The 72,089-nt window shown below is 47.0% G+C and overlaps 1 protein-coding gene across 1 annotated transcript; it reads right to left on the bottom strand.

The window, feature by feature from the left end:
• Positions 1-19,792: 19,792 nt before the first annotated feature.
• LOC134980865 (C2 calcium-dependent domain-containing protein 4C-like) lies at positions 19,793-70,517 on the bottom strand. Its single transcript, XM_063947858.1, has 2 exons — positions 70,246-70,517; positions 19,793-20,977 (listed from the first exon to the last, which is right to left on the bottom strand). The coding sequence occupies exon 2, from the start codon at positions 20,927-20,929 to the stop codon at positions 19,793-19,795; it is 1,137 nt and encodes a 378-aa protein (XP_063803928.1). The 5' UTR covers positions 20,930-20,977; positions 70,246-70,517.
• Positions 70,518-72,089: the final 1,572 nt, after the last annotated feature.

The following is a 72,089-nucleotide window of genomic DNA, read 5'->3' as shown; positions in this document are numbered from 1 at the left end:
GCTTGGTAAATTCGGCAGGAAACCTATGGGGGCTGCTTTAACAACAAAACCTGGGGATCACAGCAGATATCTCCGATATCACCCCAGTATATGTATTCAGGGCATACTTATTATTTGCAGGTTTCCCCCCATAAATGTGTGTTTTCGGGGAATATCCCACAAATAATAATTGACATTTAGGCCCCTGAGGATCACCTGGATGTACCAGAGATCCAGGGGCGTTGTAAGAGAGGAGAGGGCCCACATGCAGCCTCTGTTGCGGACCCCCTTCTCTCTGGCAGCGAGTGGACTCCCGCATTATGCCAGAGTCTACTGTGCTTGCGCAGGTCCCCCCTCCCCCCCCAAAGCAATTTGTTATATATATTCTAAGCTTTACCGACAGATATTATTATTCTATAATTATAACACCCTCTTACTAGCAAGCTGCGGTAACATATTTTAGCTGCATGCTTATTTTTTCTTATCCATATAATATTGAGGATGACTGTCATGTCTCTAACATGCGCAGTGGAAGCCAGTGCACCTCCCTCCCCCCGCAGATCCGTACCGTTATAAGACAGGTCCAAGGGCCTAATTCAGACCTGATCGTAGATGTGCTAAATTTAGCACATCTACGATCACTCACACTGACATGCGGGAGCACGCCCAGCACAGGGCTAGTCCGCCCCGCATGTCAGGCCCTGCCCCCCAGCACAAGTACAAAAGCATCGCACAGCAGAGGGCTAGTCCGCCCCGCATGTCAGGCCCTGCCCCCCAGCACAAGTACAAAAGCATCGCACAGCAGAGGGCTAGTCCGCCCCGCATGTCAGGCCCTGCCCCCCAGCACAAGTACAAAAGCATCGCACAGCAGAGGGCTAGTCCGCCCCGCATGTCAGGCCCTGCCCCCCAGCACAAGTACAAAAGCATCGCACAGCAGAGGGCTAGTCCGCCCCGCATGTCAGGCCCTGCCCCCCAGCACAAGTACAAAAGCATCGCACAGCAGAGGGCTAGTCCGCCCCGCATGTCAGGCCCTGCCCCCCAGCACAAGTACAAAAGCATCGCCCAGCACAGGGCTAGTCCGCCCCGCATGTCAGGCCCTGCCCCCCAGCACAAGTACAAAAGCATCGCACAGCAGAGGGCTAGTCCGCCCCGCATGTCAGGCCCTGCCCCCCAGCACAAGTACAAAAGCATCGCACAGCAGAGGGCTAGTCCGCCCCGCATGTCAGGCCCTGCCCCCCAGCACAAGTACAAAAGCATCGCACAGCAGAGGGCTAGTCCGCCCCGCATGTCAGGCCCTGCCCCCCAGCACAAGTACAAAAGCATCGCACAGCAGAGGGCTAGTCCGCCCCGCATGTCAGGCCCTGCCCCCCAGCACAAGTACAAAAGCATCGCACAGCAGAGGGCTAGTCCGCCCCGCATGTCAGGCCCTGCCCCCCAGCACAAGTACAAAAGCATCGCACAGCAGAGGGCTAGTCCGCCCCGCATGTCAGGCCCTGCCCCCCAGCACAAGTACAAAAGCATCGCACAGCAGAGGGCTAGTCCGCCCCGCATGTCAGGCCCTGCCCCCCAGCACAAGTACAAAAGCATCGCACAGCAGAGGGCTAGTCCGCCCCGCATGTCAGGCCCTGCCCCCCAGCACAAGTACAAAAGCATCGCACAGCAGAGGGCTAGTCCGCCCCGCATGTCAGGCCCTGCCCCCCAGCACAAGTACAAAAGCATCGCACAGCAGAGGGCTAGTCCGCCCCGCATGTCAGGCCCTGCCCCCCAGCACAAGTACAAAAGCATCGCACAGCAGAGGGCTAGTCCGCCCCGCATGTCAGGCCCTGCCCCCCAGCACAAGTACAAAAGCATCGCACAGCAGAGGGCTAGTCCGCCCCGCATGTCAGGCCCTGCCCCCCAGCACAAGTACAAAAGCATCGCACAGCAGAGGGCTAGTCCGCCCCGCATGTCAGGCCCTGCCCCCCAGCACAAGTACAAAAGCATCGCACAGCAGAGGGCTAGTCCGCCCCGCATGTCAGGCCCTGCCCCCCAGCACAAGTACAAAAGCATCGCACAGCAGAGGGCTAGTCCGCCCCGCATGTCAGGCCCTGCCCCCCAGCACAAGTACAAAAGCATCGCACAGCAGAGGGCTAGTCCGCCCCGCATGTCAGGCCCTGCCCCCCAGCACAAGTACAAAAGCATCGCACAGCAGAGGGCTAGTCCGCCCCGCATGTCAGGCCCTGCCCCCCAGCACAAGTACAAAAGCATCGCACAGCAGAGGGCTAGTCCGCCCCGCATGTCAGGCCCTGCCCCCCAGCACAAGTACAAAAGCATCGCACAGCAGAGGGCTAGTCCGCCCCGCATGTCAGGCCCTGCCCCCCAGCACAAGTACAAAAGCATCGCACAGCAGAGGGCTAGTCCGCCCCGCATGTCAGGCCCTGCCCCCCAGCACAAGTACAAAAGCATCGCACAGCAGAGGGCTAGTCCGCCCCGCATGTCAGGCCCTGCCCCCCAGCACAAGTACAAAAGCATCGCACAGCGGCGATGCTTTTGTACTTGAAGAGTAGCTCCCTACCAGTGCAGCTCCTACACGCTGGCAGGGAGCTACTTGTCGCTAGCCGGGGCGCAGCAGCTGCGTGTGACATCACGCAGCCGCCGTGGCCCGCCCCCTCACGGTCCGGGCACGCCTGCGTTGCCCGGACCGCACCCCTAAAACGGCGGCCAAATGCAGCCGGCCCGCCCCTTCCCGCCCAGCGACCGCCTTTGCCTGTCTATTAGCACAGCAGCGATCAGGTCTGAATTAGGCCCCAAGGCTACAGGTCTATATAATAAGGCAAATTGGCATGACCTGATACTGACTTGCTTAGTGGATGTGGGAACTCTCAGGTAATGACATCACTGACGGCAGCTGTCTCAGGTAATGACATCACTGCCGCTGATGGGCAGCTGTCTCAGGTAATGACATCACTGCCGCTGATGGGCAGCTGTCTCAGGTAATGACATCACTGCCGCTGATGGGCAGCTGTCTCAGGTAATGACATCACTGACACTAGTGGACAGTTGTTTGTGCCGGTAATGTTACTGTTAGTTACTAGGTTACTAAGCCTGCTGACAAGACCGTGGCATGACGGTCTCCCAGCTCACCTTGGGTCTCCTATGATGGGCGCACGGTTGGAAAGGTTTCAGGACGCTTGGGCTGAAACTCACCAGAAATCTGGATCAACAATATTATTACCCAGGGATACAAAAAAGAATTTCTCAACCAACCTCACAGTCAGTTTTTTACGACCGGCCTTCCTTGGTGCCCCCAAAAGGCGAAAGCATTGAACACGGCTATTCACAAGTTACTTCAGAAGGAAGTAATTATGCCTGTCCCGACTTCTCAAAGAGGAACGGGACTTAATTCAAATCTTTTGTAGTGTCAAAACCGAATGGGTCTGTCAGGCCAATCCTCAATTTAAAAGTGTTATTTCAATTCCTGACGATTTGCAGATTCAAGATGGAATCAATACAGTCAGTTATTGCGGGACTGGAGCAACGGGAGTTAATGGTGTCGATGGACATAAAGGATGCATACCTCCATGTCGCAATTTGGACCCCACACCAAGCCTATTTACGGTTTGCAGTGGGAAAGACTCATTACCAGTTCAGAGCTCTACCATTAGGCTTCTCATCAGTCCTGAGGATCTTCACAAAGATCATGGCAGTCATGGTAGCAAAATTGAGATCGTTAGGGATCACGATAATACCGTATCTGGACGACCTTCTTATCAAGGCTCCTTCTTAGGACCAGCTGACCCGGGATGCATGATCACTCATCAGTTTCTGATTTGACAAGGCTGGATCGTAAATTTCAAGAAATCCAATCTGCAACTGACGCAGAGGATTCAATTCCTGGGCCTCAGTTTAGATACAAAACAGCTGAAGGTGTTTCTCCCAGAAGACAAGATTCAAGACATCAAGGAAATGGTACGTCAGGTTCTACAGAATAAGATGGTCTCTCTGCATCTTTGTGTACGTCTTCTAGGAAAGATGGTGGCATCCTTCGAAGCTATCCAATACGGCAGACTACATTCCAGACCCTTTCAGCTGAATCTGATTGCTCAGGGGGCAGGAATGCATTTACTTCTTCACCGAAGGATTCGCTTGTCGCCCCAGGCCAGGACCTCGTTAATTTGGTGGTCTGTCCACAGGAATCTAGCAGCGGGAAAGTGGTTTGGAATCTGGGATTAGAAAATTTTGTCAATAGATGACAGTCTCAGAGGATAGGGAGCAGTAATGGACAACCATCAGTTTCAGGAAAGATGGTCACCATAGGAGAGCAGTCTCCCAATAAATGTGCTGGAGCTAAGAGTATTTTACAATGCACTTCTTCTGGCGGAAGACCTAGTATGGGCTCAGCACGTAAGAGTGCAGTCGGGTAATGTGATGGCGACGGCATACATAAACCATCAGGGAGGAACAAGAAGCCACATGGCATTAAAAGAGGCCACAAAGATTGTCTTGGACAGAAAAGCGCAACATAATCCCATCGGCAGTCTTCATTCCAGGAGTGGAAAATTGGGAAGCAGACTACCTCGGTCGTCAGTATATGCATCCAGGGGACTGGTGTCTAAACACTCAGGTATTCGAGGCAGTGGTACGATGGTGGTGTCTACTGCAGATAGACCTAATGGCCTCTCGGAACAACCGTCAGCTGCCAAGATATGGGATATGGGTCAGGACACGGGATCCAGCAGCAGAGGCGGTGGACACTCTGGCGATTCCCTGGACATACAAACTGGTGTACATCATCCCGCCGTTTTCCCTTTTACCAAGAGTGTTGAAAAAGGTGAAACGGGAAAGAGCGTGGGTGATTTTAATAGCGCCAGACTGGCCCCGCAGAAGTTGGTACTCGGACCTGAGGGGACTCCTAGTGGAAGATCCTTGGAAACTGCCGCAGAGGGAGGATATGCTGTCACAGGGCCCATTCCTTCACCCAGATCTGAACCGTCTACGTTTGACGGCGTGGTTCTTGAGACCAGGATACTAAGAGACAGAGGGATCCCAAACTCGGCTATTCCTACCATGTTAGCGGCAAGGAAGCTAGTTACTGCAGCACACTACTATAGAATCTGGAAACAGTACATGGACTGGTGCCAGTCTAAAGTTTGGAATCCCAGAGAGTTCCGTCTTCCTAGACTGATGGCTTGGATGGAGGTTTGAGATTGGGATCTTTGAAGGTACAGGGTGTGTTGAGAATACAATCACCTTTTCATCCTCCCACGGCTCCGTGGGATCTAAATTTAGTGGTAGAATTTTTAAGATCGACAGATTTCAAGCCTTTGGAAAAGACAGATCTGAAATACATGAGCTGGAAGGTAGCCCTGCTCCTAGCTTTAGCATCAGCAAGGAGGGTCACGGAGTTAGGGGCTCTATCATGTAAAAGTCTTTTCCTAGTTTTTCATGAAGACAGAGCAGAGCTCCGTACAAAGGCGGAGTTTTTACCTAAGGTGGTTTCGGGCTTCCACATAAACCAACCGATTGTGGTCCCCTCCATCCAAGGATTGGCAGAGGTGGACTTGTCCTTGGATGTGGTTTGAGCCTTATGGCTCTACGTCCAGGCTACGGTGCCTATTAGGATATCTGTCACCTTGTTTGTACTGTATGATGGACCCAGGAGAGGTTGGCCGGCTTCAAAACAAACCTTGGCTAGATGGATACGACTGACCATAAAACAGGCATATATCGCTAGTGGTAAGAGAGCTCCTCATACCACCAGATCAGTGGATGCTTCTTGGGCGGCTAGAGGAGCCTTCACTACCCAACTTTGCAGAGCTGCAACGTGGTCATCAGCACACATGTTCACTCGCTTGATACGTTTGCATCTAGAGATGCAAGTTTTGGACGTTTATTTCTTCAGGCTTCAGACAGCACTCCCGCCCATGGGAGTATCTTTGGGATGTTCCCAGCTGTTTAAGATCTCCATTGTCCCCTAGTGGATGAAAGAGAAAAGAGGAGTTTGGTACTTACCGATAAATTAATTTCTCTGAATCCACTCGGGGATACTGGACTCCCGCCTCGGTGATATCAGCCTGCGTGTTCTTGTTAAAATTTTGTTCAAACAGTTTGATTATTATGTTCATAGCTCTTGGTTGCTGTTTGATGTGTTGGTACGGTTGGTTCCTTCCCGTATGGTTTTGATTTTTCATGTTCCCTCTTCTCTCCGTAAATTTTTCAAACTGCAGGGATTGGGTTGCGTGAAGGGGGAGGAGCCAGCTGTGCATAATTTTTTTTAAAATATTTTTATTGTGCTACCTCCGGTCTGCATCCTTCACACCCCAGCTGTTTAAGATCTCCAGTGTCTCCCAGTGGATTCAGAGAAATGGATTTATCGTAAAGTACCAAAATCCTCTTATTTAAAGCATTTCTGTCAAGTGGGGCTTCCTTAATAAATAAATCTTTATTATATGTCACCTTGTGTCGTTGCTGGGGCATGCAGTGCTTCTTAGCATACCGGTGCATTGCTATGGTCCCCCATGTAACGTGTACAAATAGCGCGCGTGTATGCGAGCTCACGCTATACCGTGACCTGCATGCAGTGTCATGGCAACAACACATTAAGATGGTGTATTTGTTATTTATATTTTTAGTGCCTATGGGTGTTTTGGGGGGATATCCCACAATTTTTATTTAAATATGACCCTAAATATTGCCTTCAGCTTCCTTCTTACAGCCAATGCAGGCCTGGCCAACCTGTGGCTCTCCAGCTGTTGTGAAACTACACATCCCAGCATGCCCTGACACAGTTTTGCTTTTAGGGCAGGCTAGTTTCACAACAGCTGGAGAGCCGCAGGTTGGACAGGCCTGGACTAATGTAAGGGGAGACACAAGATGATGACAGAGTGCCCACATTGACGCTTTCTCTAGGGAGAAGACAGCTTTCTGATTCCTCAAGGCTCGCTGGAAAACGTGTATCTAATTGCTGCAGACGTCACGTCTTCAAACATAAAATAAATTCTAACATTACCGTAACTGAAGTAACTCCCTGGCCAGATGAGCTTGCAATCACAGCACTGTACGGAAATATTATCTACATTATCGAGCAATTAATTAAGAGTTCACTTGCATGCAGCTCTGTTTTATCTGCTTCTGTTAATTGAGGTTCGTGTAACTGATCTGCAACATCAACATGTGCGCAACACTTGATAGCCTCCGTTATAGTATCTGTTCCGTGAGAGTGATCATTTGATAGACGCGAAAGTACTTCTTTTTGGAAAGGGCTTTTTCATCGGTCTGGCGATCGTAATGTGATTGACAGGAAATGGGTGTTACTGGGCGGAAACAGGCCGTTTTATGGGCGTGTGGGAAAAAACGCTACCGTTTCCGGAAAAAACGCAGGAGTGGCCGGAGAAACGGAGGAGTGTCTGGGCGAACGCTGGGTGTGTTTGTGACGTCAAACCAGGAACGACAAGCACTGAACTGATCGCAGATGCCGAGTAAGTCTGAAGCTACTCAGAAACTGCTACGAGGTGTGTAATCGCAATATTGCGATTACTTCGTTCGCAATTTTAAGATGCTAAGATTCACTCCCAGTAGGCGGCGGCTTAGCGTGAGCAACTCTGCTAAAATCGCCTTGCGAGCGAACAACTCGGAATGACCTCCTCTGTTGGGACACGCTCACTGTCCTGGCAAGAGAGGGGGGAATTCAATTGTTTGAAAAGGCGGTTGGGTGTCTGGTTTTTCCTATCACCCAACTGACTTTTCAAACAATTGAATACCCCCCAGAGTGTTCATAAATAGGCCAGAAAAGACGTATTGCTGCCATTTGCTGTAATAAGTAACTTTTCAGGGCTAAAATATGAAGGATCTTAAATAGAACCCATAATAAATCACCAATATTATCCTACTGTCAGATTTCTGTATCTTATTTTGTTTTCAGTACGTAACTCACCTCATCTTTTACCATCACATCACTCATCTCCTGTTATACTCACACCCGGGTACCTCGCGGTCACCGAGAAGCCTCCGAGGAGCCAGGTGCAGCTCTGTCCACTGTAATGTAAGAAGTGATGTGGGTGTGCATTAGTGGGGCTGCTCTCTGGTTCACCCAGAGACAAGATCTCATGCATTACCTGTCCCATGTCATGAAATCTGCTGCAAACATCAAACACGCTTTATTTTCATCGGTAGCACAATATATGCCTCATTATATATATACGTATCATACAGGAGAGAACGATTTTATTACTTTCTAAGGTGGCTCATTTGCAGGCAGGGCCATAGAGAGCAATGCTGGGCTCAGGTGATGTGGAGGCGTGGCCAAATCCTGGGGGTGTGACCATACCTGCCTGGGTGATAGGGAGGCGTGACCAAATCCTGGGTGTGTGTGGCCACGCCTGCCAGGGTGATGGGGAGGCGTGACCAAATCCTGGGGGTGTGGCCACTTTGAAATTACAGCAATAAAATAGTTGTTGTAGGAAGACAGCTGTGTTACTGGTATTCTCCTTGGTAAATAGCAAGTTATCACAGGAGACCATTAATAGTGATAGGTACTGCCGGGAATCCCCAATAAAAGCCTCTAAGCCACAAAGGCTAAATGGTAGCCTTTGATAGGCATAAAAAGAAAACATTTACAGCTGCCAGAAAAAGGCAGCTGTAAATATGTAAAAGCTTCATAAATATGCCCCTAAATATGAAAATCCCTGTTTCCACATGTTTAATGCAGAAGGAAGTTTCAGTCTGATTTATTAAAGCTGTACTGTAGGAGGGATTAGTGCTTTCATTTGTGTCTTTCTGCAAATCCCGTCCGCCAAGCCGCCAGCCTCTCTGTGACTGCTCTGTTATGTCAGATCTTCCCGTCTGACATTGCAGCCTGCTGCACGGGATGGAAACATGTAACATACACACTCCAGTTATCTCATGTAAATAATACTGGAAATGATGCACGTGCCCAGTGCTGGTGAGGATATTGCAGAGTTATATAGGCATACCGCAGCGGGTGGCCCAGCTAACTAACCAGTGGCATTGATTTATTGATGCATACTAGGTACAGCCGTACTCACTGTTACATGCTCACTGGTGATGGAGTGGAGTGGGGTTTCATACAGCTCTCCAGCTGGTGAGTGTATGCTGCAAATGGGTGGTGGTGCAGGATAATGGAACAGCTTTATAGCAGGCATTAACCAGGTCTCCCATAGTAGCTAAGCAGGACACTGTCTCCTACCAGGTCACTTCACACAGTCTCAATGTGGCTCTCACACATAGGTGGTCATTCCGAGTTGTTCGCTCGCTAGCTGCTTTTAGCAGCATTGCAAACGCTAGGCCGCCGTCCTCTGGGAGTGTGTCTTAGCTTAGCAGAATTGCGAAAGAAAGATTAGCAGAATTGCTACTGAATAATTCCTTGCAGTTTATGGGTAGCTCCAGACTTACTCCTAGATTGCGATCACCTCAGTCCGTTTAGTTCCTGGTTTGACGTCACAAACACGCCCTGCGTTTGGCCAGCCACTCCCCCGTTTCTCCAGCCACTCCTGCGTTTTTACCTGGCACGCCTGCGTTTTTTAGCACACTCCCTGAAAACGCCAAGTTGCCGCCCAGAAACACCCACTTCCTGTCAATCACACTATGATCACTCGAGCGATGAACAAACGTTGCTGGAGCTTGTGCAAATCTCCAAAGTTTTGTGTTAAATTACTAAGCGCATGCGCGCTGCGTACTATGCGCATTCGCATTTTCCACCTAATCGCTGCGTTGCGAAAAACGGCAACGAGCAAACAACTCGGAATGACCACCATACTCAGTAGAGTATCGGTGGCCATCTTGGGATAGGACATGAAGCCTCCCTGGAAGACTGGAGTCTGCACAGTAGCGCACTCCTCTTTCACCAAGTATCACACAGATACAAAGCTGGCATGCCACTCTTGTAGCTCCTAGGTGCCGGCAGAACTCGGGGGTGACAAAGTGGGCTCAGTAGGGCACTGCTCCTGAAATAGAATACCATTCCAATACTAAATATTAAATAAATAAAGCAGTAAGTAATGTATAGAATTCATTTATAATGACAATAAACCTAACCTTACACAGAATGAGAGTACAGTATGTACTACTAAGGATAAGATCCAGCGTACAGTGAAGTGGCAGTGTGTATACACGTATGTATCTGACATCTCGCTTTAGATTGCAGAAACGGGAACGCTGAGTGGTTCTCATGTGTTTTGTGGGATAACATAATAACTGATTTATATTCAGACAGAGGACCCTCAGTCTCCCTCATCACTGACCGTTGTGTTATATACACACTTTGCACACTTATTGCACAAGCCCTTATCTTATCACCCATCTCTCTCCATCCGTGTGAAGCAAGACGGAAAATGTGCGCTGCAGTGGGCTGTCAGCACCACAGACTCGCACGGCTCAGGGGAAACCACACTCACATTTTCCCCCCTCAGACTTCTCAGTCTCTATATAGACTTTCCCCCTTCCTAAGCACAATAATGCCCCCAGGAAACCAGGCTGGGAGGATGCTTCCCGCACTATCAGAGTCAGACCATTGAGGCTAGAAAGCTCCACATTATGCTATGTTATGGTAAATAATTATTGTCTTATGATCTATATACCGTCTGCTTTAGGTGACATGCAGGGAACATTAGAAAGGTTAATAGTGAGTGTCCCTGTGACTAGTGAAGAAGGCTAAGCCCAAAAAAGATGATTTATCATATGTGAAGTATGAAGATAGAGTGCATTGCTGAGTCTGCCTGTGACTGTACATTGCTGAGTCTGCCTGTGACTGTACATTGCTGAGTCTGCCTGTGACTGTACATTGCTGAGTCTGCCTGTGACTGTACATTGCTGAGTCTGCTGTGACTGTACATTGCTGAGTCTGCTGTGACTGTGTATTGCTGAGTCTGCCTGTGACTGTACATTGCTGAGTCTGCCTGTGACTGTACATTGCTGAGTCTGCCTGTGACTGTACATTGCTGAGTCTGCCTGTGACTGTACATTGCTGAGTCTGCCTGTGACTGTACATTGCTGAGTCTACCTGTGACTGTACATTGCTGAGTCTACCTGTGACTGTACATTGCTGAGTCTACCTGTGACTGTATATTGCTGAGTCTGTCTGTGACTACATTGCTGAGTCTGCCTGTGACTGTACATTGCTGAGTCTGCTGTGACTGTACATTGTTGAGTCTGCCTGTGACTGTACATTGCTGAGTCTGCCTGTGACTGTACATTGCTGAGTCTGCCTGTGACTGTACATTGCTGAGTCTGCCTGTGACTGTACATTGCTGAGTCTGCCTGTGACTGTACATTGCTGAGTCTGCCTGTGACTGTACATTGCTGAGTCTGCCTGTGACTGTACATTGCTGAGTCTGCCTGTGACTGTACATTGCTGAGACTGCCTGTGACTGTACATTGCTGAGTCTGCCTGTGACTGTACATTGCTGAGTCTACATGTGACTGTACATTGCTGAGTCTGCCTGTGACTGTACATTGCTGAGTCTGCTGTGACTGTACATTGTTGAGTCTGCCTGTGACTGTACATTGCTGAGTCTGCCTGTGACTGTACATTGCTGAGTCTGCTGTGACTGTACATTGCTGAGTCTGCCTGTGACTGTACATTGCTGAGTCTGCTGTGACTGTACATTGCTGAGTCTGCCTGTGACTGTACATTGCTGAGTCTGCCTGTGACTGTACATTGCTGAGTCTGCCTGTGACTGTACATTGCTGAGTCTGCCTGTGACTGTACATTGCTGAGTCTGCTGTGACTGTACATTGCTGAGTCTGCCTGTGACTGTACATTGCTGAGTCTGCCTGTGACTGTACATTGCTGAGTCTGCCTGTGACTGTACATTGCTGAGTCTGCCTGTGACTGTACATTGCTGAGTCTGCCTGTGACTGTACATTGCTGCTCCTGTTTCCCGGAACACCTCCTCCACTATACTTTCAAATCTGGAGCTTGAGAAGAAGCCTATTAATGATGTGGGAAAAAGATTGCAATAACGACATATCACCTTTCATCAAAGGATTTATATGGATCAGTGGTTCCCAAACTGTGTGCTGTGGCACCCTGGGGTTCCTCGGGACACTTGCAGGGGTGCCTTGGCTTGGTGGTTAAAATTATTTATGGGCAATGGGATAGGCAAAACCCACGCTTGTGGATGCCAATCATCAAATATATGTACACACTGCAACGACTACTATCCCTCACCACATAACTGACCTATGGATGACATATACGGTGGAGTCATATTATTATGAGCACCAGCTAATAGCCAGAGTGACCGCCGTGTGCAGCACAGACAGCAGCTAGACGGCTGAACTGTTGTTTTATACACGTCTGGTAGCCCCCAGGCTCATTATGTCGGTGAGCTGCTCCGCTGTAGAGTGTCGGTCGGCCCTCACGCACCTACTTAGCCAATACCGCCGCCCTTGACGTGAAAGCTTATAATCATCCCTTTTTGCAACTCCGCCTTTTATCCATGACAGCAACACGTGATATGTGTGCAGACGGCTTATCGCACACCTTATATACCTACCAAGCCAGCGCACGTCACGTGACGTACTTCATGGGCAACGCGCTGCCGACGTCATATGTAGGAGGTGGTCATAATAATGTGACTCCACCGTATATAAACAAAATTTACTTAATTTCATTTTTTTCTGAATAAGAAACTTTTTGGCCTAGACGGGAGTGGCGTGAAAAAAATCTTGATAATCTTGGATGCTGTGATTCAAAAAGTTTGGGAACCACTGATATACTGTTGAAACTAATTGTGGAACATCCATAAGTCGTTTTTATATTGAACTCTCAGTTTTATATCGGACTCTCAGTTTTATATCGGGCTCTCAGTTTTATATCGGCTCTCAGTTTTATATCGGGCTAGTGTTATATCGGGCTCTCAGTTTTAGATCGGGCTAGTTTTATATCGGGCTCTCAGTTTTATATCGGGCTAGTTTTATATCGGGCTCTCAGTTTTATATCGGGCTAGTTTTATATCGGGCTCTCAGTTTTATATCGGGCTAGTTTTATATCGGGCTCTCAGTTTTATATCGGGCTCTCAGTTTTATATCGGGCTCCCAGTTTTTATATCGGGCTCTCAGTTTTATATCGGGCTCTCAGTTTTATATCGGACTTTATATCGGGCTCTCAGTTTTATATCGGACTCTGTTTTATATCGGGCTCTCAGTTTTATATCGGACTCTGTTTTATATCGGGCTCTCAGTTTTATATCGGACTCTGTTTTATATCGGGCTCCCAGTTTTTATATCGGGCTCTCAGTTTTATATCGGGCTCTCAGTTTTATATCGGGCTCCCAGTTTTTATATCGGGCTCTCAGTTTTATATCGGGCTCTCAGTTTTATATCGGACTTTATATCGGGCTCCCAGTTTTATATCGGACTCTGTTTTATATCGGGCTTTCAGTTTTATATCGGACTCTGTTTTATATCGGACTCTGTTTTATATCGGGCTCTCTGTTTTATATCGGGCTCTCAGTTTTATATCGGGCTCCCAGTTTTTATATCGGGCTCTCTGTTTTATATCGGGCTCCCAGTTTTTATATCGGGCTAGTTTTATATCGGGCTCTCAGTTTTATATCGGGCTCTCAGTTTTATATCGGGCTAGTTTTATATCGGGCTAGTTTTATATCGGGCTCTCAGTTTTATATCGGGCTCTCAGTTTTATATCGGGCTCCCAGTTTTTATATCGGGCTCTCAGTTTTATATCGGGCTCTCAGTTTTATATCGGACTTTATATCGGGCTCTCAGTTTTATATCGGACTCTGTTTTATATCGGGCTCTCAGTTTTATATCGGACTCTGTTTTATATCGGGCTCTCAGTTTTATATCGGACTCTGTTTTATATCGGGCTCCCAGTTTTTATATCGGGCTCTCAGTTTTATATCGGGCTCCCAGTTTTTATATCGGGCTCTCAGTTTTATATCGGACTTTATATCGGGCTCTCAGTTTTATATCGGACTCTGTTTTATATCGGGCTTTCAGTTTTATATCGGACTCTGTTTTATATCGGGCTCTCAGTTTTATATCGGACTCTGTTTTATATCGGGCTCTCTGTTTTATATCGGGCTCTCAGTTTTATATCGGGCTCCCAGTTTTTATATCGGGCTCTCTGTTTTATATCGGGCTCTCAGTTTTATATCGGGCTCCCAGTTTTTATATCGGGCTCTCGGTTTTATTTACACTGAGCAGTGTTTGTCTAAACACGTTTCTGCAAAAATACGCCATAAAAGTGCGAAACATCCCCTTAAAAGTATACGAGAGACCCGATCACTTCCAGCTTAGGGGGGGTTCAGACCTGATAGCTGCTGTGCGTTTTAGCATTTTCACGCCTGCTTTGTCCAGACCGCGCCCCCTAAATGGCGGCCAAACGCCGCTGGTCCTCCCCATCACGCCCAGCGACCATCTCTGCCTGTCAATCAGGCAGAGGCGATTGCAAGGCTAAGCAGCCGTCGGCGCTGGTGCATGCGCAGTCTAGACCGGATCACTGCTGTGTGAAGATGCACAGCACTGATCAGGTGTGAATTAGCCCCCATGTTAGCGGTAATATGCAGCTGCTAATGTCAGCCCTACCCCAGTGCATCAGCGCTGAGATGCCCACTTATATTCCGTGGACAGCACCACTGCGTCTATGATTCCTGTGCACACCACCAACGTGCAACAGTGTTTGCGTCTGAGATTCCTCTAAGCGTGGCCTCTGTGGCTGTGCGTCTGCGATTGGTGCCCTTTGACACGCCCATGGGACGGCTTTTTTGTGAAAACTTCAGGTCACCGGCCAGGAACGCCTACGGTTGTCCGCCTCCAGCTCTACTGCGAGTGACTCCACACACAACAGCGCTCTCTGGTGGTCATTCCGAGTTGATCGCAGCCAGCAACTTTTAGCTGCTGCTGCGATCAACTAGTCCACGCTTATGGGGGAGTGTATTTTAGCTTTGCAGGACTGCGATCGCTTGTGCCGCCCCGCTAAGCTAAAAAAATTTCAAGCAAAACAAGACTAGCCCTGGACATACTTACCCTGTGCGACGATCTCACCGATAATGGGGCTGGCTTTGACGTCAGACATCCGCCCTCCGTTCTCCTGGACACGCCTGCGTTTTCTTAACCACTCCCCGAAAACGGCAGGCAACGGTCCGGATCCGCCCAGGAATGCCTTCTTTCTGTCAATCTTCTTGTGGTCGTCTCTGCGACCGCTTTCTTCTTTGGCCGCGACGTAAGTCGCCGGGCAACGAAGCGCATGCGCAGTGCGGCCGCCGCGCATGCGCATTCTGGACCCGTTCGCACCGCAGCGACAAACCGCTGCGTGCGAACGGACCGGAATGACCCCCTCTATGCACAGTCAGGGGAACGCAGTTGGGGGTTTTCACGTAGGTATGCGAAGTAGCAAATACTCCGTCATCCTCATCGACACTGCGTCTACCTCTAGCTCAGGCTCTATCTGCTAGGTAAAGCCATTGGAAACTGATGGTTGGCGGCCCTTGGTTTTCCGGATCCAGTGGAAATCCTTTTCCATTCAGTGCCAGGATTGCTTGTTCCTGATGGCCGCAGATGTCACTGAAGGAGATACCAGCGTTTCTGCACCAGTGCACCATGACAGTATGGAAGTAACACCAGTGACAGACTGACAAACAATGGCTATATGTCATCACAGAGAATGTGGTGATTGCGGCAATGCCGCGCCTATTAATGGCCCCTTCCTATGGCCATCCTTACTAAGTGCCTGATTCAGAGTTGCAAGCTATGCCGAAGTTTTCGCAATCGAGTGATTATCGGCATATTATCGGTCGCATTGCGCATGTGTAAAGATGCCTTTGCGTTATTGCTCACAGTGAGGACTTAATCGCAGAGTCATAGACAGGAAGGGGCCGTTCAGGAAAGTTAATGGGGAATGGTGGCTAAAAAGCAGGCGTGTCATGTCCGTTTTCAGGGCGTGTGTACGCTGTCAGCTGCGGTCATGTACGCAGAGAAACATGGCGCCGTTGTCGCTACTGCTGCGTCCAGTCTGTGTAGCCATAGCCTACTCGAGCAGTCGATGTTCCTGGTTTTTGCGCTTTGGCTGTGTACGTAATTGTGATGGCGCCAGTTTCTGGGCGGCATCACTTGCTATCATTAGCAGCTCCGCAGCCTTAGCGTACAGCTGTGAATCAGGCCTCTAATGCGGGCTAGGTGTTTTTCTGTGCCTCATTCAACACCCTCACGTAACACAAACAAGACGTGGATGACATCGAGGTGATGGCGCAGGAGCGTTGGGAGTTTCCAAGTTGACGCAAAAGGCCGTGATTACCACATACATGCTCGCTGTGCGCTCATTATATACGTTTATATGGCACAGCGCACTTCTAGGCGTATTGCAGCACAGTAATAACAGTGCCAGGCATGACAGTGACGTGTAACAAGGACCGTCCTAAACTCTCTCCCATTCTTCATGTAGGACACCTGTGTCTTGTGTATTATACTTTCTCATGTGTTGTCTGGAGCCGCCACCTGCTGGTCATACCTTGTACAGCATTCTTTCCATTCTGATTTGTAATCCTGGCATACTATTTGTATCCATTCATTCTAAATCCACAGCTGTTATACATTGCAACCTGGTTTTGTCTTGTAAGTGATTGCGGCTTTGAAAAAACGGGCAGACTCGCACAAAAGGGGTCATTCAGACCTGATCACAGATGTGCTAAATCCTGCCTTGCCTAAACCACGCCCCCCTAAACGGCAGCTAAATCCCGCCGGCCCACCCGCCCAGCGACCGCCTCTGCCGGCGCATGCGTAGTTCAGGCCTGATCGCTGCTGTGCGAAAAACACACAGCACCGATCAGGTCTAAATTAGCCCCAAAGTACCGCACCTCCGGCAACTCGGAGGCTGTAACATTTTGCCCAACGTGTTTACATGAGTATGAATATTGCGTTCATTTAAATGTAGTATGGATGAAAAATAATGATCATATTCTGTTGACGATGCTCCTGTCTTGTTCAGGGTGATAAATAGGGTAACCAGGGTATTCTGAGTCTGCAACCCCAAGTGGGCGAGATGATAATGTGGTAATGGAAACAACACTGATCCCATCCGTACGCCCAGTGACCACTGCATGATACACTGGAGCGGTTTTGGTCTGCCATTGTGGGCAAGGCTGGATTACCCATTAGGAAGTCAGGGCGGTCGTCTGGGGCACAGTGGTTTATAAAAAAACCTTCACTGTGCACAGGCCGAGCCCGGGGTTCAGTGGGAGAGGGGGCCCGCAAATTCCTGGTCAGCATGTAAAGAGTTAATGGCGGAATGAGGATGCTGTCCCAGCAGCTGTAATGACAGTGCGGCAAGGGATGTTATCTGCGTGCACAGCCTCAATCACACGCTGAGTGTCAGGGGTCAGAGGAGTGTGCGCTGAGCCCTGGTTGGAGGGGATTATTACCTCTGTAGCTGTAAGGTGTTATTACAAATGCACAGATTCTGGGCTTACAGGTGTTCAGTTTCTTTTTGGAACTGCAGAAATTGTGTAGAACTATATTATTCTCTGCTTGTAAGTTTGGAATTTATTGGAGAGTCTTGTGCAAAGGGGGAATCCCCTCCTTCCCTTGAGACACCCACCAATCTTTGTATCTAGCAGTGACGTGCAGTGAGGTCAGTGGCTGGAGAGGCAGTGGCTAGTATTTGAATCAGATTTACACACACATTTGGCGAATGATGGCATTATATAAAGGTGCAGCTGTGGCCTATGCTGCCCACAGGGGGGAGTCAGGCCGCACTGAACCTGTGCCATACAGTCTGCGCCATGCAAGTGAACAGTGATAATGATAATTGATATGGCAAATTAACTACATGATAGACTAATTCACCCCTACACTATGGCCCTCATTCCGAGTTGTTCGCTCGCTAGCTGCTTTTAGCAGCCGTGCAAACGCTAGGCCGCCGCCCTCTGGGAGTGTATCTTAGCTTAGCAGAAGTGCGAACGAAAGGATCACAGCATTGCTACAAAAAAAGATTGTGCAGTTTCTGAGCAGCTCGAGACTTACTCCTAGCTAGCGATCACTTCAAACTGTTTGGTTCCTGTTTTGACGTCACGAACACGCCCTGCGTTCGGCCAGCCACACCTGCGTTTCCCCAGGCACGCCCGCGTTTCTATCTGACACGCCTGCATTTTTACACACACTCCCCAAAAACGGTCAGTTACCACCCAGAAACACCCACTTCCTGTCAATCACTCTGCGGCCAGCAGTGCGATTGAAAAGCGTCGCTAGACCTTGTGTGAAACTGCATCGGCTTTTGTGAAAGTACGTCGCGCGTGCGCATTGAGCCGCATACGCATGCGCAGAAGTGCCGATTTTTAGCCTGATCGCTGCGAACAACGGCAGCTAGCGATCAACTCGGAATGACCCCCAATATACATTATATGGAGGGAATATTCCCAAGCACTTGGTAGCTGCAAGGAGCGGATCTGCAGATAGGGGGGGCTACTGGCAGTGACTATCACCTCCTGCTTGTTTTACACGATCACCGGCTTCTGGCTACGACAAAACAGCCAGTCCACCTGCAATTGCGGTTAGCCACCAGCAGAGGGAGCCGGAGCACTGTGGACGGATTCCCGTGGATATTGGCCCTCATTCCGAGTTGTTCGCTCGGTATTTTTCATCGCATCGCAGTGAAAATCCGCTTAGTACGCATGCGCAATGTTCGCACTGCGACTGCGCCAAGTAACTTTACTATGAAGAAAGTATTTTTACTCACGGCTTTTTCTTCGCTCCGGCGATCGTAATGTGATTGACAGGAAATGGGTGTTACTGGGCGGATACACGGCGTTTCAGGGGCGTGTGGCTGAAAACGCTACCGTTTCCGGAAAAAACGCAGGAGTGGCCGGGGAAACGGTGGGAGTGCCTGGGCGAACGCTGGGTGTGTTTGTGACGTCAACCAGGAACGACAAGCACTGAAATGATCGCACAGGCAGAGTAAGTCTGGAGCTACTCTGAAACTGCTAACTCGTTTGTAATCGCAATATTGCGCGTACGTCGGTCGCAATTTTAAGAAGCTAAGATTCACTCCCAGTAGGCGGCGGCTTAGCGTGTGTAACTCTGCTACATTCGCCTTGCGAGCGAACAACTCGGAATGAGGGCCATTGTCTCCAGATATTCTGCAGTAAATGGACAAGCACCAGCAGAGAGAGTCTTTCCAATTGGGACGGTCCTAAACAGATTGTTCTAAAGAGGTGAATGAAAAACTTATCGCCCATGGTAACTATCCATTCAAAGTGATATATGTGTGCACACATCTTTTTCGGGACATTAATTAATTAAGGACATACTCATGCAAGCAGTGTCCGTAAATGCCGAGCTCATTGGTCTATCATTAATCTATGTGGACATTTTGAAGTCAGCTTATTAAAATCCAAGCCTCAGAGAATAAACGTAATTAAGTATATACATTTGTGTATGTGGAGCATTTACATTAAAGGCATCCACTATACACAATATGCATTTTTATGTATGTCAATTTTGCTGCAGCAATATATGTTAATAAAATATGATTTATGTGTTTTAAAATTTAATAGTAATTAGCCATTTTTTAATCATTTACTGATTATCTCCGATAAATGGTGGGGACAGCGCTACTGATTTCCTACAGAGGGTCACACCTGTGTGGGTAGTTTTTGGGGCTGTAAGAAACACACCCTTTCTGTCCTATATAACTGCACACACAAACCCCACAATTCTCATCTTAGTAAAAAAAACAGCATTGGTTTATTCAGACCTGAACATGTAATTTCCTTAACATTTGAAATCAATTTTAAAGTACAGACCATCCAACCAAAAATACCTCCCCCCCCATACCTCGCCCCCCCCCCGCAATAAATGATTACATTGGTAGAATGGCGGAAAGTTTCAGCTGACTGTGACCCAGCACATGGTCTCGCTTCATACCTGTCCCTCTGTTTATAACTTTCACCTTCAGGCTGAGATTGTCTGGGTCCCCTTTCTCGATGCCCTCAAAGAAAAAATCTTCATTAAAAATAGGATTCCTGCTCCGCCGGATGATGGTGCTTCTCTGCTTCTGTATCTTCCCTGGCAACAGGCACATCACCACACAGCAGCTGATGTTCTTGGGGTCTTGGTTGAAAGGGTAGACATTCTCCGCCATCACTAACTTCACCCTCAGACGTCCCAATTCTTTCACATACTCAACAGACAAGCGGAGCAGACCCCCTTTACTTAGCTGTACATCTGTCTCTTTGGTCAGTCGCTCCTGACAACAGATAAAGTCCAAGTGAAAAATAGGTGGAGGAACTAGATGGATCATAGAAGCTCTGGAGCTGGAGCGGCTTTCCCTGGAGGACAGATTGGGACTGGTGTCTGTTGAGCTTGCCTCCTCGGTGGACAAGGAGCTAGCCCGAGTCAAGTTCTTGACAGTCAGAGCGCGACAAAGGAGACGTTGCCTGCCAGAGACTTGACCAGAGCTCCCTACCAGCGACCGACTTAAAAGGGGTGAGCCATAGGGCGAGGATTCCGAAGATGATGTGGCGTCACTGTCCATTGCTCCATAATGAACCTGCTGGGTGCTGAGGTCATGGGAGGATGACTTCCAACTCAGTATAGAATCTGAATCTAGTGGGGAAAGCGGTTTTACCTCATAGGGTCCCTGTGTGTGGCACATCTGATGGAAGAGGGACTCCCGCCTGCGTGTGTGTGGGCTCTCAGACAGATAGGGAGTTGTCATGATGGTGGCAGCTAAGGCTGGATGATGCCTTTGATCTGGGGCTTCTGTCTCCTGCTCCACATCTTCCACCTGAATGACATGGCGGCTGGCTGATCTCAGTAACACCTTGGATGTGGCTCCGGATCCAGGCTCTGACATTTTCTTCTGAAGCCACATTCCAACATGGCTGCCCCCATCTGGAAATGATGACAGCTTAGGCGGTATAAAGAATGTAGGGATTTGATCTGGAGTGAGAATATTTGGACACGAGGCAAGTGCTTTCTTCTTGGAGCAAAACATTCCGGAGGAAGATGCTCCGATGATTTAATGACCAGTGTTAAGGTGATCCTAATGTGAAGAGATGAGAGAAAAAGATTCAGTTTACAGAACAGCATGAATAATGTGATCTTTGGAATAAACTTAATTTCTCCATGATCTCACTCTGCTTCCTGCACACACACCATAGTATGTTCTCCCTAATCACACATTTCTCCAGAATCTCACTCCGCTTCCTGTACACACACCATAGTATGTTCTTCCTAATCACACATTTCTCCAGAATCTCACTCCGCTTCCTGCACACACACCATAGTATGTTCTTCCTAATCACACATTTCTCCAGAATCTCACTCCGCTTCCTGCACACACACCATAGTATGTTCTTCCTAATCACACATTTCTCCAGAATCTCACTCCGCTTCCTGCACACACACCATAGTATGTTCTCCCTAATCACACATTTCTCCAGAATCTCACTCCGCTTCCTGCACACACACCATAGTATGTTCTTCCTAATCACACATTTCTCCAGAATCTCACTCTGCTTCCTGCACACTCACCATAGTATGTTCTCCCTAATCACACATTTCTCCATGATCTCACTCTGCTTCCTGCACACACACCATAGTATGTTCTCCCTAATCACACATTTCTCCAGAATCTCACTCCGCTTCCTGTACACACACCATAGTATGTTCTTCCTAATCACACATTTCTCCAGAATCTCACTCTGCTTCCTGCACACGCACCATAGTATGTTCTCCCTAATAACACATTTCTCCAGAATCTCACTCCGCTTCATGCACACGCACCATAGTATGTTCTCCCTAATAACACATTTCTCCAGAATCTCACTCCGCTTCATGCACACGCACCATAGTATGTTCTCCCTAATCACACATTTCTCCAGAATCTCACTCTGCTTCCTGCACACACACCATAGTATGTACTCCCTAATCACACATTTCTCCAGAATCTCCCTCTGTTTCCTGCACACGTACCATAGTATGTTCTCCCTAATCACACATTTCTCCAGAATCTCACTCTGCTTCCTGCACGCGCACCATAGTATGTTCTCCCTAATCACACATTTCTCCAGAATCTCACTCTGCTTCCTGCACACGGACCATAGTATGTTCTCCCTAATCACACATTTCTCCAGAATCTCACTCTGCTTCCTGCACACGCACCATAGTATGTTCTTCCTAATCACACATTTCTCCAGAATCTCACTCCGCTTCCTGCACGCGCACCATAGTATGTTCTCCCTAATCATACATTTCTCCAGAATCTCACTCCGCATCCTGCACACACACCATAGTATGTTCTTCCTAATCACACATTTCTCCAGAATCTCACTCCGCTTCATGCACATGCACCATAGTATGTTCTCCCTAATCACACATTTCTCCAGAATCTCACTCTGCTTCCTGCACACGGACCATAGTATGTTCTCCCTAATCACACATTTCTCCAGAATCTCACCCTGCTTCCTGCACACGCACCATAGTATGTTCTTCCTAATCACACATTTCTCCAGAATCTCACTCTGCTTCCTGCACACGCACCATAGTATGTTCTTCCTAATCACACATTTCTCCAGAATCTCACTCCGCTTCCTGCACGCGCACCATAGTATGTTCTCCCTAATCACACATTTCTCCAGAATCTCACTCTGCTTCCTGCACACGGACCATAGTATGTTCTCCCTAATCACACATTTCTCCAGAATCTCACTCTGCTTCCTGCACACGCACCATAGTATGTTCTTCCTAATCACACATTTCTCCAGAATCTCACTCCGCTTCCTGCACGCGCACCATAGTATGTTCTCTCTAATCACACATTTCTCCAGAATCTCACTCTGCTTCCTGCACACGGACCATAGTATGTTCTCCCTAATCACACATTTCTCCAGAATCTCACTCTGCTTCCTGCACACGCACCATAGTATGTTATTCCTAATCACACATTTCTCCAGAATCTCACTCCGCTTCCTGCACACGCACCATAGTATGTTCTCCCTAATCACACATTTCTCCAGAACCTCACTCCGCATCCTGCACACACACCATAGTATGTTCTTCCTAATCACACATTTCTCCAGAATCTCACTCTGCTTCCTGCACACGGACCATAGTATGTTCTCCCTAATCACACATTTCTCCAGAATCTCACTCTGCTTCCTGCACACGCACCATAGTATGTTCTCCCTAATCACACATTTCTCCAGAATCTCACTCCGCTTCCTGCACGCGCACCATAGTATGTTCTCCCTAATCATACATTTCTTCAGAATCTCACTCCGCATCCTGCACACACACCATAGTATGTTCTTCCTAATCACACATTTCTCCAGAATCTCACTCCGCTTCCTGCACGCGCACCATAGTATGTTCTCCCTAATCACACATTTCTCCAGAATCTCACTCTACTTCCTGCACACGGACCATAGTATGTTCTCCCTAATCACACATTTCTCCAGAATCTCACTCTGCTTCCTGTACACGCACCATAGTATGTTCTCCCCAATCACACATTTCTCCAGAATCTCACTCCGCTTCCTGCACACGCACCATAGTATGTTCTCCCTAATCACACATTTCTCCAGAATCTCACTCTGCTTCCTGCACACGCACCATAGTATGTTCTCCCTAATCACAAATTTCTCCAGAATCTCACTCAGCTTCCTGCACGCGCACCATAGTATGCTCTTCCTAATCACACATTTCTCCAGAATCTCACTCCGCTTCCTGCACGCGCACCATAGTATGTTCTCCCTAATCACACATTTCTCCAGAACCTCACTCCGCATCCTGCACACACACCATAGTATGTTCTCCCTAATCACACATTTCTCCAGAATCTCACTCCGCTTCCTGCACACACACCATAGTATGTTCTCCCTAATCACACATTTCTCCAGAATCTCACTCAGCTTCCTGCACACGCACCATAGTATGTTCTCCCTAATCACACATTTCTCCAGAATCTCACTCCGCTTCCTGCACACGCACCATAGTATGTTCTCCCCAATCACACATTTCTCCAGAATCTCACTCAGCTTCCTGCACACGCACCATAGTATGTACTCCCTAATCACACATTTCTCCAGAATCTCACTCCGCTTCCTGCACACACACCATAGTATGTTCTCCCTAATCACACATTTCTCCAGAATCTCACTCCGCTTCATGCATACGCACCATAGTATGTTCTCCCTAATCACACATTTCTCCAGAATCTCACTCCGCTTCCTGCACACGCACCATAGTATGTTCTCCCTAATCACACATTTCTCCAGAATCTCACTCCGCTTCCTGCACACGCACCATAGTATGTTCTCCCTAATCACACATTTCTCCTGAATCTCACTCCGCTTCCTGTACACACACCATAGTATGTTCTCCCTAATCACACATTTCTCCAGAATCTCACTCTGCTTCCTGCACACGCACCATAGTATGTACTCCCTAATCACACATTTCTCCAGAATCTCACTCAGCTTCCTGCACACTCACCATAGTATGTTCTCCCTAATCACACATTTCTCCAGAATCTCACTCCGCTTCATGCATACGCACCATAGTATGTTCTCCCTAATCACACATTTCTCCAGAATCTCACTCAGCTTCCTGCACACACACCATAGTATGTTCTCCCCAATCACACATTTCTCCAGAATCTCACTCCGCTTCCTGCACACTCACCATAGTATGTTCTCCCTAATCACACATTTCTCCAGAATCGCACTCCGCTTCCTGCACACGCACCATAGTATGTTCTCCCTAATCACACATTTCTCCAGAATCTCACTCCGCTTCCTGCACACGCACCATAGTATGTTCTCCCTACTCACACATTTCTCCAGAATCTCACTCCGCTTCCTGCACATGCACCATAGTATGTTCTTCCTAATCACACATTTCTCCAGAATCTCACTCCGCTTCCTGCACACTCACCATAGTATGTTCTTCCTAATCACACATTTCTCCAGAATCTCACTCCGCTTCCTGCACATGCACCAAAGTATGTTCTCCCCAATCACTCATTCCTCCATAATCTCACTCCGCTTCCTGCACATGCACCATAGTATGTTCTCCCTAATCATACATTTCTCCAGAATCTCATTCCGCCTCCTGCACATGCACCATAGTATGTTCTCCCTAATCACACATTTCTCCAGAATCTCACTCCGCTTCCTGCACACACACCATAGTATGTTATCCCTAATCACACATTTCTCCAGAATCTCACTCCGCTTCCTGTACACGCACCATAGTATGTTCTCCCTAATCACACATTTCTCCAGAATCTCCCTCTGCTTCCTGCACACGCACCATAGTATGTTCTCCCCAATCACACATTTCTCCAGAATCTCACTCCGCTTCCTGCACATGCACCATAGTATGTTCTCCCTAATCACTCATTTCTCCAGAATCTCACTCTGCTTCATGTACACGGACCATAGTATGTTCTCCCCAATCACACATTTCTCCAGTATCTCATTCCACCTCCTGCACATGCACCATAGTATGTTCTCCCTAATCACACATTTCTCCAGAATCTCATTCCGCTTCCTGTACACGCACCATAGTATGTTCTCCCTAATCACACATTTCTCCAGAATCTCCCTCTGCTTCCTGCACACGCACCATAGTATGTTCTCCCCAATCACACATTTCTCCAGAATCTCACTCCGCTTCCTGCACATGCACCATAGTATGTTCTCCCTAATCACTCATTTCTCCAGAATCTCACTCTGCTTCATGTACACGGACCATAGTATGTTCTCCCCAATCACACATTTCTCCAGTATCTCATTCCACCTCCTGCACATGCACCATAGTATGTTCTCCCTAATCACACATTTCTCCAGAATCTCACTCCACTTCCTGCACGCGCACCATAGTATGTTCTCCCCAATCACACATTTCTCCAGAATCTCACTCCGCTTCCTGCACACGCACCATAGTATGTTCTCCCTAATCACACATTTCTCCAGAATCTCACTCCGCTTCCTGCACGCGCACCATAGTATGTTCTCCCCAATCACACATTTCTCCAGAATCTCACTCCGCTTCCTGCACACGCACCATAGTATGTTCTCCCTAATCACACATTTCTCCAGAATCTCACTCCGCTTCCTGCACACGCACCATAGTATGTTCTCCCTAATCACACATTTCTCCAGAATCTCACTCCGCTTCCTGCACACGCACCATAGTATGTTCTTCCTAATCACACATTTCTCCAGAATCTCATTCCGCCTCCTGCACATGCACCATAGTATGTTCTCCCCAATCACTCATTCCTCCAGAATCTCACTCCGCTTCCTGCACGCGCACCATAGTATGTTCTCCCCAATCACACATTTCTCCAGAATCTCACTCCGCTTCCTGCAGACGCACCATAGTATGTTCTCCCTAATCACACATTTCTCCAGAATCTCACTCTGCTTCCTGCACACGCACCATAGTATGTTCTCCCTAATCACACATTTCTCCAGAATCTCACTCCGCTTCCTGCACACATACCATAGTATGTTCTCCCTAGTCACACATTTCTCCAGAATCTCACTCCGCTTCCTGCACACATACCATAGTATGTTCTCCCTAGTCACACATTTCTCCAGAATCTCACTCCGCTTCCTGCACGCGCACCATAGTATGTTCTCCCCAATCACACATTTCTCCAGAATCTCACTCCGCTTCCTGCACATGCACCATAGAATGTTCTCCCTAATTACACATTTCTCCAGAATCTCACTCCGCCTCCTGCACGCGCACCATAGTATGTTCTCCCTACTCACACAGTTCTCCAGAATCTCACTTTGCTTCCTGCACGCGCACCATAGTATGTTCTCCCTAATCACACATTTATCCAGATTCTCACTCCGCTTCCTGCACATGCACCATAGTATGTTCTCCCTAATCACACATTTCTCCAGAATCTCACTCCGCTTCCTGCACGCGCACCATAGTATGTTCTCCCTACTCACACAGTTCTCCAGAATCTCACTCTGCTTCCTGCACGCGCACCATAGTATGTTCTCCCCAATCGCACATTTCTCCAGAATCTCACTCCGCTTCCTGCACACGCACCATAGTATGTTCTCCCCAATCACACATTTCTCCAGAATCTCACTCCGCTTCCTGCAGGCGCACCCTAGTATGTTCTCCCTAATCACACATTTATCCAGAATTTCACTCCGCTTCCTGCACATGCACCATAGTATGTTCTCCCTAATCACACATTTCTCCAGAATCTCACTCTGCTTCCTGCACACGCACCATAGTATGTTCTTCCTAATCACACATTTCTCCAGAATCTCACTCCGCTTCCTGCACGCGCACCATAGTATGTTCTCCCTAATCATACATTTCTCCAGAATCTCACTCCGCATCCTGCACACACACCATAGTATGTTCTTCCTAATCACACATTTCTCCAGAATCTCACTCCGCTTCATGCACATGCACCATAGTATGTTCCCCCTAATCACACATTTCTCCAGAATCTCACTCTGCTTCCTGCACACGGACCATAGTATGTTCTCCCTAATCACACATTTCTCCAGAATCTCACCCTGCTTCCTGCACACGCACCATAGTATGTTCTTCCTAATCACACATTTCTCCAGAATCTCACTCTGCTTCCTGCACACGCACCATAGTATGTTCTTCCTAATCACACATTTCTCCAGAATCTCACTCCGCTTCCTGCACGCGCACCATAGTATGTTCTCCCTAATCACACATTTCTCCAGAATCTCACTCTGCTTCCTGCACACGGACCATAGTATGTTCTCCCTAATCACACATTTCTCCAGAATCTCACTCTGCTTCCTGCACACGCACCATAGTATGTTCTTCCTAATCACACATTTCTCCAGAATCTCACTCCGCTTCCTGCACGCGCACCATAGTATGTTCTCTCTAATCACACATTTCTCCAGAATCTCACTCTGCTTCCTGCACACGGACCATAGTATGTTCTCCCTAATCACACATTTCTCCAGAATCTCACTCTGCTTCCTGCACACGCACCATAGTATGTTATTCCTAATCACACATTTCTCCAGAATCTCACTCCGCTTCCTGCACACGCACCATAGTATGTTCTCCCTAATCACACATTTCTCCAGAACCTCACTCCGCATCCTGCACACACACCATAGTATGTTCTTCCTAATCACACATTTCTCCAGAATCTCACTCTGCTTCCTGCACACGGACCATAGTATGTTCTCCCTAATCACACATTTCTCCAGAATCTCACTCTGCTTCCTGCACACGGACCATAGTATGTTCTCCCTAATCACACATTTCTCCAGAACCTCACTCCGCATCCTGCACACACACCATAGTATGTTCTTCCTAATCACACATTTCTCCAGAATCTCACTCTGCTTCCTGCACACGGACCATAGTATGTTCTCCCTAATCACACATTTCTCCAGAATCTCACTCTGCTTCCTGCACACGGACCATAGTATGTTCTCCCTAATCACACATTTCTCCAGAATCTCACTCCGCTTCCTGCACACGCACCATAGTATGTTCTCCCTAATCATACATTTCTTCAGAATCTCACTCCGCATCCTGCACACACACCATAGTATGTTCTTCCTAATCACACATTTCTCCAGAATCTCACTCCGCTTCCTGCACGCGCACCATAGTATGTTCTCCCTAATCACACATTTCTCCAGAATCTCACTCTGCTTCCTGCACACGGACCATAGTATGTTCTCCCTAATCACACATTTCTCCAGAATCTCACTCTGCTTCCTGTACACGCACCATAGTATGTTCTCCCCAATCACACATTTCTCCAGAATCTCACTCCGCTTCCTGCACACGCACCATAGTATGTTCTCCCTAATCACACATTTCTCCAGAATCTCACTCTGCTTCCTGCACACGCACCATAGTATGTTCTCCCTAATCACACATTTCTCCAGAATCTCACTCAGCTTCCTGCACGCGCACCATAGTATGCTCTTCCTAATCACACATTTCTCCAGAATCTCACTCCGCTTCCTGCACGCGCACCATAGTATGTTCTCCCTAATCACACATTTCTCCAGAACCTCACTCCGCATCCTGCACACACACCATAGTATGTTCTCCCTAATCACACATTTCTCCAGAATCTCACTCCGCTTCCTGCACACACACCATAGTATGTTCTCCCTAATCACACATTTCTCCAGAATCTCACTCAGCTTCCTGCACACGCACCATAGTATGTTCTCCCTAATCACACATTTCTCCAGAATCTCACTCCGCTTCCTGCACACGCACCATAGTATGTTCTCCCCAATCACACATTTCTCCAGAATCTCACTCAGCTTCCTGCACACGCACCATAGTATGTACTCCCTAATCACACATTTCTCCAGAATCTCACTCCGCTTCCTGCACACACACCATAGTATGTTCTCCCTAATCACACATTTCTCCAGAATCTCACTCCGCTTCATGCATACGCACCATAGTATGTTCTCCCTAATCACACATTTCTCCAGAATCTCACTCCGCTTCCTGCACACGCACCATAGTATGTTCTCCCTAATCACACATTTCTCCAGAATCTCACTCCGCTTCCTGCACACGCACCATAGTATGTTCTCCCTAATCACACATTTCTCCTGAATCTCACTCCGCTTCCTGTACACACACCATAGTATGTTCTCCCTAATCACACATTTCTCCAGAATCTCACTCTGCTTCCTGCACACGCACCATAGTATGTACTCCCTAATCACACATTTCTCCAGAATCTCACTCAGCTTCCTGCACACTCACCATAGTATGTTCTCCCTAATCACACATTTCTCCAGAATCTCACTCCGCTTCATGCATACGCACCATAGTATGTTCTCCCTAATCACACATTTCTCCAGAATCTCACTCAGCTTCCTGCACACACACCATAGTATGTTCTCCCCAATCACACATTTCTCCAGAATCTCACTCCGCTTCCTGCACACTCACCATAGTATGTTCTCCCTAATCACACATTTCTCCAGAATCGCACTCCGCTTCCTGCACACGCACCATAGTATGTTCTCCCTAATCACACATTTCTCCAGAATCTCACTCCGCTTCCTGCACACGCACCATAGTATGTTCTCCCTACTCACACATTTCTCCAGAATCTCACTCCGCTTCCTGCACATGCACCATAGTATGTTCTTCCTAATCACACATTTCTCCAGAATCTCACTCCGCTTCCTGCACACTCACCATAGTATGTTCTTCCTAATCACACATTTCTCCAGAATCTCACTCCGCTTCCTGCACATGCACCAAAGTATGTTCTCCCCAATCACTCATTCCTCCATAATCTCACTCCGCTTCCTGCACATGCACCATAGTATGTTCTCCCTAATCATACATTTCTCCAGAATCTCATTCCGCCTCCTGCACATGCACCATAGTATGTTCTCCCTAATCACACATTTCTCCAGAATCTCACTCCGCTTCCTGCACACACACCATAGTATGTTATCCCTAATCACACATTTCTCCAGAATCTCACTCCGCTTCCTGTACACGCACCATAGTATGTTCTCCCTAATCACACATTTCTCCAGAATCTCCCTCTGCTTCCTGCACACGCACCATAGTATGTTCTCCCCAATCACACATTTCTCCAGAATCTCACTCCGCTTCCTGCACATGCACCATAGTATGTTCTCCCTAATCACTCATTTCTCCAGAATCTCACTCTGCTTCATGTACACGGACCATAGTATGTTCTCCCCAATCACACATTTCTCCAGTATCTCATTCCACCTCCTGCACATGCACCATAGTATGTTCTCCCTAATCACACATTTCTCCAGAATCTCATTCCGCTTCCTGTACACGCACCATAGTATGTTCTCCCTAATCACACATTTCTCCAGAATCTCCCTCTGCTTCCTGCACACGCACCATAGTATGTTCTCCCCAATCACACATTTCTCCAGAATCTCACTCTGCTTCCTGCACATGCACCATAGTATGTTCTCCCTAATCACTCATTTCTCCAGAATCTCACTCTGCTTCATGTACACGGACCATAGTATGTTCTCCCCAATCACACATTTCTCCAGTATCTCATTCCACCTCCTGCACATGCACCATAGTATGTTCTCCCTAATCACACATTTCTCCAGAATCTCACTCCACTTCCTGCACGCGCACCATAGTATGTTCTCCCCAATCACACATTTCTCCAGAATCTCACTCCGCTTCCTGCACACGCACCATAGTATGTTCTCCCTAATCACACATTTCTCCAGAATCTCACTCCGCTTCCTGCACGCGCACCATAGTATGTTCTCCCCAATCACACATTTCTCCAGAATCTCACTCCGCTTCCTGCACACGCACCATAGTATGTTCTCCCTAATCACACATTTCTCCAGAATCTCACTCCGCTTCCTGCACACGCACCATAGTATGTTCTCCCTAATCACACATTTCTCCAGAATCTCACTCCGCTTCCTGCACACGCACCATAGTATGTTCTTCCTAATCACACATTTCTCCAGAATCTCATTCCGCCTCCTGCACATGCACCATAGTATGTTCTCCCCAATCACTCATTCCTCCAGAATCTCACTCCGCTTCCTGCACGCGCACCATAGTATGTTCTCCCCAATCACACATTTCTCCAGAATCTCACTCCGCTTCCTGCAGACGCACCATAGTATGTTCTCCCTAATCACACATTTCTCCAGAATCTCACTCTGCTTCCTGCACACGCACCATAGTATGTTCTCCCTAATCACACATTTCTCCAGAATCTCACTCCGCTTCCTGCACACATACCATAGTATGTTCTCCCTAGTCACACATTTCTCCAGAATCTCACTCCGCTTCCTGCACACATACCATAGTATGTTCTCCCTAGTCACACATTTCTCCAGAATCTCACTCCGCTTCCTGCACGCGCACCATAGTATGTTCTCCCCAATCACACATTTCTCCAGAATCTCACTCCGCTTCCTGCACATGCACCATAGAATGTTCTCCCTAATCACACATTTCTCCAGAATCTCACTCCGCCTCCTGCACGCGCACCATAGTATGTTCTCCCTACTCACACAGTTCTCCAGAATCTCACTTTGCTTCCTGCACGCGCACCATAGTATGTTCTCCCTAATCACACATTTATCCAGATTCTCACTCCGCTTCCTGCACATGCACCATAGTATGTTCTCCCTAATCACACATTTCTCCAGAATCTCACTCCGCTTCCTGCACGCGCACCATAGTATGTTCTCCCTACTCACACAGTTCTCCAGAATCTCACTCTGCTTCCTGCACGCGCACCATAGTATGTTCTCCCCAATCGCACATTTCTCCAGAATCTCACTCCGCTTCCTGCACACGCACCATAGTATGTTCTCCCCAATCACACATTTCTCCAGAATCTCACTCCGCTTCCTGCAGGCGCACCCTAGTATGTTCTCCCTAATCACACATTTATCCAGAATTTCACTCCGCTTCCTGCACATGCACCATAGTATGTTCTCCCTAATCACACATTTCTCCAGAATCTCAATCCTCTTCCTGCACGCGTACCATAGTATGTTCTCCCCAATCACACATTTCTCCAGAATCTCACTCCGCTTCCTGCACACGCACCATAGTATGTTCTCCCCAATCACACATTTCTCCAGAATCTCACTCCGCTTCCTGCACATGCACCATAGTATGTTCTTCCTAATCACACATTTCTCCAGAATCTCATTCCGCCTCCTGCACATGCACCATAGTATGTTCTCCCCAATCACTCATTCCTCCAGAATCTCACTCCGCTTCCTGCACGCGCACCATAGTATGTTCTCCCCAATCACACATTTCTCCAGAATCTCACTCCGCTTCCTGCAGACGCACCATAGTATGTTCTCCCTAATCACACATTTCTCCAGAATCTCACTCTGCTTCCTGCACACGCACCATAGTATGTTCTCCCTAATCACACATTTCTCCAGAATCTCACTCCGCTTCCTGCACACATACCATAGTATGTTCTCCCTAGTCACACATTTCTCCAGAATCTCACTCCGCTTCCTGCACGCGCACCATAGTATGTTCTCCCCAATCACACATTTCTCCAGAATCTCACTCCGCTTCCTGCACATGCACCATAGAATGTTCTCCCTAATCACACATTTCTCCAGAATCTCACTCCGCCTCCTGCACGCGCACCATAGTATGTTCTCCCTACTCACACAGTTCTCCAGAATCTCACTTTGCTTCCTGCACGCGCACCATAGTATGTTCTCCCCAATCACACATTTCTCCAGAATCTCACTCCGCTTCCTGCACATGCACCATAGAATGTTCTCCCTAATCACACATTTCTCCAGAATCTCACTCTGCTTCCTGCACACGGACCATAGTATGTTCTCCCTAATCACACATTTCTCCAGAATCTCACTCTGCTTCCTGCACACGCACCATAGTATGTTCTTCCTAATCACACATTTCTCCAGAATCTCACTCCGCTTCCTGCACACGCACCATAGTATGTTCTCCCTAATCACACATTTCTCCAGAACCTCACTCCGCATCCTGCACACACACCATAGTATGTTCTCCCTACTCACACAGTTCTCCAGAATCTCACTCTGCTTCCTGCACGCGCACCATAGTATGTTCTCCCCAATCGCACATTTCTCCAGAATCTCACTCCGCTTCCTGCACACGCACCATAGTATGTTCTCCCCAATCACACATTTCTCCAGAATCTCACTCCGCTTCCTGCAGGCGCACCCTAGTATGTTCTCCCTAATCACACATTTATCCAGAATTTCACTCCGCTTCCTGCACATGCACCATAGTATGTTCTCCCTAATCACACATTTCTCCAGAATCTCAATCCTCTTCCTGCACGCGTACCATAGTATGTTCTCCCCAATCACACATTTCTCCAGAATCTCACTCCGCTTCCTGCACACGCACCATAGTATGTTCTCCCCAATCACACATTTCTCCAGAATCTCACTCAGCTTCCTGCAGGCGCACCCTAGTATGTTCTCCCTAATCACACATTTATCCAGAATTTCACTCCGCTTCCTGCACATGCACCATAGTATGTTCTCTCTAATCACACATTTCTCCAGAATCTCACTCCGCTTCCTGCACATGCACCATGGAATGTTCTTCCTAACCACACATTTCTCCAGAATCTCACCCTGCTTCCTGCACACACACCATAGTATGTTCTCCCTAATCACACATTTCTCCAGAATCTCACTCAGCTTCCTGCAGTTGCACCATAGTATGTTCTCCCCAATCACACATTTCTCCAGAATCTCACTCCGCTTCCTGCACATGCACCATAGTATGTTCTCCCTAATTACACATTTCTCCAGAATCTCACTCCGCTTCCTGCAGTTGCACCATAGTATGTTCTCCCTAATCACACATTTCTCCAGAATCTCACTCTGCTTCCTGCACACGCACCATAGTATGTTCTCCCTAATCACACATTTCTCCAGAATCTCACTCCGCTTCCTGCACATGCACCAAAGTATGTTCTCCCTAATCACACATTTCTCCAGAATCTCACTCCGCTTCCTGCACGCGCACCATAGTATGTTCTCCTTAATCCCACATTTCTCCAGAACCTCACTCCGCTTCCAGGCACATGCACCGTAGTATGTTCTCCCTAATCACACATTTCCCCAGAACCTGACTCCGCTTCCTGCATACGCACCATAGTATGTTCTCCCTAATCACACATTTCTCCAGAATCTCACTCTGCTTCCTGCACACGCACCCTAGTATGTTCTCCCTAATCACACATTTATCCAGAATTTCACTCCGCTTCCTGCACATGCACCATAGTATGTTCTCCCTAATCACACATTTCTCCAGAATCTCAATCCTCTTCCTGCAGTTGCACCATAGTATGTTCTCCCTAATCACACATTTCTCCAGAATCTCACTCTGCTTCCTGCACACGCACCCTAGTATGTTCTCCCTAATCACACATTTATCCAGAATTTCACTCCGCTTCCTGCACATGCAGCATAGTATGTTCTCCCTAATCACACATTTCTCCAGAATCTCAATCCTCTTCCTGCACGCGTACCATAGTATGTTCTCCCCAATCACACATTTCTCCAGAATCTCACTCCGCTTCCTGCACACGCACCATAGTATGTTCTCCCCAATCACACATTTATCCAGAATTTCACTCCGCTTCCTGCACATGCACCATAGTATGTTCTCTCTAATCACACATTTCTCCAGAATCTCACTCCGCTTCCTGCACATGCACCATGGAATGTTCTTCCTAACCACACATTTCTCCAGAATCTCACCCTGCTTCCTGCACACACACCATAGTATGTTCTCCCTAATCACACATTTCTCCAGAATCTCACTCCGCTTCCTGCAGTTGCACCATAGTATGTTCTCCCTAATCACACATTTCTCCAGAATCTCACTCTGCTTCCTGCACACGCACCAAAGTATGTTCTCCCTAATCACACATTTCTCCAGAATCTCACTCCGCTTCCTGCACGCGCACCATAGTATGTTCTCCTTAATCCCACATTTCTCCAGAATCTCACTCTGCTTCCTGCACACGCACCAAAGTATGTTCTCCCTAATCACACATTTCTCCAGAATCTCACTCTGCTTCCTGCACACGCACCAAAGTATGTTCTCCCTAATCACACATTTCTCCAGAATCTCACTCTGCTTCCTGCACACGCACCAAAGTATGTTCTCCCTAATCACACATTTCTCCAGAACCTCACTCCGCTTCCAGGCACATGCACCATAGTATGTTCTCCCTAATCACACATTTCCCCAGGACCTGACTCCGCTTCCTGCACACGCACCATAGTATGTTCTCCCTAATCACACATTTCTCCAGAATCTCACTCTGCTTCATGCACACGCACCATAGTATGTTCTCCCTAATCACACATTTCTCCAGAATCTCACTCCGCTTCCTGCACACGCACCATAGTATGTTCTCCCTAATCACACATTTCTCCAGAATCTCACTCTGCTTCCTGCACACGCACCATAGTATGTTCTCCCTAATCACACATTTCTCCAGAATCTCACTCCGCTTCCTGCACATGCACCATAGTATGTTCTCCCTAATCACACATTTCTCCAGAATCTCACTTCGCTTCCTGCACGCGCACCCTAGTATAATCTCCTTAATCCCACATTTCTCCAGAACCTCACTCTGCTTCATGCACACGCACCATAGTATGTTCTCCCTAATCACACATTTCCCCAGAACCTGACTCCGCTTCCTGCACATGCACCATAGTATGTTCTCCCTAATCACACATTTCTCCAGAATCTCACTCTGCTTCATGCACACGCACCATAGTATGTTCTCCCTAATCACACATTTCTCCAGAATCTCACTCTGTTTCATGCACATGCACCATAGTATGTTCTCCCTAATCACACATTTCTCCAGAATCTCACTTCGCTTCCTGCACGCGCACCATAGTATAATCTCCTTAATCCCACATTTCTCCAGAACCTCACTCTGCTTCATGCACACGCACCATAGTATGTTCTCCCTAATCACACATTTCCCCAGAACCTGACTCCGCTTCCTGCACATGCACCATAGTATGTTCTCCCTAATCACACATTTCTCCAGAATCTCACTCTGCTTCATGCACACGCACCATAGTATGTTCTCCCTAATCACACATTTCTCCAGAATCTCACTCTGCTTCATGCACACGCACCATAGTATGTTCTCCCTACTCACACATTTCTCCAGAATCTCACCCTGCTTCATGTACACGCACCATAGTATGTTCTCCCTAATCACACATTTCTCCAGAATCTCACTCCGCTTCCTGCACACGCACCATAGTATGTTCTCCCTAATCACACATTTCTCCAGAATCTCACTCCGCTTCCTGCACGCGCACCATAGTATGTTCTCCCCAATCACACATTTCTCCAGAATCTCACTCCGCTTCCTGCACACGCACCATAGTATGTTCTCCCTAATCACACATTTCTCCAGAATCTCACTCCGCTTCCTGCACACGCACCATAGTATGTTCTCCCTAATCACACATTTCTCCAGAATCTCACTCCGCTTCCTGCACGCGCACCATAGTATGTTCTCCCCAATCACACATTTCTCCAGAATCTCACTCTGCTTCATGCACACGCACCATAGTATGTTCTCCCTAATCACACATTTCTCCAGAATCTCACTCCGCTTCATGCACACGGACCATAGTATGTTCTCCCTAATCACACATTTCTCCAGAATCTCACTCCGCTTCCTGCACACGCACCATAGTATGTTCTCCCTAATCACACATTTCTCCAGAATCTAACTCCGCTTCCTGCACACGCACCATAGTATGTTCTCCCTAATCACACATTTCTCCAGAATCTCACTCCGCTTCCTGCACACGCACCATAGTATGTTCTCCCTAATCACACATTTCTCCAGAATCTCACTCCGCTTCCTGCACACGCACCATAGTATGTTCTCCCTAATCACACATTTCTCCAGAATCTCACTCTGCTTCCTGCACACGCACCATAGTATGTTCTCCCTAATCACACATTTCTCCAGAATCTCACTCCGCTTCCTGCACATGCACCATAGTATGTTCTCCCTAATCACACATTTCTCCAGAATCTCACTTCGCTTCCTGCACGCGCACCATAGTATAATCTCCTTAATCCCACATTTCTCCAGAACCTCACTCTGCTTCATGCACACGCACCATAGTATGTTCTCCCTAATCACACATTTCCCCAGAACCTGACTCCGCTTCCTGCACATGCACCATAGTATGTTCTCCCTAATCACACATTTCTCCAGAATCTCACTCTGCTTCATGCACACGCACCATAGTATGTTCTCCCTAATCACACATTTCTCCAGAATCTCACTCTGTTTCATGCACATGCACCATAGTATGTTCTCCCTAATCACACATTTCTCCAGAATCTCACTCTGCTTCATGCACATGCACCATAGTATGTTCTCCCTAATCACACATTTCTCCAGAATCTCACTCAGCTTCCTGCACACGCACCATAGTATGTTCTCCCTAATCACACATTTCTCCAGAATCTCACTCTGCTTCATGCACACGCACCATAGTATGTTCTCCCTAATCACACATTTCTCCAGAATCTCACTCCGCTTCATGCACACGCACCATAGTATGTTCTCCCTACTCACACATTTCTCCAGAATCTCACCCTGCTTCATGTACACGCACCATAGTATGTTCTCCCTAATCACACATTTCTCCAGAATCTCACTCCGCTTCCTGCACACGCACCATAGTATGTTCTCCCTAATCACACATTTCTCCAGAATCTCACTCCGCTTCCTGCACGCGCACCATAGCATGTTCTCCCCAATCACACATTTCTCCAGAATCTCACTCCGCTTCCTGCACACGCACCATAGTATGTTCTCCCTAATCACACATTTCTCCAGAATCTCACTCCGCTTCCTGCACACGCACCATAGTATGTTCTCCCTAATCACACATTTCTCCAGAATCTCACTCCGCTTCCTGCACGCGCACCATAGTATGTTCTCCCCAATCACACATTTCTCCAGAATCTCACTCTGCTTCATGCACACGCACCATAGTATGTTCTCCCTAATCACACATTTCTCCAGAATCTCACTCCGCTTCATGCACACGGACCATAGTATGTTCTCCCTAATCACACATTTCTCCAGAATCTCACTCTGCTTCCTGCACACGCACCATAGTATGTTCTCCCTAATCACACATTTCTCCAGAATCTCACTCCGCTTCCTGCACACGCACCATAGTATGTTCTCCCTAATCACACATTTCTCCAGAATCTCACTCCGCTTCCTGCACACGCACCATAGTATGTTCTCCCTAATCACACATTTATCCAGAATCTCACTCCGCTTCCTGCACACGCACCATAGTATGTTCTCCCTAATCACTAATTTCTCCAGAATCTCACTCCGCTTCCTGCACACGCACCATAGTATGTTCTCCCTAATCACACATTTCTCCAGCATCTCACTCCGCTTCCTGCACGCGCACCATAGTATGTTCTCCCCAATCACACATTTCTCCAGAATCTCACTCTGCTTCCTGCACACGCACCATAGTATGTTCTCCCTAATCACACATTTCTCCAGAATCTCACTCCGCTTCATGTACACGGACCATAGTATGTTCTCCCTAATCACACATTTCTCCAGAATCTCACTCCGCTTCCTGCACACGCACCATAGTATGTTCTCCCTAATCACACATTTCTCCAGAATCTCACTCCGCTTCCTGCACACGCACCATAGTATGTTCTCCCTAATCACACAGTTCTCCAGAATCTCACTCCGCTTCCTGCACACGCACCATAGTATGTTCTCCCTAATCACACATTTCTCCAGAATCTCACTCCGCTTCCTGCACACGCACCATAGTATGTTCTCCCTAATCACACATTTCTCCAGAATCTCACTCCGCTTCATGCATACGCACCATAGTATGTTCTCCCTAATCACACATTTCTCCAGAATCTCATTCCGCTTCCTGCACACGTACCATAGTATGTTCTCCCTAATCACACATTTCTCCAGAATCTCACTCCGCTTCCTGCACACGCACCATAGTATGTTCTCCCTAATCACACATTTCTCCAGAATCTCACTCCGCTTCCTGCACACGCACCATAGTATGTTCTCCCTAATCACACATTTCTCCAGAATCTCACTCCGCTTCCTGCACACGCACCATAGTATGTTCTCCCTAATCACACATTTCTCCAGAATCTCACTCCGCTTCCTGCACTTGCACCATAGTATGTTCTCCCTAATCACACATTTCTCCAGAATCTCACTCTGCTTCCTGCACACGCACCATAGTATGTTCTCCCTAATCACACATTTCTCCAGAATCTCACTCTGCTTCCTGCACACGCACCATAGTATGTTCTCCCTAATCACTCATTTCTCCAGAATCTCACTCCGCTTCCTGCACACGCACCATAGTATGTTCTCCCTAATCACACATTTCTCCAGAATCTCACTCTGCTTCCTGCACACGCACCATAGTATGTTCTCCCTAATCACACATTTCTCCAGAATCTCACTCCGCTTCCTGCACACGCACCATAGTATGTTCTCCCTAATCACTCATTTCTCCAGAATCTCACTCCGCTTCCTGCACACGCACCATAGTATGTTCTCCCTAATCACACATTTCTCCAGAATCTCACTCCGCTTCCTGCACACGCACCATAGTATGTTCTCCCTAATCACACATTTCTCCAGAATCTCACTCTGCTTCATGCACACGCACCATAGTATGTTCTACCCAATCACACATTTCTCCAGAATCTCACTCCGCTTCCTGCACACGCACCATAGTATGTTCTCCCTAATCACACATTTCTCCAGAATCTCACTCCGCTTCATGTACACGGACCATAGTATGTTCTCCCTAATCACACATTTCTCCAGAATCTCACTCCGCTTCCTGCACACACACCATAGTATGTTCTCCCTAATCACACATTTCTCCAGAATCTCACTCCGCTTCCTGCACACGCACCATAGTATGTTCTCCCTAATCACACAGTTCTCCAGAATCTCACTCCGCTTCCTGCACACGCACCATAGTATGTTCTCCCTAATCACACATTTCTCCAGAATCTCACTCCGCTTCCTGCACACGCACCATAGTATGTTCTCCCTAATCACACATTTCTCCAGAATCTCACTCCGCTTCCTGCACACGCACCATAGTATGTTCTCCCTAATCACACATTTCTCCAGAATCTCACTCCGCTTCCTGCACACGCACCATAGTATGTTCTCCCTAATCACACATTTCTCCAGAATCTCACTCCGCTTCCTGCACACGCACCATAGTATGTTCTCCCTACTCACACATTTCTCCAGAATCTCACTCCGCTTCCTGCACACGCACCATAGTATGTTCTCCCTAATCACACATTTCTCCAGAATCTCACTCCGCTTCCTGCACACGCACCATAGTATGTTCTCTCTAATCACACATTTCTCCAGAATCTCACTCCGCTTCCTGCACACGCACCATAGTATGTTCTCCCCAATCACACACTTATACCCCTTTCACACCGCACAGATAGCTTGGTATCGACCCGTCCAATTGCCGCGTCGACATGGGTCAGTGTACGGTGTGAAAGCGTCATGTCGGAAATCGGGTCAAAGGCAGCGTAAACGGGCTCGGGACCCGTTTACTACAACAGTGAGAGGTGGCGCGTAGAGATGATCTCATCTCCCAGCGCCGCCTCCACCCCCGCTGTCGGCTCTGCCCCCCGCTGCTATGGCAACCCTCCCGGCATATTGCCGGGTCGCGGAAGCCAGCAGCAGCGTCCAATGCCGGATCCCACCCGGGAAGGACCCGTTTCCAATTACCGGGTGGGATCCGGCATTGGCGATGTGAAAGGGGTATTAGCCAGAATTCTTCTCTGCTTCCTGAACACACAATAGGATGTCCGTCCTAGCAAGCGTGTAACCTCTCAGCTTCCTGCACACGCTGTAGTATATGCTCGCTAATCCTTCGTTTCTCCCAAGGAGCCGGGTGCATGTCTCTGGAGCTCCAGAGAGTTTCTTTTATGTTTTATGTTAGTTATTTTCAACCAGTCTACCTGCTTCGTGGGACTGAGAGGGGGGACCAAAGCAACCTCCTGAGGGTTAATGGTTCATTTCCCAGCTGACAGGACACTGAGCTCCTGAGGTGCTGATCGCACATCGTTAGTATGTGTGTCCACGCAGGCAGCTAGCTGCCACCCTCTAACAGATGCCGAAGGTCAAGGTACGGTGAGTGTTACACTGGGGTTCTGGTTAGCGGGTCCCCGGTGCAGTTTTGGCAGCATTGCGCGCAGCGGTCACGGGCCACGAGCTGCGGTGCCTGCCGCGAACCGCACTGGATCTGGGCTGATGCCTCTGCAGTGCTATTTGTCAAACAAGGCTTTGTGTGTACTGTTATGGATTTACTGTTTATTAACCTGCCCAGTATAAAAAACAAGCAACAGGGACCGCGTGCCATTGAAAGGGGCGGAGCTTCCCGGAGCGAGACCAGAGGCGGGATGGCGCCATTTCCTGCTGCTGCGAATCATCAAAGCTGCATGCACGCTGCTCCTTCGTGGACCCACGCTGTTACAGACTCTGTACTGGTACCAGGGGGTCACAGCAGGGGGAGAGTTCTCCAGTGGCAGCGCCGCTGCACTTATATCAGTTGTACACTCAAATTCACACACTGTGCTGCTGTATTCTGTGTGCTGGTCTCCGTTCCTCGGTGTCACTCCAGGGGCTCTCTAGGGTCTGTGGGAGATGTTTTCAGTGAGCTGCGCTGTATTTTCAGTTGTGTAAATATGTCTGTTGACATGGTTACGTGTGCTGCTTGTAACTCTACCCCTTCATCAGCGGGGTCCCTCATGTGTGAACAATGCTACTTATCTCCGCAGGGACACAGTTCACAGGCACCTGACTGGTAGATAATTTTAAAGCATGATTCAGAATATCAGTTCAGAATTAGCTGCAGCTAAAACAGAGAGACAGGTGTTGAAACAGTCTATTGATTGTATAGCTAAAGCAGCAGATACCAGAAAGGCTTCTCAGCCCCCTCTAGTGGTTTCACATAAACACTCACTGCCACAGGTGCTCCAGTCTGATTCTGATCAGCCTGATGTGGATGATGATGATATGGATGAGGACAACTCTCTGTATCCAGGGGTGGAGGCCCTCATATTTGCTCTAAGAGAGTTTTATCACATACTGGATCAGGAGGCAGAACCAGATGAGGAGTTGTACTTTAATGTTAGACCAAAGACCTCAGCAACTTTCTCTGTGTCTGTAGAGTTAAACTCCCTGGCCAGGGAAGCATGGGTAAACCCTGATAAGAAATTTTAAATTCCTCAGAGGTTTTTAGCTACCTTTCTCCTCCCAGCTGAGGACAGGAAGGTATGGGGAAAAAAAACCATTGGTCGATACGTCTGTGTCCAGGCTGTCTAAGAATTTGGTACTACTGGTGCCAGGGGCTATATCCCTAAAAGAGCCAGCTGACCGTAAAATTGAGACTACTCTCAGGGAAATTTATACGGCAGTGGGCGTTGCGCAGCGCCCCACAATAGTCAAGTGGTACGATCATATTATTAATGGATTAGACACTCTGCCCCAGGATGAGGTAATTACTCTGCTGCAACACATACAGGATGCTGCTAAGTTTATGAGCGAAGCTATCAAGGAATTGTGTAAGATAAATGGCCGCACTACTGCTATGGCAGTTTCGGCACGCAGAGCTCTGTGGTTACGTCAATGGTCAGCGGACGCTGATTCCAAAAGGATGTGGAAAATCTTCCCTTCACAGGTGATGCCTTGTTTGGGGACGAATTACATAAATGGATCTCCCAGGCAACGGCGGGTAAGTCTACCTATCTGCCGTCGGCTGCGCCACCTGCTAGACGTTCTTACACAGGACCCTCCTTGTTAGCCACCTTGCGATCCCGATGCGCTGTCGGTATCGCAAGGTTAGATAGTCTGTGCAGACAAGTCAATTTTGGCTATCTAGTACTATAGTATAGTCAAAATCGCACATAGCCAATATCGCAAGCACACAATGGGGGTGATTCAGAAACCGCACTGCAGCAATCAGGTCTGAATCAGGCCCATAGTCAAAATCGAAGATAGACAAAATCTCACCGTGTGTATGCACCTCCTGCTAGACAACAGATTACATCATTACAAAAAACACTTTGACGCTGAGAAACCTCTTCCAGACTGGGATTTAATAAACAATTATTTTAATTTGCAGCATGCTAATCTCATCCCATTACACCAGTGATTCTCAAACTGTGTGTCTGGCGCCCTGGGGTGCCTCGGGACACGTGCAGGGGGGCCTCAGGTTGGTGGTCCAGGACCAATTCAAATTATTTATGGTCAAAGTAATAGGCTACACCAGCGCTGGCGGCTGCCAATCATAATATATGTGGACAAACAGAAGCAAATCCCATCCCTCACCGCACAATAGAACCTAAGGATGACATATAAACACAATTTACTTATTTCTTATTTTAATATTTTTTTCTAAATTTCTCAATAAGAAACTTTTGGCCTAGGGGTGCCGTGAAAAAATCCTGATTCAGGGGGCGATATAAGATGCAAGCAGCCGATGATTACAGTCTGCACATGCGTCCGATTCGCTCTGCGAACGTGTTCCGATGGTGACTGCACAATGGGCATGATCCAGAGGCGGATGCTTTGAAATGATGCTAATGCAGCAGCCGGTGGACTGGTGACTGCGCTGAGCAAATATTCGCACCAGTGAGTGGGCGTCAGCTGCACCATTGGACATTAGAGAAACCTGAAAGCCACCTCCAGTACCGCCCAGGAATGCCTATTGGAATTGCATGTCCCCTTGCGTCCGATCTCCTATGTCTGGCTGTAAATCAGGTGTAAAGGTGCAGATTGAAGTGATACGCAGATAGATGTAATGTTGGTGGGAGGTTCTGGGAGATAACAGAGGTGGCAGACGCGGGCATGACACAGTTACACTGGTACAGACAACCATGTAGAGACGGAGATTCTGCGCCTCCCGGGCTGGTGCGCTGTAATACACATAGCAGTGGATTAGTGCTGTAGCTGGTGGGCGTCTCTGTAGGAAAACCATCGGCAGTGGCAATAACATAACGTCGCAGTCGTGCGGCAACAAATGACGCCGATGTGGCTGCAAGCGCACCATCCCTCACTGCCATGTATAATGCATCCAGGAGCATGCCTGCTTGTTAGCCACACATAGGAGATACCTGCCAGGGAGGGGAGGCAGGGGGACAGTCAGGATGCACAGGAAGGGGGTGTGGAGATGCAATCGCGTCATCTCACTGCCCAGATTTAGCGTGAATTGCGTCATCTCCCTGCCCATTTCTCCAGTTTGATGGGATGGGGGGGGGGGGCGAGATACGGGTGATTTGCCCACTTTCCTAGGGGTATGGGAGTGCCACATGATTGTATGGGCCAGCTGGCAGAAGTCCTGTCGCTTGGCAGTACCCCATGTAGTGCATGACGGGATGCTGACAACCTTTCACAGCTGATATATCTATAGCTCTATATATATCTGTCTGTATTTCATATATATATATATATATATATACAGTATATACACGGTGGAGTCACATTATTGTGACCACCAGCTAATAGCCAGAGTGACCGCTGTGTGCAGCATGGACAGACATTCGCTGAGCTGTTGTTTTATACACACGTCTGGTAGCCCCCAGGTACATTTCGATGGTGAGCTGCTCCACTGTAGAGTGTCAGACGGCCCTCATGGTCCACACTGACACGTGGAGCTCCATAGTTTCCACATAGGTTATCCACAATGGCGCCATTTGTCTAGTCACGGGACACCTTCACCGCAGCAGCATGCGGAGAGGTCACAGACTGCGCTGTGTCAGAAATACCGCCACCCTTGACCCAAAAGCCGATAATCATCCCTTTTTACAATTTGGATAAATCTCCCCTTTTACCCATGACAGCAGCGGGTGATATGTGTGCAGACGGCCTATCACACACCTTATATACCCACCAAGCCAACGCACAACACGTGACGTACTTCATGGGCAACGCGCTGCCAACGTCATATGTAGGAGGTGATTATAATAATGTGATTCGACCGTGTGGGTGTATATATATATATATATATATATATATATATAAAGTAAACAGCTGCTCCGGCACTCCATGTAGTCAAATGCTGGACTGATGCTGCTCTGGTGCCCTCTCCAACCGGGAGCCGGTGGTATGCAGAGAAAGAACCGAGGCGGCACTCAGAGACTTGTAACAGCAATCATATATTTGTGCAAATAGTGCAAATCATATCAACGTTTCGGGGACCTGGTCCCCTTCTTCAGGATAACATAAGTGCCAAAAGTGAGTGTTTAAATAGACAAGACAAACACTTACCCCCTGACCCCATCCAATCTGCAGCTGCAGCATGTCCGTCTGGCCGACCTTTCATGACTTCCGCCCGGCTGCTCGCGTCTCAGCCGGACCGGAAGTGACGTCGCGAGTGCGAGCCGCGTTACCATGGCTACCACTTAAGGCTTTGCTCGCTGCCCGATTGTCGTGCCCTGGCCGCGTCACTTTAGCTACCTCCAATGCGTCCGCCGATCCCGCGAGATCTGGAGCCCTGGCAAGGAAGACCTTTGCGTTACCATAGAAACGCTGTGAACTGTACAACAATACAAACAAAAACAAAAAACAATAAAATGGGTGACATTTTAAGATGACTTTTGACAGTCAATGTTACATGAAAACATCAATCTAAAAATGCTGGTGCAAACTCTACAATACAAACAATTAAGGACATCTGAAAGTGCAAACGAAAAAATATACACAAACAGGTCCGATTGTTAAAAAAAAAGAACCTGCTGGATGTGATAAAAATTCAAAAATGGGCACCTCCTGTATAGCAGCTGAAACTAATGTTAATGCCTTATATTTTGAGAAAAAACTATTAGTGACATCGACACAGAGCCCCCAAACTGAGTTTCACTAAGCATGGTGTCTACAAGCTAGGACTCAACCACATTCACAAAAAATTGATTAATCCCAGATTGTCATTAAGCCCCCCAGGTTTCATAGTGTTAAGCCTATGGATCCACATGGACTCCAGCTGTAATAGCTTACGTCCCCGATCACCCCCCCGTATTGACTCGGGGACGTGATCGATGATGCGGTGTTTGAACGTGGCCATCGAATGTCTGAATGTCACGAAATGCTTGGCCACGGGCTGTTCCCCACTACCCGATGCCAAAGCATTCCGGATGACTAGTCTGTGCTATTCTGATTTTAAATTGGCATTCTGTTTTGCCGACATAATATCGCCCACATGGGCAGATGATGGCATAAATGACGAACTTCGTACTACATGTGAGGGGCCATTTGATTTTATACAACTTCCCTGAAAAGGGATGAGCTATGGTAGTCCCTGGTGACATGTGAGAACAAGTAGTACAACCAGTGCACTTGAAGCAACCATTACGTCTAGTGAGAAAATGTGTGGGATTCACTCTCAATTTTGCCATATCAGTTTTCACTAATATGTCCCTGATACTTTTTCCTTTTTTATAGCTGGGTATGATGCGTTTATCGTGTAGCATCTTTAGCTCCGGATCGGATGTTACAATGGGCCACAGCTGGTTTAGTTGGCGTTGCCTCTCCCTGCTTGTCACATCGTACTCACACACCCAAGGGATGATTTTAGACATGTCTTTGGTGTGCTTAGGTTTCTCCAAAGCATCTCTCTGAGTAGCCTCTGCTTTCAAGCGGGCCGATCGTATTAATGACCGGGGGGTAGCCTCTTGCCAGGAATCTATCTTCCATTTCCTTCAACTGACCTGTCTTAATGGAATCACTGTTGTTGGCCCTGCACACCCTAAAAAACTGGGAGTATGGAAGGCCCCTGACGGTAGATCTGGGGTGGAAGCTGTCGTATCGCAAAATCGTGTTGCGATCGGTTGGCTTTCTGTAAAGACATGTCAGGATTTTACCCTCCTGAATTTTAATTAAAATGTCCAGAAAGCAAATTTCGACTGGGCTACTGGTCATAGTAAGTTTAGCTGGGTTGTCAGATTGATTGTGTAAATCAATCAGCGCACCTAACTCCTGTATCTCAGGGACTACCATAGCTCATCCCTTTTCAGGGAAGTTGTATAAAATCAAATGGCCCCTCACATGTAGTACGAAGTTCGTCATTTATGCCATCATCTGCCCATGTGGGCGATATTATGTCGGCAAAACAGAATGCCAATTTAAAATCAGAATGGCACAGCACAGACTAGTCATCCGGAATGCTTTGGCATCGGGTAGTGGGGAACAGCCCGTGGCCAAGCATTTCGTGACATTCAGACATTCGATGGCCACGTTCAAACACCGCATCATCGATCACGTTCCCGAGTCAATACGGGGGGGTGATCGGGGACGTAAGCTATTACAGCTGGAGTCCATGTGGATCCATAGGCTTAACACTATGAAACCTGGGGGGCTTAATGACAATCTGGGATTAATCAATTTTTTGTGAATGTGGTTGAGTCCTAGCTTGTAGACACCATGCTTAGTGAAACTCAGTTTGGGGGCTCTGTGTCGATGTCACTAATAGTTTTTTCTCAAAATATAAGGCATTAACATTAGTTTCAGCTGCTATACAGGAGGTGCCCATTTTTGAATTTTTATCACATCCAGCAGGTTCTTTTTTTTTTACAATCGGACCTGTTTGTGTATATTTTTTCGTTTGCACTTTCAGATGTCCCTAATTGTTTGTATTGTAGAGTTTGCACCAGCATTTTTAGATTGATGTTTTAATGTAACATTGACTGTCAAAAGTCATCTTAATATGTCACCCATTTTATTGTTTGTATTGTTGTACAGTTCACAGCGTTTCTATGGTAACGCAAAGGTCTTCCTTGCCAGGGCTCCAGATCTCGCGGAATCGGCGGACGCATTGGAGGTAGCTTGAGTGACGCGGCCAGGGCACGACACTCGGGCAGCGAGCAAAGCCTCGAGTGGTAGCCATGGTAACGCGGCTCGCACTCGCGACGTCACTTCCGGTCCCGCTGAGACGCGAGCAGCCGGGCGGAAGTCATGAAAGGTCGGCCAGACGGACATGCTGCAGCTGCAGATTGGATGGGGTCAGGGGGTAAGTGTTTGTCTTGTCTATTTAAACACTCACTTTTGGCACTTATGTTATCCTGAAGAAGGGGACCAGGTCCCCGAAACGTTGATATGATTTGCACTATTTGCACAAATATATGATTGCTGTTACAAGTCTCTGAGTGCCGCCTAGGTTCTTTCTCTCTCTATATATATATATATATATATATATTTATTACACACACACACACACACACACACACACACACACACACACACACACACACACACACGTACATTCTCCAGTGTCATGCGGTGAGAGCGTGTCACTGTGGCCTCTGGCTAATGACAGACTGGGAGCAGGAAGATGTGATTGATGCATGATTCTGCAAAACGCAATCATATATAATTACAGCCATTATGTTGTGAAAACCTGTGGGTGGACTGCACATCTCCTTTAAATAAACCTATTTAGATGCTTTTTAAGATGTGTGTGACTAAAAAAGGATAAATTATTAGAAGACATTTGTAAAATGGCACCCTCAGTAATGGTGGTGATTAACATGCATTAAACTCAATAGAGATTTATTCACATGTAATGCCGTCAGGCGCCTACTTTTCCTCACTGCCTGACAGGTTTTGTGCATTCGTTTGTGTTTGCAAGGGGCCAAATTCTGACTAAGGGGTTTATTTATGAAGAGTCGGGTTGTTAAAGCGTGTTTTTGGCGCAAGGGCAATGCTTTTATTAGCACGACACAGCTACTGTAGTAAAAGCATCACCTCAGTAGCAATTCCAGTACAAACACGATCAGAAGTTTAACAACCCGACTCTTTGTAAATAAACTCCTAAATGCACAAATGTAAAAATCAGATTCAGATTTGCGGGGCAAGATTATTTACATGAAAGGAACGCTGCCTGCGTTACAGTATGACCGTGTAATAAATACAGGCCTGATCTGCCCCCACACATATGCAGGGACGGATCTAGACTTTTCTTTTAGGGGAGGGGGGGGGGTTTATTTATTCCTGACTCCTCCCCTACATTCATTACTCCTCCCACTTCCTGTACCAACTGTCCATTAATGCTCTAAAGCATTGCCAGGCTGCACATGTACTTCTTATGTAGCACAGACCGTACTTGCCTACCTGACCCTCTCCATGAGGAGAAAATGCTCTGTTCCTGGACTTTCCTGGTAATGTATGATTGCCATCACCTGTGGTGAAATACCTTTCTTATCAATGAACAAGCTCACCACAGGTGATGGCAATCATACATTACCAGGAGAGTCCAGGAGCAGAGCATTTTCTCCCTCATGAGAGGGTCAGGTAGGCAAGTATGGCACACACACACCAGGCACATGTAACTACTAACACACCGACGGGCGGCACGCACTGCCCAAGGTGGGGGTGACGGCATGTGATGACAGACAGATGGGGCTAGGGGCCCCAGGGACACGGAGGATGGGGAGGGATGTTAGTGCAGCCACACACCATCACCTGGCAGCAGCCCCCACCTCATGTAAGTGGGCGTGGCTATGACCCCCCCCCCCCCCTTGGATCCGGCCCTGCACGTATGATTCATTACAGCCACAAATGGAGGTAAGCGGAGAAGAACTTTAGAAGAAACCATAAACGTTACGGAATGATATGTGGTAGGAGCTTGGATTTTCACATCGTGTTTCATGCTCCAACAGAAGCGGTTTCTGTTGGGTCCGTAATCCCAGCAACCTAGCAGATGTAATTTCCAGGTGCAGTTCCAAGGAATAGGAAGTGGGCAAGAGCTTTGAGTTAAGTCAAAAGGTCGCAGCAACACAAATAAACATAACAGAGTAGTCCAGTGGTTCTCAAACTACATGCCGTGCCACCCTGGGGTGCCTAGGGACACTTGCAGGGGTGTCTTGGATTGGTGGTCCAGGACCAGTTTAAATTATTTATGGTAGTAGGCAAAATCAGTGCTAGTGGCTGGCAATCATGAAATATGTGGACAAACATGAGCAAATCTTGCTCCTCACCACACAATTGAACCTAAGGATGACATATAAACACAGTTTACTTCATTTAATATTTCTTTCTAAATTCCTCAATAAGACACTTTTGGCCTAGGGGTGACGTGAAAACAAATATTATACTCTAGGGCGCCGTGATTCAAAAAAGTTTGGGAACCACTGGAGTAGTCAACATTTTTTAATTTGGGCCTTGAAGGGTATCATGTGTAAAATGCGAAACACTCAAAGCTACATGTAAGCTTTCCCCGGACAAGATAAGATATCCAGATCCAGGACGTGAGAGAATATATACGGTCGAGTCACATTATTATGAGCACCAGCAAATAGCCAGAGCAACCGGCGTGTGCAGCACGAACAGACGTTCGCTGAACTTTTGTTTCAGACACACGTCTGGTAGCACCCGGGTTCATTCTGACGTTGAGCTGCTTCACTGTAGCGTGTCGGACAGCACTCACGCACCTTCGTAGCCAACGTTCACCTCTCACATTGATGGCACATGCTGCTCCGCAGTTTCCATGTCAGTTCCCAAACTGCGCTGTTTCAGAAATACTGCCACCCTTGGCCCAAAAGCCGAAAATCATCCCTTTTTGCAACTCTAATTAATTGCCACTTTAACCCCATGACAGCAACGAATGATATGTGTGCAGACGGCCTACCGCATACCTTATATACCTACCAAGCCCGCACATGACACGTGACGTACATCTTGGGATACATGCTGCTGACGTCAGATGTAGGAGGTGGTCATAATAATGTGACTCAACTGTGTATAAGAGAGTACACTTGCTCAATAAAGATAAACTACAGCAGTGACATCATAAGACACAGCGCCACCTACTGTCCCTCCAGCACAGCTTCTCAAGCAATACACAGTCTGCATCTGTTGCTATATACTCCGATAAAATTTAGTAAGTTACTTGATGTGGATAAATGTAGATGTAATGGCTAATGATCGTAATTAGTTAATGCTAATTATGGCCAACTGACGCATATACAAAAATAGGTCCTGATTCGGATTTGTATGCAAACCTGATGGTTTATGTATAAATCAGAGGGTAATGTGACTGCGCATGTACAGAACAGCTCCTGATTGATTGCTCACAGTCCCCCCTTAGCCGCAGCATGTTTAACGTACATGGGTGGTCATTCCGAGTTGTTTGCTAGCTGCATTCGTTCACTGTGCAGCGATGAGGCAAAGAGACAGCACTTCTGCGCATGCGTATGCGGCGCAATGCGCACGTACAACGTACTATTACAACGAACGATGTAGTTTCACACAGGGTCTAGCGAAGCTTTTCAGTCGCACTGCTGGCCGCAGAGTGATTGACATGAAGTGGGCAATTCTGGGTGTCAACTGACTGTTTTCAGGGAATGTTAGAAAAAACGCAGGCGTGCCAGGAAAAATGCAGGCGTGTCTGGGCGAACGCAGGGCGAGTTTGTGACGTCAAAACAGGAACTGAACAGTCTGAAGTGATCGCTAGCGCTGAGTAGGTTTTGTCGCCGCTCTGCGATCCTTTCGTTCGCACTTCTGCTAAGCTAAAATACACTCCCAGCAGGAGGCGGCATAGCGTTTGCGCGGCTGCGAAAAACTGCTAGCGAGCGATTAACTCAGAATGACCACCATGGACCTGACAGTTGTGCTGGAACCCTACTCCCTTAGCATAAGGTTGCTGCAACCACCCCATTTGTGTCATCTCTTCTAGGCATGACCTATTCCACCCAGGGTAATCTTACTTAGTGCGCCCAAGACGGCTGCCGTGTCTGGTACCTTTCGTGGGTGAAATATATAAGACGTGTAATTTATTACCCAAAATCGCTGCACCAACCCTGCATAATGCTTACTGCACGCTAATTATTATTATTTTTTTTAAACTATTTCTGTCAAGCTATCTACTTGCTGTATTACTAAATCCTTTATACTATATACTATGTTTTGGATGTCTGTAATGTGGCCTTGAGTACTGCTGGCACTATATAAATAAAATAATAATAATAATAATTATTATTATTATTACTGTTAATGACTCTGTGTATCCCGCATAATGCACAAAACACAGTGCAGCCTCTATGTTCCCTTCCTGCTGTAACTATGAACTCTGTGTGATCCGGCAGTCGGATGTTGGGTCCAATCTGCCCTTTGTTCTCCGGTCTCAGGAGAAAAAAACAACCTCTCCGGTATGTTAGTCCTGTCCACTAGCTATTGCCAGGAGCATAACGCTATCTTTATGGTATGGATGGTTATTACAGCCTGTCATCATTTCTACAGGGCAAAGAACCATGGCAATTCTGCAAGTTTATGTGTGTATGTAACACAGTTCTGTATATGAAACGGCAGGACACATTTGCAAACCCTGAAGGTATTTTGCAGCACATATTAATACGCTGATAAGTTTGCTCTGCTATGTTTATTTGGACAGGTAGAGAGACACTCGTGCATATTTACATATAATAATAGTATGATTTATACAGTGTATGTAAATAGGCAGATTAGAGAACGGGCGCCAGGAAACATGTAGCACATGTATTGTCCAATCAGGGAGTCTTCAAGGAATGCAGAAGAGAGAACTACAAGGAAGAGACATACTGTACGTCCATCTATTAGACAGACACGTGGCAAAAAAGGTGCACCCCACTTGCTGGCGGCTTCCCAGAACCTCCATCATTTCCAAGACAAGCAGGAAAGGTGCACCCCACTTGCTGGCGGCTTCCCAGAACCTCCATCATTTCCAAGACAAGCAGGAAAGGTGCACCCCACTTGCTGGCGGCTTCCCAGAACCTCCATCATTTCCAAGACAAGCATGAAAGGTGCACCCCACTTGCTGGCGGCTTCCCAGAACCTCCATCATTTCCAAGACAAGCATGAAAGGTGCATCCCACTTGCTGGCGGCTTCCCAGAACCTCCATCATTTCCAAGACAAGCAGGAAAGGTGCATTCCACCTGCTGGTGGCTTCCCAGCACCTCCATCATTTCCCTTTTTGTGGAATACAGAGCACAGTTGCATTCTGATATAAATTTTCAGAAATGTGATCAGGAGACTGAAAAACTGACACACAGTGCATATCCATTGCATATGCAGTGTTGGTGCAGAACCACCAGCAGTACCCGCAAGGCCGTGCCGCCACCGCACTAGCCTGGCTTCTGATCGCACAGGTAGCCGGGCAGTGAGGCAGCTATGCAGCTTTCCATGTCTCCTTACACTCTGCTCCTCCTGTATTGTCCACAGCGTTTGAAGAACACACAACTGTCTGGTGGAAACTGCTGCTCCAGAGTCAAACATAACTATAACACACACACTCTCTCTACCTATATGTAAAAGGGTGCTTTACCTGGCCTAATGTGTAAAAGGGAGCTATTTCTGGCATAATATGTAAAAGGGAACACTACAAGACTGTGTAAAAGGGGCTCTACCTGGCGTAATGTGTAAAAGGGTGCTCTACCTAGCATAATGTGTAAAAGGGGGCTCTACCTGGCGTAATGTGTAAAAGGGATTTGTGTATGACATAATATGTAAAAGGGACTTTACCTGGTGTCATGTGTAAAAGCGGGCTCTACTTGGCATAATGTATAAAAGGGGGCTGTACCTTGCATAATGTGTAAAAAGGGCTCTAACTGATGTAATGTGTAAAAGAGGATCTACCTGGCATAATGTGTAAAAGGGGACTCTACCTGGCGTACTGTGTGAAATGGAGGTCTACCTGGCATAATGTGTGCAATGGAGCTCTACCTGGCGTAATGTGTAAAAGGAGGCTCTACTTGGCGTAATGTGTAAAAGGGGATCTACTTGGCGTTATGTGTAAAAGGGGACACTACCTCGCGTAATGTGTAAAAACGATCTCTACCTGCCATAATGTGTAAAAGGGGTCTCTACCTGGTGTAATGTGTAAAAGGGGCGCTACCTGGCGTAATGTGTAATAGGGGGTCTTACCTGGCATAATGTGTAAAAGGGAGCTATTTCTGGCATAATATGTAAAAAGGAACACTACAAGACTGTGTAAAAGGGGCTTTATCTGGCATAATGTGTAAAAGGAGGCTCTTCCTGGCGTAATGTGTAAAAGGGGACTCTACCTGGCGTACTGTGTGAAATGGAGGTCTACCTAGCATAATGTGTGAAATGGAGCTCTACCTGGCGTAATGTGTAAAAGGAGGCTCTACCTAGCGTAATGTGTAAAAGGGGATCTACTTGGCGGTATGTGTAAAAGAGGACTCTACCTGGCGTAATGTGTAAAAGGGATCTCTACCTGCCATAATGTGTAAAAGGGGTCTCTACCTGGTGTAATGTGTAAAAGGGGCTCTACCTGGCGTAATGTGGATAAGGGGTTCTACCTGGCATAATGTGTAAAAGGGGGCTCTGCCTTGCGTAATGTGTAAAAGGGGGCTCTACCTGGCGTAATGTGTAAAAGGGGCTCTACTTGGCGTAATGTGTAAAGGGTGCTCTACGCAGCGTAATATGTAAAAAGGAGGTGTGTTTGGCATAAGATGTAAAAGGGGGCTCTACCTGATGTAATGTGTAAAAGGGGGCTCTACCTGGCATAATGTGTAAAAGGAGACTACCTGACGTAATGTGTGAAATGGAGCTCTACCTGGCGTAATGTGTAAAAGGGAGATCTACTTGGCATAATGTGTAAAAAGGCTGTACCTGGCATAATGTGTAAAAGGGCTCTACCTGGTGTAATATGTAAAAGGGGTCTCTACCTGGCATAATGTGTAAAAGTGAGCTCTACCTGGTGTAATATGTAAAAGGGGGCTCTACCTGGCGTAATGTATAAAAGGGACTGTACCTTGTGTAATATGTAAAAAGGGCTCTACCTGGCATAATGTGTCAAAGGGGCTCTACCTGGCATAATGTGTAAAAGGGTGCTCTATCTGGTGTAATGTGTAAAAGGGGACTCTACCTGGTGTAATTTGTAAAATGGAGCTCTACCTGGCGTAATGTGTAAAAGGAGACTACCTGGTGTAATGTGTAAAAGGAGGATCTACCTGGCGTTATGTGTAAAAATGGGACTCTACCTGGCGTAATGCATAAAATGGATCTCTACCTGCCATAATGTGTAAAAGGGGTCTCTACCTGGTGTAATGTGTAAAAAGGGGCTCTACCTGGTGTAATGTGTAAAAGGGGGCTCTACCTGGCGTAATGTGTAAAAGGGGCTCTACTTGGTGTAATGTGTAAAAAAGTGCTCTACCTGGCGTAATGTGTAAAAGGGGCTGTACCTTGCCTAATGTGTAAAAAAGGTCTCTACCTGGCGTAATGTGTAAAAGGGGGCTCTACCTGCCCTAATGTGTAAAAGGGGGCTCTACCTGGCGTAATGTGTAAAAGGGGGCTCTACCTGACATAATGTATAAAAGAGGGCTGTACCTTGCGTAATGTGTAAAAAGGGCTCTACCTTGCTTAAAGTGTAAAAGGGGCTCTACCTGGCATAATATGTAAAAGGGTGCTCTACCTGGTGTAATGTGTAAAAGGGGACTCTACCTGGCGTTCTGTGTGAAATAGAGCTCTACCTGGCGTAATGTGTGAAAGGAGACTCTACCTGGCGTATTGTGTAAAAGGGATCTACTTGGCGTTATGTGTAAAAAGGGACTCTACCTGGCGTAATGTGTAAAGGGATCTCTACCTGACATAATGTGTAAAAGGGGTCTATACCTGGTGTAAAAGGGGTCTCTACCTGGCGTAATTTGTAATAGGGGTCTCTACCTGGCATACTGAGTAAAATGGGGCTCTACTTGGCATAATGTGTAAATGGTGCTCTACCCAGCGTAATGTGTAAAAAGGAGCTGTGTTTGGCATAATATATAAAAGGGGCTCTACCTGGTGTAATGTGTAAAAGGGCTCTACCTGGTGTAATGTGTAAAAGGGGTCTCTACCTGGCATAATGTGTAAAAGTGAGCTCTACCTGGTGTAATATGTAAAAGGGGGCTCTACCTGGCGTAATGTATAAAAGGGGCTGTACCTTGTGCAATGTGTAAAAAAGGCTCTACCTGGCATAATGTGTAAAAGGGGCTCTACCTGGCATAACATGTAAAAGGGTGCTCTATCTGGTGTAATGTGTAAAAGGGGACTCTACCTGGTGTAATTTGTAAAATGGAGCTCTACCTGGCGTAATGTGTAAAAGGAGACTGTACCTGGCGTAATGTGTAAAAGGAGGATCTACCTGGCGTTATGTGTAAAAAGGGGACTCTACCTGGCGTAATGCATAAAATGGATCTCTACCTGCCATAATGTGTAAAAGGGGTCTCTACCTGGTGTAATGTGTAAAAGGGGGCTCTACCTGGTGTAATGTGTAAAAGGGGGCTCTACCTGGTGTAATGTGTAAAAGGGGCTCTACTTGGTGTAATGTGTAAAAAAGTGCTCTACCTGGCGTAATGTGTAAAAGGGGCTGTACCTTGCCTAATGTGTAAAAAAGGTCTCTACCTGGCGTAATGTGTAAAAGGGGTCTCTACGTGCCCTAATGTGTAAAAGGGGGCTCTACCTGCCCTAATGTGTAAAAGGGGGCTCTACCTGGCGTAATGTGTAAAAGGGGGCTCTACATGGCATAATGTATAAAAGAGGGCTGTACCTTGCGTAATGTGTAAAAGGAGGCTCTACCTGGCGTTATGTGTAAAAAGGGACTCTACCTGGCGTAATGTGTAAAAGGGATCTCTACCTGCCATAATGTGTAAAAGGGGTCTATACCTGGTGTAATGTGTAAAAGGGGTCTCTACCTAGCGTAATGTGTAATAGGGGTCTCTACCTGGCATACTGTGTAAAATGGGGCTCTACTTGGCGTAATGTGTAAATGGTGCTCTACCCAGCGTAATGTGTAAAAAGGAGGTGTGTTTGGCATAATATATAAAAGGGGGCTCTACCTGCTGTAATGTGTAAAATGGGGCTCTACCTGGCATAATGAGTAAAAGGGGATTCTACCTGGCGTAATGTGTGAAATGGAGCTCTACCTGGCATAATGTGTAAAAGGGCGATCTACTTGGCGTAATGTGTAAAAGGGGCTCTACCTGACATAATGTGTAAAAGGAGGCTCTACCTGGCCTAATGTGTAAAAGGGGCTCTAACTGGCATAATGAGTAAAATGGGACTCTACCTGGCGTAATGTGTGATATGGAGCTCTGCCTGGCGTAATGTGTAAAAGGGAGATCTACTTGGCGTTATGTGTAAAAAGGGGACTCTATCTGGCGTAATGCATAAAAGGGATCTCTACCTGCCATAATGTGTAAAAGGGGTCTCTACCTGGTGTAATGTGTAAATGGGACTATACCTGGTGTAATGTGTAAAAAGGCGGTGTTTTTGGCATAATATGTAAAAGGGAGCTCTACCTGATGTACTGTGTAAAAGGGGCACCACCTAGTGTAATGTGTAAAAGGGGGCTCTACCTGGTGTAATGTGTAAAAGGGGGCTCTACCTGGCGTAATGTGTAAAAGGGGCTCTACTTGGTGTAATGTGTAAAAAAGTGCTCTACCTGGCGTAATGTGTAAAAGGGGCTCTACCTTGCCTAATGTGTAAAAAAGGTCTCTACCTGGCGTAATGTGTAAAAGGGGTCTCTACCTGGCGTAATGTGTAATAGGGGTCTCTACCTGGCATACTGTGTAAAATGGGGCTCTTCTTGGCGTAATGTGTAAATGGTGCTCTACCCAGCGTAATGTGTAAAAAAAAAGGTGTGTTTGGCATAATATATAACAGGGGGCTCTACCTGCTGTAATGTGTAAAAGGGGGCTTCACCTGGCATAATGTGTAAAAGAGGACTCTACCTGGCATAATGTGTAACATGGGGCTCTACCTGGCATAATGTGTAAAAGGGGATTCTACCTGGCGTAATGTGTGAAATGGAGCTCTACCTGGCATAATGTGTAAAAGGGAGATCTACTTGGCATAATGTGTAAAAGGGGCTCTACCTGGCATAATGTGTAAAAGGGGGCTCTACCTGGCCTAATGTGTAAAAGGGTCTCTAACTGGCATAATGAGTAAAATGGGACTCTACCTGGCGTAATGTGTGAAATGGAGCTCTGCCTGGCGTAATGTGTAGAAGGGAGATCTACTTGGCGTTATGTGTAAAAAGGGGACTCTATCTGGCGTAATGCATAAAAGGGATCTCTACCTGCCATAATGTGTAAAAGGGGTCTCTACCTGGTGTAATGTGTAAATAGGACTATACCTGGCGTAATGTGTAAAAAGGCGGTGTGTTTGGCATAATATGTAAAAGGGAGCTCTACCTGATGTACTGTGTAAAAGGGGCTCCACCTAGTGTAATGTGTAAAAGGGGGCTCTACCTGGTGTAATGTGTAAAAGGGGCTCTACTTGGTGTAATGTGTAAAAAAGTGCTCTACCTGGCGTAATGTGTAAAAGGGGCTGTACCTTGCCTAATGTGTAAAAAAGGTCTCTACCTGGCGTAATGTGTAAAAGGGGGCTCTACCTGCCCTAATGTGTAAAAGGGGGCTCTACTTGGCGTAATGTGTAAAAGGGGGCTCTACCTGGCATAATGTATAAAAGAGGGCTGTACCTTGCATAATGTGTAAAAAGTGGCTCTACCTGGCGTAATGTGTAAAAGGAGCTCTACCTGGCATAATATGTAAAAGGGTGCTCTACCTGGTGTAATGTGTAAAAGGGGACTCTATCTGGTGTACTGTGTGAAATAGAGCTTTACCTGGCGTAATGTGTGAAATGGAGCTCTGCCTGGCGTAATGTGTAAAAGGAGACTCTACCTGGTGTAATGTGTAAAAGGGGATCTACTTGGCGTTATGTGTGAAAAGGGACTCTACCTGGTGTAATGTGTAAAAGGGATCTCTACCTGCCATAATGTGTAAAAGGGGTCTCTACCTGGCGTAATGTGTAATAGGGGTCTCTACCTGGCATACTGTGTAAAACGGGGCTCTACTTGGCGTAATGTGTAAAGGGGGCTCTACCCAGCGTAATGTGTAAAAAGGAGATGTGTTTGGCATAATATATAAAAGGGGGCTCTACCTGCTGTAATGTGTAAAAGGGGGCTTCACCTGGCATAATGTGTAAAATGGGGCTCTACCTGGCATAATGTGTAAAAGGGGATTCTACCTGGCGTAATGTGTGAAATGGAGCTCTACATGGCATAATGTGTAAAAGGGAGATCTGCTTGGTGTAATGTGTAAAAGGGGCTCTACCTGGCCTAATGTGTAAAAGGGGCTCTACCTGGCATAATGAGTAAAATGGGACTCTACCTGGCGTAATGTGTGAAATGGAGCTCTGCCTGGCGTAATGTGTAAAAGGGAGATCTACTTGGTGTAATGTGTAAAAGGGGCTCTATCTGGCTTAATGTGTAAAAGGGGTCTCTACCTGGTGTAATGTGTAAAAGGGGCTTTACCTAGCATAATGTGTAAAAGGGGTCTCTACCTGGCATAATGTGTAAAAGTAGTCTCTACCTGGTGTAATGTGTAAAAGGGGGCTCTACCTGGTGTAATGTGTAAAAGGGGGCTCTACCTGGCGTAATGTGTAAAAGGGGCTCTACTTGGTGTAATGTGTAAAAAAGTGCTCTACCTAGCGTAATGTGTAAAAGGGGCTGTACCTTGCCTAATGTGTAAAAAAGGTCTCTACCTGGCGTAATGTGTAAAAGGGGTCTCTACCTGCCCTAATGTGTAAAAGGGGGCTCTACCTGCCCTAATGTGTAAAACGGGGTTCTACCTGGCGTAATGTGTAAAAGGGGGCTCTACCTGGCATAATGTATAAAAGAGGGCTGTACCTTGCGTAATGTGTAAAAGGAGGACCTACCTGGCGTTATGTGTAAAAAGGGACTCTACCTGGCGTAATGTGTAAAAGGGATCTCTACCTGCCATAATGTGTAAAAGGGGTCTATACCTGGTGTAATGTGTAATAGGGGTCTCTACCTGGCATACTGTGTAAAATGGGGCTCTACTTGGCGTAATGTGTAAATGGTGCTCTACCCAGCGTAATGTGTAAAAAGGAGGTGTGTTTGGCATAATATATAAAAGGGGGCTCTACCTGCTATAATGTGTAAAATGGGGCTCTACCTGGCATAATGAGTAAAAGGGGATTCTACCTGGCGTAATGTGTGAAATGGAGCTCTACCTGGCATAATGTGTAAAAGGGAGATCTACTTGGCGTAATGTGTAAAAGGGGCTCTACCTGACATAATGTGTAAAAGGAGGCTCTACCTGGCCTAATGTGTAAAAGGGGCTCTAACTGGCATAATGAGTAAAATGGGACTCTACCTGGCGTAATATGTGAAATGGAGCTCTGCCTGGCGTAATGTGTAAAAGGGAGATCTACTTGGCGTTATATGTAAAAAGGGGACTCTATCTGGCGTAATGCATAAAAGGGATCTCTACCTGCCATAATGTGTAAAAGGGGTCTCTACCTGGTGTAATGTGTAAATGGGACTATACCTGGTGTAATGTGTAAAAAGGCGGTGTTTTTGGCATAATATGTAAAAGGGAGCTCTACCTGATGTACTGTGTAAAAGGGGCTCCACCTAGTGTAATGTGTAAAAGGGGGCTCTACCTGGTGTAATGTGTAAAAGGGGGCTCTACCTGGCGTAATGTGTAAAAGGGGCTCTACTTGGTGTAATGTGTAAAAAAGTGCTCTACCTGGCGTAATGTGTAAAAGGGGCTCTACCTTGCCTAATGTGTAAAAAAGGTCTCTACCTGGCGTAATGTGTAAAAGGGGTCTATACCTGGCGTAATGTGTAATAGGGGTCTCTACCTGGCATACTTTGTAAAATGGGGCTCTTCTTGGCGTAATGTGTAAATGGTGCTCTACCCAGCGTAATGTGTAAAAAGGAGGTGTGTTTGGCATAATATATAAAAGGGGGCTCTACCTGGTGTAATGTGTAAAAGGGGGCTTCACCTGGCATAATGTGTAAAAGGGGACTCTACCTGGCATAATGTGTAAAATGGGGCTCTACCTGGCATAATGTGTAAAAGGGGATTCTACCTGGCGTAATGTGTGAAATGGAGCTCTACCTGGCATAATGTGTAAAAGGGCGATCTACTTGGCGTATTGTGTAAAAGGGGCTCTACCTGGCATAATGTGTAAAAGGGGGCTCTACCTGGCCTAATATGTAAAAGGGGCTCTAACTGGCATAATGAGTAAAATGGGACTCTACCTGGCGTAATTTGTGAAATGGAGCTCTGCCTGGCGTAATGTGTAGAAGGGAGATCTACTTGGCGTTATGTGTAAAAAGGGGACTCTATCTGGCGTAATGCATAAAAGGGATCTCTACCTGCCATAATGTGTAAAAGGGGTCTCTACCTGGTGTAATGTGTAAATGGGACTATACCTGGCGTAATGTGTAAAAAGGTGGTGTGTTTGGCATAATATGTAAAAGGGAGCTCTACCTGATGTACTGTGTAAAAGGGGCTCCACCTAGTGTAATGTGTAAAAGGGGGCTCTACCTGGTGTAATGTGTAAAGGGGGCTCTACTTGGTGTAATGTGTAAAAAAGTGCTGTACCTGGCGTAATGTGTAAAAGGGGCTGTACCTTGCCTAATATGTAAAAAAGGTCTCTACCGGGCGTAATGTGTAAAAGGGGGCTCTACCTGCCCTAATGTGTAAAAGGGGGCTCTACCTGGCGTAATGTGTAAAAGGGGGCTCTACCTGGCATAATGTATAAAAGAGGGCTGTACCTTGCGTAATGTGTAAAAAGTGGCTCTACCTGGCGTAATGTGTAAAAGGAGCTCTACCTGGCATAATATGTAAAAGGGTGCTCTACCTGGTGTAATGTGTAAAAGGGGACTCTATCTGGTGTACTGTGTGAAATAGAGCTCTACCTGGCATAATGTGTGAAATGGAGCTCTACCTGGCGTAATGTGTAAAAGGAGACTCTACCTGGCGTAATGTGTAAAAGGGGATCTACTTGGCGTTATGTGTGAAAAGGGACTCTACCTGGTGTAATGTGTAAAAGGGATCTCTACCTGCCATAATGTGTAAAAGGGGTCTCTACCTGGCGTAATGTGTAATAGGGGTCTCTACCTGGCATACTGTGTAAAACGGGGCTCTACTTGGCGTAATGTGTAAAGGGGGCTCTACCCAGCGTAATGTGTAAAAAGGAGATGTGTTTGGCATAATATATAAAAGGGGGCTCTACCTGCTGTAATGTGTAAAAGGGGGCTTCACCTGGCATAATGTGTAAAAGGGGACTCTACCTGGCATAATGTGTAAAATGGGGCTCTACCTGGCATAATGTGTAAAAGGGGATTCTACCTGGCGTAATGTGTGAAATGGAGCTCTACATGGCATAATGTGTAAAAGGGAGATCTGCTTGGTGTAATGTGTAAAAGGGGCTCTACCTGGCCTAATGTGTAAAAGGGGCTCTACCTGGCATAATGAGTAAAATGGGACTCTACCTGGCGTAATGTGTGAAATGGAGCTCTGCCTGGCGTAATGTGTAAAAGGGAGATCTACTTGGCGTAATGTGTAAAAGGGGCTTTACCTAGCGTAATGTGTAAAAGGGGCCTCTACCTGGCATAATGTGTAAAAGTGGTCTCTACCTGGTGTAATGTGTAAAAGGGGCTCTACCTGGTGTAATGTGTAAAAGGGGTTCTACATGGTGTAAAGTGTAAAAAGGAGGTGTGTTTGGCATAATATGTAAAAGGGAGTTCTACCTGATGTAATTTGAAAAAGGGGGCTTCACCAGGTGTAATGTGTAAAAGGGGGTTCTACCTGGCATAATGTGTAAAAGGGGTCTCTACCTGGTGTAATGTGTAAAAGGGGATCTATCTGTCGTAATGTGTAAAAGGGATCTACCTGGCGTAATGTGTAAAGGGGGCTCTACATGGCGTAAAGTGTAAAAAGGAGGTGTCGTTGGCATAATATGTTAAAGGGAGCTCTACCTGATGTAATTTGAAAAAGGAGGCTCCACCAGTTGTAATGTGTAAAAGGGGGCTGTACCTGGCATAATGTGTAAAAGGGGTCTCTACCTGGTGTAATGTGTAAAAGGTGCTCTACCTGTCGTAATGTGTAAAATGGGATCTACCTGGCGTAATGTGTAAAAGGGGGCTCTACCTGGCGTAATCTGTAAAAGGGGGCTATACTTGGTGTAATGTGTAAAGGGGGCTCCACCCAGCGTAATGTGTAAAAAGGAGCTGTGTTTGGCATAATATGTAAAAGGTGGCTCTACCTGACGTAATGTGTAAAAGGGGCTCTACCTGGCGTAATGTGTAAAATAAGTCTCTACCTGGTGTAATGTGTAAAAGGGTGCGCCACCTGGTGTAATATGTAAAAGGGGGCTCTAGCTGATGTAATGTGTAAAAGGAGGCTCTACCTAGCGTAATGTGTAAAAGTGGGCTCCACCTGGCGTAATGTGTAAAAGGGGCTCTACCTGGCATAATGTGTAAAAGGGGATTCTACCTGGCGTAATGTGTGAAATGGAGCTCTACATGGCATAATGTGTAAAAGGGAGATCTGCTTGGTGTAATGTGTAAAAGGGGCTCTACCTGGCCTAATGTGTAAAAGGGGCTCTACCTGGCATAATGAGTAAAATGGGACTCTACCTGGCGTAATGTGTGAAATGGAGCTCTGCCTGGCGTAATGTGTAAAAGGGAGATCTACTTGGCGTAATGTGTAAAAGGGGCTTTACCTAGCGTAATGTGTAAAAGGGGTCTCTACCTGGCATAATGTGTAAAAGTGGTCTCTACCTGGTGTAATGTGTAAAAGGGTCTCTACCTGGTGTAATGTGTAAAAGGGGTTCTACATGGTGTAAAGTGTAAAAAGGAGGTGTGTTTGGCATAATATGTAAAAGGGAGTTCTACCTGATGTAATTTGAAAAAGGGGGCTTCACCAGGTGTAATGTGTAAAAGGGGGTTCTACCTGGCATAATGTGTAAAAGGGGTCTCTACCTGGTGTAATGTGTAAAAGGGGATCTATCTGTCGTAATGTGTAAAAGGGATCTACCTGGCGTAATGTGTAAAGGGGGCTCTACATGGCGTAAAGTGTAAAAAGGAGGTGTCGTTGGCATAATATGTTAAAGGGAGCTCTACCTGATGTAATTTGAAAAAGGGGGCTCCACCAGTTGTAATGTGTAAAAGGGGGCTCTACCTGGCATAATGTGTAAAAGGGGTCTCTACCTGGTGTAATGTGTAAAAGGTGCTCTACCTGTCGTAATGTGTAAAAGGGGATCTACCTGGTGTAATGTGTAAAAGGTGCTCTACCTGTCGTAATGTGTAAAAGGGGATCTACCTGGCGTAATGTGTAAAAGGTGCTCTACCTGTCGTAATGTGTAAAAGGGGATCTACCTGGCGTAATGTGTAAAAGGGGGCTCTACCTGGCGTAATCTGTAAAAGGGGGCTATACTTGGTGTAATGTGTAAAGGGGGCTCCACCCAGCGTAATGTGTAAAAAGGAGCTGTGTTTGGCATAATATGTAAAAGGTGGCTCTACCTGACGTAATGTGTAAAAGGGGCTCTACCTGGCGTAATGTGTAAAAGAAGTCTCTACCTGGTGTAATGTGTAAAAGGGTGCGCCACCTGGTGTAATATGTAAAAGGGGTCTCTAGCTGATGTAATGTGTAAAAGGAGGCTCTACCTAGCGTAATGTGTAAAAGTGGGCTCTACCTGGCGTAATGTGTAAAAGGGGCTCTACCTGACGTAATGTGTAAAAGGGGTTCTACCTGGCGTAATGTGTGAAATGGAGCTCTACCTGGTATAATGTGTAAAAGGGGGCTCTACCTGGCGTAATGAGTAAAAAGGGGCTCTACCAAACTTAATGTGTAAAAAGGGTCTCTACCTGGTGTAATGTGTAAAAGGGGGCTCTACCTTGCATAATGTGTAAAAGGGAGTTGTTTCTAGCGTAATGTGTAAAAGGGGGCTGTACCTGGCGTAATGTGTAAAAGGATACTCTACTTGGCGTAATGTGTAAAAGGGAGCTCTACCTGGCGCGATGTATAAAACGGGCTCTACTGGACATATTGTGTAAAAAAGGGACTCTATCTGGCATAATGTGTGAAATGGAGCTCTACCTGGCGTAATGTGTAAAAGGGGCTCTTCCTGGTGTAATGTGTAAAATGTGTTCTACTTGGCATAATGTGTAAAAGGGAACTCTACCCGGCGTAATTTGTAAAAGGGGGCTCTACCTGACGTATTGTGTAAAAGGGAACTTTATCTGGCGTAATGTGTGAAATGGAGCTCTACCTGGTGTAATGTGTAAAAGGGCTCTACCTGGCGTAATGTGTAAAAGGGGGCTCTACCTGGCCTAATGTGTAAAAAGTTGCTCTATTTGGCAAAATGTGTAAAAGGAGCTTTACCTTGCGTGATATATAAAAGGGGCTCTACCTGGCATAATGTGTAAATGGGGACTCTACCTGGCGTAATGTGTAAAAGGGGGCTCTACCTGTCGTAATGTGTAAAAGGGATCTCTACTTGGCGTAATGTGTAAAAGGGGCTCTACCCGGTGTAATGTGTAAAAGGGAGCTGTGTCTGGCATAATATGTAAAAGGGGGCTCTACCTGAAGTAATGTGTAAAAGAGGGCTCTACCCGGCTTAATGTGTAAAAGGGGGCTCCACCTGGTGTAATGTGTAAAAGGGGGCTCTATCTGGTGTAATGTGTAAAAGGGGGCTCTACCTGGCGTAATATGTAAAAAGGGTCTCTACCTGGCATAATGTGTAAAAGTGGACTCTACCCATCGTAGTGTGTAAAAGGGAACTGTACCTGATGTAATTTGTAAAAGTGGGCCCTACCTGGTGTAATGTGTATAAGAAGCTCCATCTGGTGTAATGTGTATAAGTGACACTACTGTGTGGCGTAATTTGAATAAAGGAGACTACTGTATGATGTAATATGAATTGTTATTATTTTGTGACCACCGCCCTTGCCCATGAAGCCAGACCCCTATATTTTTTATGCGTGCCCGCGGCATGCTCTGTCCCTGTTTTAAATATGGGGGAGGGGCACAACCAATTCTCTTTGTGGCACAGGGCTACTCTTCCAGGCATCCATCTTTAAGTTACAACAAAGGTTCACCTCTGCTCCTAGATGAGTAAATAGTTAAACAGAGTATAAAAGAAAAGAGAAAAAAGGAGTATAAAAGAATAGCAAAAAAAAAAAGCATAGTTAAATATAAATTATGTAATATATATAATAACGTCATTTTTTTTGTCTGGTTGTTCCGGCATCACGCAAAAACCATGTGATGCATTTGCATGGTGTTTTCAGTATTGTATAGCTTAGTAACCTAGAAAGAGGTATGTATGATCTCGCTGTGACATGAGGGAGAGGAGCAATAAAGGAAAAATCAGACGTGTGACACTTAATGCGTACAGTGTGCAGGCTCCTCAAGCCCAGAATGTATGACTGACTATGTGTATATAAATATATTTTTGGGGGAGAAATATACTTCTAGGGACTGTTTCTGAACTATGGAGATGACATTTCTCTTTTTCGTAAGACATCCACGCGAGCGAAGCCGCGAGCAAACACTAGTATATTGAAATATATATGATGTAATAACGAATGAAAACAGAGGTGTAACAGTAATATGTAGCACGCTGCAGAGATGATGAACAGTTACGATCAATTACTCTGACATGCGGGGGGGGGGGCTCTGACATGCGGGGGGCTCTGACATGCGGGGGTGCCCCACGCATGTCAGGTCCTACCTTCCTCCTCCCCATCGCACAGGTACAAAAGCATTGCGTGGCGGCGATGCCTTTTGTTCCTGACGAGCAGCTTCCTGCCAGCGCACCTTCTACGTGCCGGCAGGGAGCTACTGGCCGCGCCCCCCGGGTCGCAGTCATCGCCTCTGCAGAGAAGGGGGGAGCTCAGGATTGGCCTTTCAGGTCCAAATAACATTTTTTTTATATAGACTGCAGCTGTATGTGCACCAGGATTCCCACCTGGGTCGCCCAACAACTGTGCACCCTTCCTCTTAGCATGTAAGCTCTCACAGGCAGAATCCCCCTTCACGTATCACCCCCAGCACTATCCAGTGCTCCTTGTTCCTTGTGCCATTTATCATATTTCACATTTCAAATGCAATAAATACAGACATTGCCCCGTGCTCAAGAGTAAAAACATGTGTGTAACCTCGGCTGCTTCCAACAGAGAGGTGTCCTTTTTCAGTCTCTGCGCCTTAGAGTATCTGAATTATTTTCATGGCGCCCCTGGGCCAAAAGCTTCTTATTGAGAAATTTAGAAAGAAATATTAAATGAAGTTAATTGTGTTTATATGTCATCCGTAGGTTCAATTGTGGGGTGAGGGACAGGGGCCCAAATGTAGTAAGCCTTAAAAAGTGATGGAGACAGAGAAATAGTGATAAAGTAGCAGCCAATCAGCTCCTAACTGTTATTTGTCAAACACATTGTGTAACATGGCAGATAGGAGCTGATTGGCTGGTCATTTATCACTCTTTATCCGTCATTTATCACTCTTTATCGCTTTTTAAGGCTTAATACATTTGGGCCAAGATTTGCTTCTTTGGCCACATATTTGATGACTGGCAGCCACCAGCGCTGGTTTTGCCTATTACATTGACCATAAATAATCTGAATTGGTCCTGGACCACCAACCCAGGGCGCCCCTGCAAGTGTCCTGAGGCACCCCAGGATGAACCACTAGAATAGGATAGTGTGCTAGTGGCACTATCCAGTTCATATGTGAGTCCGTAGACTGTTGAACAATTGTCCATGGTGCCAATAGTTATAGTTACTGTCACTGTTATAATGGTTCGGTTGGATGATACTTTTGGAACATCTGCAATCTGTAGGTAGGGTGTTCTTAGTAAAAATCTATGGTTAAAGTCCAATTGTGTCTTGTTCCGATGCAATGTATTGCAGGGAATCTGTGATTAAGCTCATGTGTTCCACTAGCCAATCAGCTCCTGTTATTTTTCAAACACAGGCTGTGACATGGCAGTTAGGAGCTGATTGGCTACTACTTTATCTCCTTCCACTTTATCCTCATTCAAGGCTTAGTAAATAGACCCCTATATCTGTTGGCACCGTATACAATAGTTCAGCAGCCTACAAACTCATATGTGAACGGGATAATACCAACTAATAACCCTAAGCACACCATATCCTATACTTGCATTTAAAATGCACTGTGGATATAATATTTCTGACTAAATATGCAAAGTGACAATTTTCACAACAATTTATAATCAATCTCTTGCCGGGACACCAGCTGTGATAAGAGCCTGTCCCGGCAAAGAGGTGCTTACACCAATCCTGCATTATGCCTACTCTACTCTATGGGGTCTATTCAATTGAAGTCGAAAGCTGCCGTCTGTTGAAAAGACGGCAGGCGGGGACGGGGTGAGCAGCGAAGGAGCCGGGTGGACGCTCCCGTGAGCGGCGGCTGTGAGAGAGGGGGAGACGGGTAGCGGTGGCTGTGAGAGAGGGGGAGACGGGGAGCGGCGTCTGACGGGAAGCGGTGGCTGTGAGAGAGGGGGAGACGGGGAGCGGCAGCTGTGAGAGTGGGGAGATGGGGAGTGGTGGCTGTGAGAGTGGGGAGACGGGGAGTGGCGGCTGTGAGAGGGGGGACGGGGAGCGGCGGCTGTGAGAGAGGAGGGAGAGGGGGAGACGGGGAGCGGCGGCTGACGGGGAGCGGCGGCTGTGAGAGGGGGGACGGGGAGCGGCGGCTGTGAGAGAGGAGACTGTAGTGCTGCTCTCCCCCGTCTGCCCGCGGCTCTCCCCCGTCTCCCCTCCTGCATCTCAATTAAAACATTTTAAAAGTCGAATTGATATGTCCATTGAATAGCCCAGGTTGGATCCATTCCGACAAATGAATGTCGGAATGGATCCGACTTCAATTGAATATACCCCTATGCCTTCTAGGTTTTCACTTTTATGTCTGTGTGGCTTGTGTATTGCTGTATTAATCTTCTGTATTATGGGGGTCATTCCGAGTTGATCGCTCGCTAGCAGTCTTTAGCAGCCATGCAAACGTGATGCCGCCTCCCACTGGGAGTGTATTTTAGCTTAGCAGAAGTGCGAACGAAAGGATCGCAGAGCGGCTACAATTTTTTTGTGTTCAGTTTCAGAGTAGCTCAAAACCTACTCAGCGCTTGCGATCACTTCAGACTGTTCAGTTCCTGATTTGACGTCACAAACACGCCCTGCGTTTGCCCAGCCACGCCTGCGTTTTCCCTGGCACGCCTGCGTTTTTCCGAACACTCCCTGAAAAAGGTCAGTTGACACCCAGAAACGCCCACTTAATGTCAATCACTCTGCGGCCAGCAGTGCGACTGAAAAGCTTCGCTAGACCCTGTGTGAAACTACATCATTCGTTGTAATAGTACGTCGCGCGCGAGCATTGCGCCGCATATGCATGCACAGAAGTCCCATTTTTTGCCTCATCGCTGCACAGCGAACGAATGCAGCAAGCGATCAACTCGGAATGACCACCAATGAGCCTTGTTTTTGATGTCTGTAAAGCGCCTTGAATTCTCTTTGGAGAAAGAGCGCTATATAAATAAAATTATTATTATTATTATTATTATTATTATTATTATTATTATCCTCTAATAAAGTGTCTTTAGTTAGTACATGGCTTGTACAACACTCAATGCAGTCTCTCTGGGACAGGGTAAGGGGTAATCCTCCTGCCCTGGATGCACTTCCTACATGTCCCCCCTGCCCTGTATGCATTCCCCTGTATATTACATGTGTATCAGTCACACAGAGATGAATGCAGAGATAATAGAAGTGTCCGTTTTCACGTCACATATCTACAAGTGGCATGTATGATGCAGAGTCTCTCACCTCAGCAGCTGATGATCTGGTGTGTGTCTCCAGCGCTCCCAGCCTCTCTGTCTGTGTGTCTGTGTGTGACGTGACACCTTATATAGACACACATACGTCACCTCTCGCCTCACGACCCGCTCTTTACCCGAGTATCACGCTTGGCACAGACGCCCTGTCTGCCTGAATATGTATATTCTCTGTGTCTTCCTCCTGCCTCCCAGCAAACCTAGTCACCCTGTCGCTCTCCTCTTGGCTGCTGACCTTTCTTCTCAGCAATTGTTCCATTTATATTCAGCTCTATTGCTCTGGCCCGTCACCCCCTCAGAGGACACAGCCTCCCGCCCTTCTCCCCGTATCCTGTTCATTATATTGTATATTGCACAACACACACCTATCCCAGCTGGTGTCGGCACATGTCCTCATGTACTCAAGTGTTAATAAATAAACACATTTCTGCATATTATACTGTACTCGTACTATTGTTTCCTTGTCTCGCTGACACCTCAGCTACTTAGGAATTTTCTACAAATCTTCTGGCCACTTTGGGAATGATCCAGTCCCCCCGTATCGGTTCTCCCTGCATTCTGGCATATTGTCGTTTGCAGCTTGCCCTATCCCTGTCCTGCTCTCCTTTCATCGCTGATTACTGCATCTCCAATATAATGAGAGGTATATCCCTGCAGCTTCCAGAATAATGCCTTCCTCTCAATAGCCCGGTCTCTCCTGGTAACTTATAGAACAGCCGATAATAGGATTCTCCACTTCAAATGTGCTGCCTTCAAAGGGGTCCCGATTAGACTGTGAATAGCAAGTGCTGGAGTGGTCAGGTGCGGGGGTGACAGAGACGGTCACATCACAGAGAGAGAGAGAGAGAGAGAGAGAGAGAGGAGAGGGTTGGAGAAAGACAGATGGTGATAGAGTGAAGGAAAGAGATGTAGCAACAGAGAGAAGAGAAAGAAAGGGAGGGAAAAAGAGAGGAGATGGAGAAAGGGAGAGGAAAGAGGGAGCAATACAGCGAGAAAGAGAGTTGAGGGAAGGACAGAGGGAGGAGAGATACAGTGGGAGAGAGAGTCAGCGATACAGCGGGAAAGAGGAGAGAGGGAGCGATACAGCTGGAAAGAGAGTGATGGAGGTAGAGGAGGGACAGGGAGAGGAGAAAGAGGGGGAGAGAGAAAGATACAGTGGGAAAGCGAGGGAGAGATACAGTGGGAAAGAGAAAGGGAAAGAGAAAGCGGGAAAGAGAGAGAGGAGAGAGAGAAGAGATACAGTGGGAAAGAGAAAGGGAAAGAGAAAGCGGGAAAGAGAGAGAGGAGAGAGAAGAGATACAGTGAGAAAGAGAAAAGAGGTATATTTAAGATTAATCCCATGTGACAACTATTGTGGCTATTAATGAGAGTCAGCGTTACATGATGATGGTGAAATCTTATACATATAACATTAATTGGTCTGTTTATCTGTCTGGTTATGCATTCGGACACCCCTGCACCAATTGGGATGAAACCAATGCGAGGTGGTCCAGTTGAATCCTGGCCAGGTATTAGGTAGTTAGGGAGGATGTAGTTATGTGACCGGCGGTCACATGACCTCCCCCAACATCCCGCCATCCTCACAATCCTGATGGTCAGCATGCCTACCAACAGGGACTATACCCACTCATGGGTGTCCGCGACACCCATACAGTTGAAATAGAACCCGTAGTGTGTCGAGGGCTGGGGCTTGTTGCGCTCGCCCCCTCCCCTTGCTGGCATTCCGCTGCCGGCATAACGGCGTTGGTATGCTGACCGGTCACGCATACCACAGCCAGTTAGGATCCCAGTTCTGGGCCTTTCTCTGGATGGATTTTGAAGAAAGCTTCACAGAGT

Source organism: Pseudophryne corroboree, chromosome 12 (genome assembly GCF_028390025.1).
Source record: "Pseudophryne corroboree isolate aPseCor3 chromosome 12, aPseCor3.hap2, whole genome shotgun sequence".
Classification (NCBI taxonomy): domain Eukaryota; kingdom Metazoa; phylum Chordata; class Amphibia; order Anura; family Myobatrachidae; genus Pseudophryne; species Pseudophryne corroboree.
This window is presented reverse-complemented; position numbering and strand designations above follow the sequence as displayed.

Excerpts from the sequence above, each read along its gene's own strand:
- LOC134980865 (XM_063947858.1), bottom strand. The coding sequence starts at position 20,929 with ATGTTTTGCTCCAAGAAGAAAGCACTTGCCTCGTGTCCAAATATTCTC.